At 46.9% G+C, this 72,089-nt stretch overlaps 1 protein-coding gene across 1 annotated transcript; it reads right to left on the bottom strand.

Moving 5' to 3' along the window:
- Positions 1 to 33,165: 33,165 nt before the first annotated feature.
- Positions 33,166 to 66,293, bottom strand: LOC144485836 (uncharacterized). Its single transcript, XM_078203909.1, has 6 exons — positions 66,138 to 66,293; positions 63,497 to 63,550; positions 61,546 to 61,701; positions 58,976 to 59,369; positions 36,010 to 36,236; positions 33,166 to 33,656 (listed from the first exon to the last, which is right to left on the bottom strand). Exons 3-6 carry the CDS (start codon positions 61,694 to 61,696, stop codon positions 33,616 to 33,618), a joined length of 813 nt encoding a protein of 270 aa, XP_078060035.1. The 5' UTR covers positions 61,697 to 61,701; positions 63,497 to 63,550; positions 66,138 to 66,293; the 3' UTR covers positions 33,166 to 33,615.
- Between the last annotated feature and the right edge of the window lie 5,796 nt (positions 66,294 to 72,089).

Here is a 72,089-nt window from a genome sequence, read left to right as displayed (position 1 = left end):
TTGATCCTTAAGAGGCCCTACTCTCTCCCTTGTTACTCTTTTGCCCTTTATGTATTTGTAGAAGCTCTTTGGATCCTCCTTTGCCTTATCTGCCAAAACAATTTTGTGTCCCCTTTTTGCCCTCTTGATTTCTCTCTTAACTCTACTCCTACACCCCCTATACTCTTCAAGAGATTCACTTGATCCCAGCTGCCTATGCACATCATGTGCCTCTTTCTTCTTCTTGACCAGGGCCTCAATATCCTGACTCATCCAGGGTTCCCGACTTCTGCCAGCCTTGCCCTTTTTTTTAGTAAGGACATCATGATCTGCACAGGCCTGGAGGGCCAAAGAGCCTGTTCCTTCACTGTACTTTTCTTTGTTGTTTGGCCTTTGTTCTTTGAACACTGGACATGGTAAAGCATTGGGCTTAAAAATGTCAGGACTGGCTTAAGTTTCTTTTTCACCACAAAGTCCATTCTTAATCAATCCCTTGGTCCTCCTTTGCTGAATTCTAAACTGCTCTCAATCCTCAGGTCTGTCTGTTTCTGCCCAATTTTTATGCCTCTCCCTTGAATCCAATACAATCTCTAATTTCCCTTGTAAGCCCTGGTTTGGCCACCTTTCCAGTTTTACTTTTGCGCCAAACAGGAACACTGGGCAGCACGGTGTTGGAGAAATTCAGAGTTGGTTTGAGAAATTTCACATAATTAGGGATTTAAGCCACTAATTAAACTGCTAGCAATAAGTGAACTGGTCTCAGATCTGACTAACAGGGGAACTGTCTGCATGAAAATGGTATGAATACAGTAAGAGGTTTAAATAAGTATGAGATTTGAAAAGTATTTCGGATTTAAACATGTATTTTTGTATTTTAAAATGTATTTTAGCTGTATTTTTGAAGTAATTGTACACTTTGGCCAAAGGCAGGCTGCTGCAAGGGATGATGGGATGAAGCATTAGCAGACAAACCACATTCTTTGGAACAATGAAACCACAGAATGTGTATAACATTATCAGCAAAAGTTACAAACAGTATGGTTCCCAAAGCCACTTTATGAATAGGGCTGTTCAAGTTGTCCTGATAAGACAGTTCTTCTCAGACGTGAGAATATCAGTTGTCTGGTTCGGCCATTGGCGCAAATAAGAATTGGTGGGAACAGTAATTTTGACCTTTGTGGTTAAGCGTCTGGGGTTGCTAAGCGACGGGGAAAGAAGCATCCAGATTCTATGGACCAATGAAATCCCATGATGTCCGAGGGTAGAATGCAATTGGCTAAGGTACATGACAACTGTTAGCACTGATTGATTTGTACTAATGATGGCTGGATCATAACTGCTGGATGGGTGGGAAAAGCAAACTTCAGAAATGTTTTTTGACGGATGTATTGTACCTTAGAGTGGTATTGGAATACTCAAGGCCTTATCTTCTGGGTAAGGTATTAGACTGCCCAATGCTAATCTCCCCCTTCGATCATTGGTCAAATAAAGATACATATTTAACCGGGACACTAGCTTTGTGAGTCTTTGCAATTAGCTGACTTAGTCTCTGAAGAGACTCTGCAACAGCACTGCTAGCTCACCGGGTTTGATTCTGGCTTCGGGTCACTCTCTCTCTGTGGAGTTTGAGCATTCTTCCCATGTCTGTGTGGTTTCCTCCGGGTGCTCTGGTTTCTTCCCACAGTCCAAAGATGTGTGGATTGTTCATGATCAATGCAGAACGTTATGGGATTTGGGCGGGAGATAGTGCCGAGGCTGGGTGCTCCTTCAAAGGGTTGGTGCAGACTTGTTGGGCCGAATGGCCTCTTTCTGCACTGCAGGGTTTCTGTGATTCAAAGAAACAGCAATTTTCACTCTAAAATTATACCTGTAACAATAATAAATGAAATCAATTCAAATCAAGACGAGATTTTACCTCTTTCATCCCAATTCTCCAGCAAATACTCACTTCCCAGGCCAGGTGATCTGCAGAATAGCTCTTGATATTCACCATGAATGGTTAGTCAGTCTGAATTTGCCACATTGACATTCATGGAATGGATAGCATCATATAATGTATCATCCTGGTTGTTGCTCCTTATCAAGGCAAGCACACTGATGAAAGTTAAGTCTCAGTTTGAGTATTGCACAGCATCAGAAGATCATTCGAATCCCTGGGAAGGAGCACAAACATACTGAGAAAATGACCCATGAAAGCAAATCCTGCACCAATCTCAACACCATTCCTAACTGCACTCACACACAAAAGGAACAACATAGCGTCTAATCTATAAACACGACCGTAACATTAACCTACTGAATTAAAAAACACATGCAGGGCGATAATTAGCAAGATACGGACAGGATGAACCATTTAGGATTCAGATGAGGAAAAATATCTTCACTCAAAGGGTAGTGAACCTGTGGAATTTTCTATCATGGATGTGGATTTCAGGTCACTGAGTGCATTCAGGAAGGAGATAGATTTTCTTTAAGATTTTGATGGCATCAAGGGTTATGGAAGCAAATTGGGAACATGGCATTGAGATAGAGGATGAGCCATGATCAGTTTAGATTCAGAAAGCGTCTTCATGATGTGGAGGAGTCCAGAATTAGGCGTCATATTTTGAGGGTAAGGAGTAAAACTTTTAGAACTGAGGTGAGAAGAAACTTCTTCATCCAGAGAGTGGTGAATGTGTGGAAGTCATTATCATATAACATAGTTGAGGACAAAAATTTGTGTGATTTCAAGAAGAAATGAGATACAACTCTTGGGGCCAAAGTGATCAAGGGATATAGGAGGGGAAGGGGGACCGGGATATTGAATTCGATCAGCCATGATAAAAAACAAATGGAGGCGAAAGCTCAAAGGGGCCAATGACCGGTTCCTGCTCCTTACCTCTCTGTTTCGATCTCACTCTCGGTTAGTGTGCTAAACATGAGAATGGTTGCATGCCATGTGCCAGTGGCGACTGCTATCACCGTTACCTCACTATTTTGTGACTGATTTATAATCATGGCGATCGGGTGCCTCCCACCTGTGCCATGCTGAGCAGGCAGTTGAGCTGGATAATATTTCAGGTGTTTGTTCTTGCCCCGATCTGATCCTAGGGGATGCACACTGCAGCTCAGGAAAGAGACCTCCTGTCTTTATGGGGCTCGCTGAGTTACACTTCTGTTTTTTTCCCCCTCTGAAAAACGAACCTTGCCCTGAGCTGCTTCAGGATTAAAGCTCTCAAAGAATCAGAGATCGCTCACCTGTGGCACCTATCACAGTACAATGACAGTTACCTGGATGCCATACTCAATCTTGACAGACCGCCAACAACTCAATGACGACTTCGGGTCCAGTGATGTTTGTCCACCCAAAGTGCTGTGAGAGAAAGTGAGTTCCAGGATGTTGACCCAGTGACAGTAAAGGAACTCCGATATGATTACAAGCTGGCAGGAAGTCATGAGGTGACAGTGTTCCAGTGGCATTTACATGACTTATGTTGTCTTGAATATATAAGATCGAATGATGATCAGGTGGCTGTGTACACATGATTAAAGGATTGTGTCTGGTTAACATAGAAGCATCGAAACTAGAAGCAGGAGTAGGCCATTCAGCCCTTCGAGCCTGCTCCTCCATTCATTATGATCAAGGCTGATCATCTACTTCAATATCCTAACCCCCCTTTCCCCACATATCCCTTGATCCCTTTAGACCCAAGAACTATGTCTAATTTCTTCTTGAAGTCTCACAATGGTTTGGCCCCAACTATATTCTGTGGCAGTGAATTCCACACATTCACCAACCTCTGGGTGAAGAAAGTTCTCCTCACTTCAGTTCTAAAATGTTTACCATTTTTCTAAAACTATGACCCCTCGTTCTGGACTCCCCCACCGTTGGAAACATTCTTTCTGTATCTACCCTGTCTAAGGCTGTTAGAATTTTATAAGCTTCTATGAGATCCCCTATGTTCTAAATTGCAGCAAATATAATCCTAATCCACTTACTCTCTCCTCATATGACAGACCTGCCATCCCAGAATCAGCCTGGCAAACTTTCGCTGTCCTCCCTCTATAGCAAGGATATCCTTCCTCAGATAAGGACACCAAAACTGCACACAATGCTCCAGGTGTGACCTCACCAACGCCCTGCACAATTGCATCAAAACATCCCGATTCTTATACACAAATCCTCTCGCTATGACGGCCAACATCCCATTTGCCTTCTTTACTGCCTGCTGTACCTGTGTCTTTACTTTTAGAGACTAATGCACGAGGACACCAAGATCTCGCTGAGTATCCACCTTTCTCCATTTACACCCAAATAATAATCTTCCTTCCTGTTGTTGCTACCAAAATGGATAACCTCACATTTATCCACATTACACTGCATCTTCCATGTAGATGCCCACACGCTCAGCCTGTCCAAATCACGCCAAAGTATCGCTGCAGCCTCCTCACTGCTCACCCTCCCACCTTCTCACCCAACTTTCTATCATTTGCAAATTTGGTTCATGGAGTTAGATTTGTTCCTGACTTTCAGGAATCTGTTTTTGAAGATCCTGAATTTAAAGAAGAAGAAGTTGGCAGACGTTCGTAAAGGACGACAAAGATGATTTCAGAATGTTACAGAAACGCGTGCAAGATAAGCTGTTCAAAGCTGACATCATCAGAAATACAGAGATGGACATGGAACAATCCCGAGATAAATTATCCTGGAAAGTTTCACAATGATCTACCGGCGCTGACGAAGGGTCATCGGGACTCGAAACATCGGCTCCATTCTCTCTCCACAGATGATGTGAGACCTGCTGAGCTTCTCAAGCATTTTCTGTTTTTGTTTCAGATTCCAGTATTTTGCCTTTATAATAGATAACGTACCTGGCTTGAGTTTATGAATGATCTCCGCTCCTCCTAGTTTCATATTCACTAAATGGACAGAATCTCCAGATGGTAGAAATAAAACTAATATCTGTAACGACCAGGAAAAACTTAATCTTCTAATTCTCCGCCTCTCTGCAAAGCCCACACTCACCTCCCAATAATAGACATATTTTCTCTCTCCTCCAATGTAAATTTACGCAAATCTATCCATAAATATATCTTGGTAAATGTTAATAATATTTCTCACTGACCCTGCAAGAAGGCCCAAGAAGAAAACAGTAGAGAAGATAAGGCAGCTAAAAGCCTGTTACAACAGAATTTGGGAGGAATCCAAACAGCAAGTGCGGCAGCAGCACAAGCCAGGGAAGTGACAGACATTGATGTGAAACAGATACAGGAACAGGCATCAGAGGAAGAGAAACAGGAACAGGGAAAACATGGAGGACAGGGAGGACGAGATGGTGTATGGAGAAGGGAAGGTAGAATAACCCCGAAAGTAATGCAACAGGCCTCATTGGAGGCATATCATGGATTAGCACACAGAGGCAGGGACCGCATTGTCAAAAGTGCCTGCAGTGCACCCTAGTGGAGCCAGGTTGTCCCTGCAAGGTCAAGATGGGTAATCAACCACAGTCTTTTACAGGGCCCTTACCCAGGAGCGAAGACCTGGTAATTATTGATCAGTTTACTCAGTGGGTAGAGGCATTCCCATGCAGAAATGTTACAGTCAAAACAGTGGCTTTGATATTAGTAAATGAGGTAATACCTAGGTGAGGTATGCCTCTTCAGTAAGACACAGACCAGGTGATGCGCGTTATCACACACGAGGCTTGATGCTCAGGAAATAAAGGCTTTTATTTGCTGTAACAAGGCAGCTACTAATTATATACACGATCCCAGACTGAGGGGTCCCAGACTGAGCAGAGACCTTTATACCTCTCCCAGGAGGCGGAGCCGACTGGGATGTACCACAATACTACAATACAAAGGTGTAACAACCCAACCTTAACCCCAACAGCAACAAGTAGAACAACCCATCCCTAACCCCAACAGCAACATATTACATACTTGTAGTACTGGCCAGACCCTGGCTCAGTACTACCTAGTGGGAACCAACGATGGTTCACCACATTCACCCCTCCTTTGAAGACAAAGGCCGGCGGGGTACAAAAACAGAATAATTTGTCATCAGTCTATAAGTTCAGACGGTCAGGGGGACCGCACCGTCGTTGTGACCTCCTCAATACCGGCGATGACACCGGAGTAGGCACTCGCGGTGGCGTTCTCCCCAAGGCGATGTCCAACTGTTCCTCCACAGACTCACGGGCCGGTTGACCCTGAGGTGACGGTAATCCATGGAGTTCCGACACGCCCTGAAGTGGCGACCATCCTCTGGGCTCAGGCAAGCTGTACACGGGAGTAAAAGGGTTAAGTAATGGTCCCGATGCTGCCCGCGCCGTGTCTGGAGGGGAAACAAGAGTTATGGGGTTTGTAACAGGGGGTATGGGAGCGACAGGGGTTGCTATGTCCCCTGCTGGCGCCAGGTCTCGGATCGAGACCGTGTCCTCTCGCCCGTCAGGGTATGCCACATAGGCATACTGAGGGTTGGCGTGGAGGAGATGGACCTGTTCGACCAATGGGTCGGACTTGCGGGCCCTTACATGTCGCCGCAGGAGGACAGGTCCTGAGTACGTCAACCAAGACGGTAAGGAGGTCCCCGAGGAAGACTTCCGAGGGAATGAAAACATCCTCTCATGGGGAGTAGCGTTGGTTGCCGTACACAGGAGTGAGCGTATGGAATGGAGCGCATCAGGGAGCACCTCTTGCCAACGAGAGACTGGAAGGCCTTTTGACTTCAACGCCGGTAAGACAGCCTTCCAGACTGTAGCATTCTCACGTTCCACCTGTCCGTTACCCCTAGGGTTGTAGCTCGTGGTTCTACTAGAGGCAATCCCGTATGAGAGCAGGTATTGCCTCAAGTCATCGCTCATGAACGACGAGCCCCTGTCACTGTGAATGTAGCTGGGGTACCCGAACAGGGTAAAAAGATCACGGAATGCCTTGATAACCGTGGCAGCGGATGTATCAGAGCAGGGAACAACAAAAGGGAATCTAGAGTACTCGTCAATGATGTTGAGGAAGTACACATTCCGATCTGTTGAGGGAAGGGGGCCCTTAAAATCGACACTCAGTCTTTCGAAGGAACGAGTGGCCTTGACTAAATGTGCCCGGTCAGGTTGGTAAAAGTGCGGTTTGCATTCCGCGCATACCCGGCAGCTTCTTGTTATGGACCTGACACCCTCCACCGAGCAGGGCAGATTGCGGGCTTTTATAAAGTGGTAGAACCGAGTGACCCCAGGATGGCATAGGTCATCATGGAGAGCCTGCAAACGGTCCTCCTGTATACTGGCGCATGTTCCACGCGAGAGGGCATCCCAGGGCTCATTGAGTTTCCCTGGACGATACATGATGTCATAGTTATAGGTGGAGAGTTCAATTCTCCACCGCAAGATCTTGTCATTCTTGATCTTGCCCCTCTGCGTGTTATTAAACATGAACTTGGGGTCCATATCCACAGATCTCTAAAGGTTGCCACTCAAGTGGATAGAGCTGTGAAGAAGGCATATAGTGTGTTAGCTTTTATTAACAGGGGGTTGGAGTTTAAGAGCCGTGGGGTTATGCTGCAACTGTACAGGACCTTGGTGAGACCGCATTTGGAATATTGTGTGCAGTTCTGGTCACCTCACTATAAGAAGGATGTGGAAGCGCTGGAGAGAGTGCCGAGGAGATTTACCAGGATGCTGCCTGGTTTGGAGTGTCGGTCTTATGAGGAAAGGTTGAGGGAGCTGGGGCTGTTCTCTCTGGAGCGGAGGAGATTGAGGGGAGACTTAATAGAGGTTTATAAAATGATGAAGGGGATAGATCGAGTGAACGTTCAAAGACTATTTCCTCGGGTGGATGGAGCTATTACAAGGGGGCATAACTATAGGGTTCATGGTGGGAGATATAGGAAGGATATCAGAGGTAGGTTCTTCACGCAGAGAGTGGTTGGGGTGTGGAATGGACTGCCTGCAGTGATAGTGGAGTCAGGCACTTTAGGAACATTTAAGCGGTTATTGGATAGGCACATGGAGCACACCAGGATGGTAGGGAGTGGGATAGCTTGATCTTGGTTTCAGATGAAGGTCGGCACAACATCGTGGGCCGAAGGGCCTGTTCTGTGCTGTACTGTTCTATGTTCTATGTTCTAACGCCACGGACCGCTGGTCCGCGATCATGGTGAACCGTTTTCCCGCCAAGTAATGGCGCCAGTGCCTGACGGCCTCCACAATGGCCTCGGCCTCCTTTTCCACCGCTGAATTTCGGGGCCTTGGAGGGTGCGGGAAAAAAATGCGACGGGTCTGCCCGCCTGGTTAAGTGTGGCGGCCAGGGCGAAATCAGATGCATCGCTCTCCACCTGAAAGGGGATGGACTCATCAACAGCGTGCATCGTAGCTTTCGCGATGTCGGCTTTTAGCTTATCAAAGGCCAATCGGGCCTCTGGTGTTAGGGGAAAAGTCGTGGACTTAATGAGCGAACGGGCTTTGTCCGCGTAATTGGGAACCCACTGTGCATAATAAGAGAAGAAGCCTAAGCATCTTCTCAGTGCTTTTGCACTAGTGGGCAGGGGAAGTTCAGAGAGGGGGCGCATACGGTCTGGATCAGGGCCAATGACCCCGTTTTCCACCACGTATCCTAGGATGGCTAAACGGCGCGTAAGAAACACACACTTCTCCCTGTTGTAGGTCAGGTTCAGGCGAGATGCAGTGCGTAGGAAATTCAGGAGATTTGTGTCGTGGTCCTGCTGGTCATGGCCGCAGATGGTGACATTATCCAGGTACGGGAAGCTAGCCCGCAGCCCATTATGGTCCACCATTCGGTCCATAGCATGCTGGAAGACCGAGACCCCCATTGGTGACACCAAAGGGAACCCTGAGAAAGTGATACAAGCGACCATCCGCCTCAAAAGCCGTGTATTGTCGGTCCTCTGGGCGAATGGGGAGTTGGTGGTAGGCAGACTTGAGGTCTATGGTGGAGAACACCCGGTACTGCGCAATCTGATTGACCATGTCAGATATGCGCGGGAGGGGATACGCATCCAGCTGCGTGTATCTATTAATGGTCTGACTATAGTCAATGACCATCCGGGGTTTGTTCCCACTCTTGACCACCACGACCTGCGCTCTACACGGACTAGCGCTGGGTTGTATGATCCTTTCCTTAAGGAGCCGCTGAACTTCAGATCGAATGAAGATCCGATCCTCAGCGCTGTAACGCCTACTCTTAGTCGCAATGGGCTTGCAGCCTGGCACGAGATTCTGGAACAGGGAGGGTGTGGTGATCTTCAGCGTTGAGAGGCTACAGGCGGGGCGCGTTGGGCAATTTGGAGGCTGCTGTTCTCCCACTGAAAGCGAAGTGAGTGGCCCACCGTACTGTAGGGTTACACTCCTCAAGTGGACCATGAAGTTTAGTCCGAGAAGTATTGGCGCGCAAAGGTGCGGCAACACTAGGAGCTTGAAACGCTCGTAAACTGTGCCTTGCACCATTAAAGTTACCACGCAACTCCCTAGCACGGTGACAGACCGGGACCTTGATGCCATAGAAATTGTCTGTTTGACAGGTTGAATCCGGAGTCCACACCGCTTCACAGCATCTGGGTGGATCAAGCTCTCAGTGCTCCCGCTGTCAAACAGACAATAAATCAAGTGGTCGTTTACCTGAATGTCCATCATAGACTTGTCAAGTCTATGAGGCTTGGCCTGGTCCAGCATGATCGACGCCACCATTGGTTCATGAGCGCCACTGCAGGCAGCTGAAATTGACGAGGATGACCCCTGCTGGTCGTTCGCGGTCGGTGCCGACCAACCTGGCCGCTCCCATAGGTCGCACGTGGGTGATGGCGCCAAACTCAGCGACTCCTGGTGGTCACACATCTCCGAATCCTTCGACCGTAATGGAGTCGTCCTGGCCTCGCACGTGGACGAAACCCTCGACGATTTCGACGACGAAGAACCGGGCTCTGAGGAATCGCAGGCTGCACTGCTGTTCCGAGAAGCAGATTTAGATCGGCACACTTTCGAATAGTGCCCCTTCTTACCGCAGGCGGAGCACAACACAGCTCTAGCGGGACACCGTTGCCGAGTATGCTTCGCTCCCCCACAGAAGTAACACCGCGGGCCGCCTGGAGCTGCTGCCGTCGTCTGGCCCAAGTGTGAGCACGCCATTACGCAGCATTTCGAACCCGAGGGACGAGGAGGGATTGGCGACTGCTCCTGCCACGTTGTCTCCATGTGGTCTTCAGGATACAATACTAGGCTTTTGGAGGCCGTCTCCAGCATCTCCGCTAGTTCTATTGCCTGGGTAAGGTCAAGGTTACCTTTCTCCAGTAGTTTGAGTCGAATGTACGACGATCCGACTCCCGCCACAAACACATCTCGGGCGAGGTCGTTCATGCTCTGCTCAGCCGACACAGCTTTGCAGTTACAGCCCCTGGCAGCTGTAGGAGCTCGTTCGCGTATTCCTCCATCGTTTCGCCAGACTGCCGTCGTCGAGTGGCTAAGAGGTAACGAGCGTGTATTTCGTTGGGCGGTTTAATATAACGCTTCTTCAGAAGCTCGAGGGCCTTTGTGTTGTCGGTGGCCGCACGGATCGCGAGGTAGACAGTGTCGCTTACCCTCGCATGGAGGACCCGGAGTCTGTCATCATCTGTGGTGACCGCTGCGGAGGCTGCCAGGTAGTCCTCGACACACTTCAGCCAGTGGTCGAAGGTGTTAGAGGCGCCCACCGCACGTGGATCTAGTGTAAGGTGTTCAGGCTTCAGTATCTGCTCCATACTCTCTTTTTTTTTCTTCTTCGACGAGAGTTTATTTACAGCAAATAAAATTGATGCGCGTTATCACACACGAGGCTTGAGATGCTCAGGAAATAAAGGCTTTTATTTGCTGTAACAAGGCAGCTACTAATTATATACACGATCCCAGACTGAGGGGTCCCAGACTGAGCAGAGACCTTTATACCTCTCCCAGGAGGCAGAGCCCGACTGGGATGTACCACAATACTACAATACAAAGGTGTAACAACCCAACCCTAACCCCAACAGCAACAAGTAGAACAACCCATCCCTAACCCCAACAGCAACATATATACATACTCGTAGTACTGGCCAGACCCTGGCTCAGTACTATCTAGTGTGAACCAACGATGGTTCACCACACCAGGGAACCCATTTTACAGAGAAAGCTTTAAGAGAAGCTTGTAAAATATTGGGAATAAAGCAAATATTTCACATACCATACTACCCCCAGAGTTCAGGAATGGTAGAGCGGATGAACAGGACGTTAAAGAACAGTCTAGCCAAAGCTAATTTATAGGAAGGAAACAATTGGGTGCGGGCTTTACCTGCAATATTGTTACGACAAAGAGCTACTTCTTCACGAGGAACAGGATTAACTGATGACGGGAAGAGCAATGCGCCTCCCAGGGGATACGATGTCAGGTGAGGGAGAGCGTATCGGCCGAAGCGCAGTGTTTCAGTGTATGAGAGAATTAATTGATCATTTACATTCTCTTAAAATACATACGCTTACCCTACAGCAGCACGTAGACTGAACAAAACTAGCAGAGGAGAACTCCCAGGTTACTTACGCCAGGGGATAAGGTAATGGTGAAACTTTTAGACAGAAAAAGGTCGGGGATCAAGTGGGGAGGTCCTCAATGTAACCATTGCGGGACAAACATGTGCCCTCATTGATGAGAAACCCAGGCCACGGTGGCGACACTGGACTCAGTTAAAACCTTATCTCAATAAGTAATCCTGAAGGGGTAAGTATCAGTAGATCACCCTAGTGGATTTTTGAATCCTACTGAACAGGGGTAATAATGGCTCTTGTGTAGCTTGAGAACTTTGGTGGAGTAATTTGAATTTGTAGATTAGCAATTAAGCTAAGTTGGATAATAGCGCAAAATAATCAGGGTAGCATTAGAGGGCGAGGCCAAAGATGGTGGTTTGCAAGAGCATGCTGGGATAATTGGACAAGCGCTGGAACAGACAGGCTGCAGCCTCAAAAGAAATGGTTAAAGAAAGAGACTGCAGCTGTAGGAGCTGGAATACACAGGATATGGGTCATCTCCAGGACAAAGGGAACTTTCTGGTCAAACTGGATTGTTTACCAGACATAGGGGCACCTTAACCCCTTATTTGGGAGGGAGATGTGTGTGATCTACGTGCCCCCAGACACCTACAGACATGGCCATTGAGACACAATTCATGTAAATTGAGTCTGTGTCTTTATAAGCTCTGTTTGTGAACAGAATTCCCACTCACCTGAAGAAGGGGCTTGCAGCTCCGGAAGCTTGTGTGGCTTTTGCTACCAAATAAACCGATTGGACTTTAACCTGGTGTTGTTAAACTTCTTACATTGAGACACACCCAGAGGTTGGTGTGGCAGCACCCGATTGGACTTTATCGATCAGGGTGATCAAGTCCTGATCAGTTGATTGGCAATGGCCAAAAGGGCGCGAAAACCAGAAGAATCTCTCTCTCTCTGACCCCACGAACGAGCAACAACAACGGACCATCGCCAGCAACGACCAGCACAAGGAGAGCCACCAAACCCAAGAAGGAAGGAAGACCAGAACCACAGCATCAGACCAGACCAAAGGACTAGACTACGCAGAGGACTACGGAGACCAACATACGGATAAAGGCCAATATCTGCCTGGGTACTTGCTAGTCACACAAAGTTAAGTCAAGGTCTAGTATTGGACTTGAACTTTAGTATTTTCTGTAAGATGACTTATTGTTGATTGGGTGGGTGATTATTAACTGTGTGTGTAAATAAATATTGTTGTACTAACAAGAAGTCTACTCGCAATTCTTTGTCCATCGTGTAAGGGTTAAAACAGACTGTGTGGCAGGCACAACAAATTGGCAACTCTGGTGGGACCTCGACAAGAAGTAACTTTGTTGCTCCGATATCGAATCCCACAGAACCTAATATTCCTGGAGATTTAGCCTGAGCCCGAATTAAGACGGCAAATGCCCCATGTGACGGCTTGGATTTCAAGTGAATTTAAGGGAGTGTAAGGTCTATATTGAACGATTATTTAAAACTCAGAGCCAACAGGTGTAAACTCCTTATTGGACAAATTACTGCTTTCGGGGAATTGTTTGTTGTGTATGCATTGTTACTAACAAGGAGGATAGGGTAAACTCCATAGGTTTACATTAGAATCCGGAGGGATTAGGACCGGAACAGCCCAAAGTCGTACCCGCAGTCCGATCAACTCCCTACCCCTTGTCGTCAAAAATATAGAATGGCAGGAAAAGCACAGGGACAGAGAAGTGTCCCATATGGGGAAATAAAAATCAGAGAATACATTAAAATATGGGCAGAATCTTGTGCCAATATTGAGACGGGACCGGGATCCCGAGAGCAGAAGTATTGGGACGATCTGAGGAAGGTTCAGGGAAAACGGGCAGTCAAATGTGAGAAAGCGACTGCCATTGTGAGCTGCTTAGGACAGCTGCTAGGAACAGAAAAGGAATTAAACACAGTTCGTAAGGAACTGGAGGAATCGAAGCGGGCACAGGAGGAAAAGGAAGAGGAGATTAAGAAACTAAAGGAACAGCAGCAGGAGAGGATAGAGCAGATAAGAGCTGAAAAGGACAGAGAGGTGGATGAATTAAAGAGAACCAACCGGGCTAATTTATTACATCTGGGCAATTTTCAAACACAGTGTGGTGAACCATAGATGGTTACCACTATGGGTACTTGTACATATGTTACTCTTGTTACTGTTGGGGTTAGGGTTGGGGTGTTCCACCTGTTATTATTGTTTATGTGGTACACTCCGTTCGGCTCCGCCTTCTTACAGGAGTATAAAGGTCACTGCTACTTCCTAGTAGCCCTTAGTCTGGGATAGTATTGTTAAGCAGTGTGCTCTATTCTTGTTGTGAATAAAAGCCTCGCCTCCCGTGTGAATCAATCGCGCATCACACAGTATGAGAGAGCCTACCAAGACGCCCAGCGCGCTGTCTTGGCCAAAGGTGAAGCCGAGCGGGCGGTAGCACGATTGGAAGCGAAGTGCACTGATCTGCAGGCAGCAATAAAAGCGCTACATCAAGCCAGTGAAGAACGGAGACAGGCAAACGCTGACCACTCCAAATGCCAGCGAGAAGTTTCACGGCTGGAATCCCTATTATCGGTTCAGAATGGATTTATGTGAACCTTCGGGACAGTAGAGGAAGAGGGGATAGAGAATGCAGATTGGGGAGAGTTATAGGAGAATGCTAGACTTTACGTTACACAAACCGAGGATTGGGGTTCACCACCATCTTTCCCAGGGGAAGTCATACCCACCGTGCCCCCAGTTTCACCTCCAGTATCAATGCACCCAGTGACGACTGAATGTTGGGTAGGAGAGTCTCAGGGCCCAGCTGTTACAGACACGACCCCGTTTACGAGGGCACAATTGGCCGAAATCGCAAATAAAATCCCATCTTTTGAGCCATCGGTTGATCCACACAGTTTCTTTGAGGATGTTCGGCAGCAGAAGATAATGCATGGGCTAGATGAAAGGGAAGAGGTGAAGCTGATAGTCATGTGCTTAAGCAAGTCTGTACGGTCTGCCCTGCCAACCCCTCAAAATGTCGGGGAAGGAACCTTAAACGAGATCAAGGAAATGGTATTGACTGCAGTAGATAAAGGGGATCCTGTAGATGGGTTAAATAAATGCAGACAGAGGAAAGGGGAACATCCGACTGCCTTTGCCGGTCGTTTATGGATCCACTTCGCGGGAGTATATGGGGAATTAGGTCAGACTAGATTAAATGAGGCTGATTCATCCAAATGGGCGAGGACATTAGTCTCGCACACCACAGAGGAAGGCAAGAAAGCCTGCGCTAATTTTGACCCCGCAGAGACCATACACAATGAAGCATGGGTTCTCTGATGGTTAGCTCAAGCCTGGGAACAGGAAGTTCAGGGACCCCCAACATCATGGTCGGATAGGGAAACGAGAATGCTTCCGATGAGGGCTAGCCAGGGTCCAGTATGGAGGAATGAGGGTAGAGGGGATCACCAACACCAGAGAGGTACAGCTCCACCTTACACAGCAGCCCCGGGGAGAGATAGAGGGACCATTATATTGAAAATTGCTTAATTTGCGCCCAAAACAACCCCGATAGGTACGTCAGAAAAGTAGATCTAAGGCACACACGCCCAGGAGAAGACCCCTGGACAAACCACCAAATTGATTATATCAGCCCACTACCACCATGCAGGAATGGATTTAAATACGTCCTGGTAATAAGAGACACTTTCACCAAATGGGTTGAGGGATTCCCCACTAGATCCAACACAGCTAAGGCCACCGCAAAGATATTAGCCCAGCAGGTGTTTACACGATGGGGTCTTCCCCGCAGCATAGAGTCCGACCAAGAGACACATTTCACCGGGCGGGTGATGCAGAACGTCATGGCTGTGTTTGGCATCAAGCAGAAGTTCCATATCGCCTACCAGCCACAATCCAGTGGAATCATAGAGTGCATGAACCGAACGCTAAAAGGGATCATTAGGAAGACAGTGCAGCAAAACAACACAACATGGGATACAGTACTTCCCTTTGCCCTCGTGATGGTACGCAGCTATTTCCAGCTCTACTGGATTCACTCCCCACACATTAATGACTGTCCGACCTATGAGGGGAGCTGAATATTTATTGGGGTTTGACTTCACTGAGCCTGCTATCACAGTGCTCACCCACGAGAAATCCGTCCAGCAGATAACTGAAAACATTAAAGCAGCCCAGTTCGCCGCGGCTGTCCGATTAGGAGTTAAAAGGAAACAGAGCAAGGCATATTTTGATAAAAGGGAACACCCGGTAGAATATACGGTTGGCCAGCAGGTGATGATTCCCTTCTATAACCCCAGTTCTTTCTTGTCCCCGAGATATGCAGGCCCGACAAAATAAGCCCCTCGGTGTATAAGGTCCTGATCGCCAATGGGAAAACTGGTTGGTTCCTCATCAATCAACTGAAACCTTACGGGACTCAGAATAATCACTTCCAGCGTCTCACATTAGAGATAAGGGAGTATCACACTAGGCGACCGGAATGGCCCCACCCAGGAAACATATTTTTCTGGACACCTTCTCATCCACTTTCAGGTTCAGACCAGACGCCTACCCCGACCACACTACAGCCCAGAGCCTCGTCCACACCTGAAGTGTCCCTTGGGGTCCTGATCGACCCTGGTGTTGTGAGACTTCTTACTGTGCTTACCCCAGTCCAACGCCGGCATCTCCACATCATGACCCAGACATAACAGGAGACTTGCGCACCCTAGTGGACTGGCGCGACTCGCCAGATATCGACCCTCGCAGCATTATGGATTCTCCTATAAACATAAGCCTAAACAGCCCCAGACCCAACAGTGAGGACCTGACTAAATGACACCGGGTTATTTTGATGGGGACACCCGATGCTGCATTCCCCACATGGATAAGGAACCAGACACAGATTGATTAGGATGGGAGATGAGGATGAAGGACCCCCGAACCCAGATCCGAACACAGGCCCCGCAGTGCAGTCCAACAAACAGATACGGGTATGGAGGCCAGGTGAGGAGGTAATTTTGGTGATAGTGACCACAATTCGGTTACGTTCACCTTAGTGATGGAAAGGGATAGGCATGAACCTCGGGCCAGTGGTTTTAGCTGGGGGAAGGGTAATTATGGGGCTATTAGGAGAGAATTAGGAAACATAGGTTGGACTAGGAGATTACAGGGACTGGGAACGTCCGACATGTGGAGTTTTTTCAAGGAGCAGCTACTGCGAGTCTGTGATAGGTATGTCCCTGTCAGGCAAGGAGGAATTGGTAGGGCTAGGGAACCGTGGTGCACCAAAAAAGTTTCTTTGTTGGTTAAAAAGAAAAAGGAGGCTTATGTTCGGATGAGACGTTAGCACTCGGGTAGTGCACTAGAAAGCTTTAGATTGGCTAAGAGGGAGTTGAAGAGCGAGCTTAGAAGGGCTAAAAGGGGACATGAGAAGACTTTGGCGGATAGGGTTAAAGAGAATCCTAAGGCGTTCTATAGGTATGTCAAGAACAGAAGGTTGGTTAGGGCAAGTTTAGGGCCAGTTATAGATGGCAGAGGGAAGTTATGTGTGGAACCGGAGGAGATTGGTGAAGCATTGAACCAATATTTCTCTTCGGTGTTCACGCAAGGGGACATGAATATAGCTGAGGAGGACACTGGGTTGCAGGGGAGTAGAATAGACAGTATTACAGTTGATAAGGAGGATGTGCAGGATATTCTGGAGGGTCTGAAAATAGATAAATCCCCTGGTCCGGATGGGATTTATCCAAGGATTCTCTGGGAGGCAAGAGAAGTGATTGCAGAGCCTCTGGCTCTGATCTTCAGGTCGTCGTTGGCCTCTGGTATAGTACCAGAAGATTGGAGGTTAGCGAATGTTGTCCCATTGTTTAAGAAGGGGAACAGAGACTTCCCCGGGAATTATAGACCGGTGAGTCTCACTTCTGTTGTCGGCAAGATGTTGGAAAAAATTATAAGGGATAGGATTTATAGTTATTTGGAGAGTAATGAATTGATAGGTGATAGTCAGCATGGTTTTGTGGCAGGTAGGTCGTGCCTTACTAACCTTATTGAGTTTTTTGAGAAAGTGACCAAGGAGGTGGATGGGGGCAAGGCAGTGGACGTGGTATATATGGATTTTAGTAAGGCGTTTGATAAGGTTCACCATGGTAGGCTTCTGCAGAAAATGCAGATGTATGGGATTGGGGGTGATCTAGGAAATTGGATCAGGAATTGGCTAGCGGATAGGAAACAGAGGGTGGTGGTTGATAGTAAATATTCATCATGGAGTGCGGTTACAAGTGGTGTACCTCAGGGATCTGTTTTGGGGCCACTGCTGTTTGTAATATTTATTAATGATCTGGATGAGGGTATAGTTGGGTGGATTAGCAAATTTGCTGATGACACCAAAGTCGGTGGTGTGGTAGACAGTGAGGAAGGGTGTCGTAGTTTGCAGGAAGACTTAGACAGGTTGCAAAGTTGGGCCGAGAGGTGGCGGATGGAGTTTAATGCGGAGAAGTGTGAGGTAATTCACTTTGGTAGGAATAACAGATGTGTTGAGTATAGGGCTAACGGGAGGACTTTGAATAGTGTGGAGGAGCAGAGGGATCTAGGTGTATGTGTGCATAGATCCCTGAAAGTTGGGAATCAAGTAGATAAGGTTGTTAAGAAGGCATATGGTGTCTTGGCGTTTATTGGTAGGGGGATTGAATTTAGGAGTCGTAGCGTTATGTTGCAACTGTACACAACTCTGGTGCGGCCGCACTTGGAGTACTGTGTGCAGTTCTGGTCCCCACATTACAGGAAGGATGTGGAGGCTTTGGAGAGGGTGCAGAGGAGGTTTACCAGGATGTTGCCTGGTATGGAGGGGAGATCCTATGAGGAGAGGCTGAGGGATTTGGGATTGTTTTCGCTGGAAAGGCGGCGGCTAAGAGGGGATCTTATTGAAACATATAAGATGATTAGAGGTTTAGATAGGGTGGATAGTGATAGCCTTTTTCCTCTGATGGAGAAATCCAGCACGAGGGGGCATGGCTTTAAATTGAGGGGGGTAGTTATAGAACCGATGTCAGGGGTAGGTTCTTTACCCAGAGGGTGGTGAGGGATTGGAATGCCCTGCCAGCATCAGTTGTAAATGCGCCTAGTTTGGGGGCGTTTAAGAGATCCGTAGATAGGTTCATGGACGAAAAGAAATTGGTTTAGGTTGGAGGGTCACAGTTTTTTTTTTTAACTGGTCGGTGCAACATCGTGGGCCGAAGGGCCTGTTCTGCGCTGTAATGTTCTATGTTCTATGTTCTATGTAATGATGGAGCCCCATGAGACAAATGATTCAGAGGATGAGTCTCTGTTGGGCAATTTGTAGTAAGAAGTTTAACAACACCAGGTTAAAGTCCAACAGGTTTATTTGGTAGCAAAAGCCACACAAGCTTTCGGAGCCCCAAGCCCCTTCCTCACCTGAGGAAGGGGCTGTTGGACTTTAACCTGGTGTTGTTAAACTTCTTATTGTGTTTACCCCAGTCCAACGCCGGCACCTCCACATCAGGGCAATTTGTTAACAGAAATGCTGAATGACGAAATCTAAGGTGTTCCAAATGATAAAATTCAGCCTACAATGCAGACCAATGCACGGTACAAGAATCTCTGATGGAAGCACCCACTTAGGAATCCCTCAACCTGCAGGTCCACCGTGACCAACCGACATTGAAATGTCCACGGTTAAATGTAACCAATTCATTCCCATGCCGTCTGTATAATGCGAGTACGATTAACCGGGTTACTTACACAGTCCAATACCGTGCTCTTTCACCACCTTTCTTCAGTTAAGACACGACTTCTAGGCCATGGTGCCAAATCTTAAAATCACCAAGGCAACAGTGCAAATTTTAAAATATCTAGGCAAAGGCTAAATTTTTAAATATCGAGGCAACTGTGCTAAATTTTAAAATTGTTAAGGCAACTGTGCTATGTTTGAAATTCCTAGAGGCACTTGTGCCAAATTTTAAATTCGTTCTGCCTTCGAACCCCAAGGCACTCATGGAACGGGCACCTTATGGGGCGGCACGGTAGCACAGTGGTTAGCACTGCTGCTTCACAGCTCCAGGGTCCCGGGTTCGATTCCCGGCTCGGGTCACTGTCTGTGTGGAGTTTGCATGTTCTCCTCGTGTCTGCGTGGGTTTCCTCCGGGTGCTCCGGTTTCCTCCCACAGTCCAAAGATGTGCGGGTTAGGTTGATTGGCCAGGTTAAAAATTGCCCCTTAGAGTCCTGAGATGCATAGGTTAGAGGGATTAGTGGGTAAATATGTGGGGGTAGGGCCTGGGTGGGAATGTGGTCGGTGCAGACTCGATGGGCCGAATGGCCTCCTTCTGCACTGTAGGGTTTCTATGACTTCTATGACTTATCTAACCCACGTCCCGCAAGACGTACCAATGCCAACCTCTTCAGGTCATTACAGACCGACTCCAGTGCTATTCGAATCCCTAGGGCCAATAGTGACTGCTGCTAAAATAAAACAGGCCACCTTGATTTTGTTGGCCAGTTTAAACAAGCTCTTTTCTGACCACCCCACAACTTGTACACTTATCAATCTGAACAAAAGTTTTGCTCGGCAGTGGTTCATAATTGGAAAAAAAAAGACAACAACAAGCGCAAGTGACAATCGATATACCCGGGTCCTCCTGAGCACACCGCTCTCGATAGTGTTCAAAAGAGGAAAAAAAAGGGGGTGGGGACATGGACAGTTTAAATCTATGTATATACATCAAATACTAGACGCGATAACAGCAGAAATTACATAGATCTCCTCAGGACAATAACGGACAACGACAAAAGATGCAACTTAGGATCTACCTCATCAGACTCATCATCAGGATAAGCACGCAGGACACCCCAAGCAAGATGAACCTTTTGTATCCCGGCTATTTATGGTTTGCCCCCACCTGACGCGGGGGAATGTGAGGAGGGTGTGTTATGGGTGCACTCGATAAGAGTATGATGTTTGGGTGTAACAACCAGCGGCTGATATACAAAAAACTAAATGGCAGTTCAGCTGAATGTTATCTGAGTGTCACCGTAGCAGGGGATTGGTGGGGATTTTCAAATAACGGGTGCTCTGAAATTGGATGTCTGGCCAACAGCCCAGAAAAAGGATTGGAGCTTGGGCAGCGGGACACTCAAAGAAGGGAACTTTGCCTTGGATGAAATAAGAAATGGGCTGAAGCCAACCCCAAAGTCATCTCACTCTATTTGTCCTGAAGCCACCCCCGGACCACAGAACGGATTGATACTAAAGCACACAGGGAAAACCCTGACAACATCCACCATGAATTGGTACCTGTGGTGGTGGATAGAGCTGGGACCCAACTGCCAGAGTGGTGCTCTCCCCAACTTAAGAGACTATACCTCCACCTCACTCGCAGACTGTTAGGACAGAAGATAGGAATGGACGAAAGACAGGAAAGATCCAAGAAAGTGTTAGTTAATGACATGGCCACAGCATACGGGGCAGGGGGAGCAACTATCAACGCCTTGATTTAGCTGACCTGGACAATAACCTTAGGATTCTGACCCAACAGGTTAAACAGACACTAAATTCCATTAATGAGGACAATCAGCAAGATGCTGAAGGGGAACTGACTGGGAACACAGCCAGCAGCTATGGTCACTGTATTAGAAGGACATGATGTGGAGATGCCGGCGTTGGACTGGGGTGAACACAGTAAGAGTTTTAACAACACCAGGTTAAAGTCCAACAGGTTTATTTGGTAGCAAACACCATTAGCTTTCGGAGCGCTGCTCCTTCGTCAGATGGAGTTTGAGAGCACATTTCCACTCCATCTGACGAAGGAGCAGCGCTCTGAAAGCTAATGGTGTTTGCTACCAAATAAACCTGTTGGACTTTAACCTGGTGTTGTTAAAACTCTTACTTAGAAGGACATGCCAGGACAATCAATCAAATTATTAGGAAAAAATTGGAGGATGATGACCGACAATGGAACCGGATTTTATGTAGTGCAAATGGACAGTGGATGATAGAACAGCTAAGGGAAAACCCAGAGCAGGTGCGCAGTGGACAGTTTCCATCTTGGATTAGTGATGAACAGATGGAACACCTATTTACGGGTAAGAAACACCCCGAGTTATCTGGCTGCCAGATGCCACAGTTAACCAAAGTCTGGTTCCATGACGACTGCAAAGAGACTCCATGGAAAGCTCTGGGAATGATATTAGGGCTCCCCACAATCACTGACGACCAGTCGGACTGAGGGTCTATGAAGTGGAAAATATAAGACTATCCATGAGGATATCTGGACAGGGCACGACGGCACTTTACCGTGTACAATGGAGAAAGAAGGGAGGCTCATAGGCACTACTCTGGACAGATGTCAGCAAACTGATGAAATAATCGCATACCCGTACCCTGTTTACTTAAATGAACACGCACTGTGTGGCTTCAGAACAAACACGAGCCTAAATTGCTCGGTAGAAGCTCGTAGCCTGGACACAGACATAACTCGGGTGGCTTACAAGGGAGCAGGGAGATACTGTCTCACCACCTCCCTGAAACAATATCAGTACGGCGCGACACATTGCAACATGACTAACACTACATTCTGCATCAAACCAGACATAGCAGCCAGGGTGGGTCCCATTCAACGAATAGACATTCACAAGAGGGAGAGGGTAGCTTTAACCGCCACTGACGACCTCCGACAGACCCCAGGGGAGTACCATGAGAAATATGACACAAGCCTAAAACCCCTCCCGGAGGAGTTGAACCAGATTCGGATAAAATTGGCTACAACCCACAGAACCTTCACCAAAGTAATACAGCAGACCCAAGAGGTGAAAAGGGAAATTAAGGCCTCATAGTGGAATGATCTTTGGAACTAGGGCTCAAACATCCAAATCCACCCATTCGTCCGCATAATATCACACCTGGCGGTATTACTGATTTTGTTCACCCTGGTATAGCTAATCATCCTCACAGTCCAATTCAGCCGATGGAAAAAGAGGATCACCTGGAGGCAGGACATAAGGTTTGCCCTCGAATCACGGTCTCCCCTAATTCAGTAGAGCAATGTTTGCAGGAAACCGGCTGGTTTGCGATTTTGCACTAATGAACAGTTGGGAATCATAGAATCCCTACAGTACAGAAGGAGGCCATTCAGCCCATCGAGTCTATACCAACCACAATCCCACCCAGGCCTATTCCTGTAACCCCACGCATTTACCCTGCTAATTCCCCTGACACTAGGGTCAATTTAGCATGGCCAATCCACCTAACCCGCACGTCTTTGGACTGTGGGAGGAAACCCACGCAGACATGGGGAGAACATGCAAACCCCACACAGACAGTGACCCGAGGCCAGAATTGAACCTGGGACCCTGGCGCTGTGAGGCAGCAGTGCTAACCACTGTGCCACCGTGCCGCCCAGTAATCGTTATATCGAAATGTACCTCGGATTCACGGACACTTTATTGTAATGTTTGTTTGAATGTTTTGGTTTGTAATTCGCTTATTGTAACGATGGTGTTTTAGAATATGTGGTTGTTTGTATTTGTAGAATGTTGCTGTCTATAGCTTCTGGAATGTAAGTATGTTATAGAGATGTATTATTACTCTGCATGCCAATACCTGGGCCTTGCTTAACTGTTGAGTGACTGGGAATTTCCTGACAGATATTAGTCCTGAGTTTGTCATCCATCACGCTTCACGTTGAGGATCAACGGGAGGGACTGTGGACAAATGGGCCACCTAAGATGGTGGTTTTCAAGAGCATGCTGGGATAATTGGACAAGCGCTGGAACAGACCAAGACCAAGACCAATGCTGATGTTTCATAGAAATCATCATAGAAATCCTACAGTACAGAAAGAGGCCATTCGGCCCATCGAGTCTGCACCGACCACAATCCCACCCAGGCCCTACCCCCATATCCCTACATATTTTACCCGCTAATCCCTCTAATCTACGCATCCCAGGACACTAAGGGGCAATTTTAGCATGGCCAATCAACCTAACCCGCACATCTTTGGACTGTGGGAGGAAACTGGAGCACCCGGAGGAAACCCAGACAGGCTGCAGCCTCAAAAGAAATTGGTCAAAGAAAGACAGGCTGCAACTGCAGGAGCTGGAATACACAGGATATGGGCATCTCCAGGATAAAGGAAACTTTCTGGTTAAACTGGATTGTTTACCAGACATAGAGGCACCATAACCCCTTATTTGGGAGGGAGGTATGTGACCTACGTGCCCCCAGCACCGACAGACATGGCTGTTGGGGACACACCCAGAGGTTGGTGTGGCAACATCCAATTGGACTTTATCGATCAGGGTGATCAATCCTGATCGATTGATTGGCAATGGCCAAAAGGGCGCAAAAACCAACCAACCAACAGAAGAATCTCTCTCTCTCCCTCACGAATGAGCTACAACAACAGTGACAATCGCCAGCGACGACCAGCACGAGGAGAGCCACCACACCCGAGAAGGAAGGAAGACCAGAGCCAGAGTGCCAGACCCGACTAAAGGACCAGACTATGCAGAGGACTACGGAGACCAGCGCACAGATAAAGGCCAATATCTGCCTGGGTACTTGCCAGTCACGCAAAGTTAAGTCAAGGTCTTGTATTGGACTTGAACTTTAGTATTTCTGTAAGATTACTTATTGTTGATTGGGTGGGTGATTATTAATTGTGTGTGTAAATAAATATTGTGGTACTAACAAGAAGTCTACTTGCAATTCTTTGTCCACCGTGTAAGGGTTAAAAGCAGACTGTGCGGCAGGCACAACAAGGGAAAATGATTGAATTGATAAGGAACTAACTTAATGCTGCGAGGCATCAGACTTATGTTTTATGGTTGTGAGAGCTCTTGGAAAAAGAAAACAAACCAAGCCCAAGTTCACATCCCAGTAGCAGGGCAATGGAACTACACCCAACACTGATGACAAGAAGACCACATCAAGTGTACCGTGATGTAATGCGAGATATAATTGAATTTTGCTCATTTGACATTGACTAATGGTTGAAACTTGTGTAAAGGGCGAATCATGGTAATTTTTATCATGAATGTATGTGATTCCATTTTATTCTAGTACTGAATATGCAGATATTGGCTCAAACGGGACCAGCACCTAAGATCATTCCGCATCTTCATCAGGAAACACAGGTTAATACTTATTTTTGGCACACACGGGAGAACATTACATATTAGGATTTTTAAGTTAGGAGGTAAGGGAGTAATTTCACAACAGTGAGGCCTGTGCAGGAAGGCTAACTGTATCTGGAGGTACACACTTGTTTATAATTTAATAGGATCAGCTCCTAGTCTAGATTTAAAGCAGCACCTACACTGAGAGAAATCTATTGCACAGAGAAGTTGGGAGGTTCTGGGAAAACTTAGGGGTAAGCGAAAGTGATTATACAATAAGCCCGAGGAGTATGCTATGCCTGAATCCACCCAATAATGACCAGTCATGTAATACATCATATTGCTTCAGTGAACCATAATATCCAACTTAAAAATGGTACATTGGATTCGTGGAGATAGAGCCTAGGCTTGGCTCCCTGTTGGATGGAAGGGATCTTGTTACCCTAAAGAAACTTCCGCACATATAAACTCCTTTATCTGCCAAGACGCCGGCGAGCTATGACAGAAGGAGAATGGTTTTTGGCATAATATTTACCCAATATGGAGTAGTTCGAACAGTGTGACAGATCATTGTGTGCTCCATTGGGAAGAAGTTGCCAATACAGAAGCTGCCCTCGCAATGATCAATGGTGAGATGGTTGCCATGCATACAGAGGGATTATAATGGCATTGGATAGCGTCTTGGCAGCAAGGGGAAGGACATGTGCAGTAATTGGATCAGCGTGTTGCGCTTACATACCAGACAGTTCAGTAAACATAACTAATCTGGTTGTACCCATCAAGGGGGAAATGGAGAAACTCAAAGACCCTGACCCATTTACCTTGGGTGGTTGGCTCTCAGGCTGGATAGGCTCACCGGGAACGTCGACCCTGGAAGGGATTATATTATTTTCATCGTGATCCTGGTGTTAGTAGTAATTGTATACCTGATCAAATATGGAAGTGCACAACTTTCTAGGTCCACAAGAGGAACAGCATCAGTGACAGCAGGTAGGGTAAAGAGAGATTCTGAATTCGAAACAGTTAGTAAGAATTAAGATTGCTTACTTAGATACATCAATTTAGTAGCCTCAGTTGGTCCTTGGCCAACGGCCAAAAGGGGGGACTGATGTAGGGGGGAGAATTAGGCTAATAAACACATAACCATAGACTTAGGAACACTAACACGATACTAACTTGAATGAATGATCTTGGACTATGGTCCAGGGCTGATCCTTGGACTATGGTCCAGGGCTGGTCCTTGGACTATGGTCCAGCCAGGGCTGTTGCCATAGAAGACAGCTCTGCATAATTAACAAATATTTCTTATTTAAAACATGTATTTTGAATTTACAAGATGGATGTGTTTTGCTTTTGGTTACGTTTTGTGAACCTTCAGTCAGTGACAAAATACAGGGAGAGGGAAGGAACAATAGATTCACTGAAAGCAGTAATGCTATCAGCAATGGTCGGGAGCAAGATGGCTACCAATGCGAGCCTTATGAATAGGGTCATATAACTCCAAGAGATAATGCAGGTTGTGAGCAGACATGAAGAATTTCTCGGGGTTGGACGAGAGTCACGTGGGTTCAATTCGGTGGGAATCATTTCTCTGTCCAGCATCCCATATTGCTGGGCAACAGAAGGGAGGTAACATCCATAATTTAATAACAAATGAAATCCCATGAGGTCATGCTGTGAATTGTTATTGGCTGGAGTTAATGACAGGATGGTTATTAACTCATTTGTATGAATGTTTACAAGATAATGCCCACCAGAAAGGTGGGCAATATGATTTTGGGAATCTATAATCCTACTGAACAGGGGCATTGTTCTTCAGACTGATCTCCAGCTGCCCGCATTCATTACTTGAGTGCAGGGTTTCCTCATATCATTCTCCCATTTGATCGTTTGGTTAAATAAAGTCACGTCTTCAACATCAGTACACTGTATTTTGAGTCTTTGTAATAGCTATACATAGCCTCGAGAGGAAGCCCCTACACAGGGGCATGTCCTCCACTACACTGTCTGAAGTCGATGACAATGTCCTTCGTTTCGTTGACCTTGAGGGAGAGATTATTGTCGTCGCACCAGTTCATCAGATTCTCAATCTCTTCGCTGTTCTCCGTCTCATCTTTGTTTGAGATCCAATCCACTATACGGTGGTATCAGCAACCTTAAAAATCAATTTGGAGGGGAATTTAGCACACATCATAAGTGTATAAGGGCTATGACAAGGGGCTTAGGACACAACCTTATGGGGCACCAGTGTTGAGGATAATCAAAAAAAGTTTGGCGAGGATAAGAAAGAGATGTTTCACTTGAGGCATGACTCAAGTGACCCACTAGTGAGCAATAGATTCAAAGTTTATTTAAGAATATAGTTAACGTGTAAAGTAAGAAAATTGGCAAGTACTTTTATCAATTACAAACAAGAAACACAATAATAATGTATAACCCTTAATGAATATATATAAACTATCCCAATCAAAACCAGTATCCAATCAACAAAAACCTTGAAACAGGTTTAACACAGCACAGAATAATGCTCCTGTGATACTGGGATCGAGGGCCTTATTTGAGTCCAATGCTCTTGAGACTCAGCACAATTTGAAGACAAAATAGCTTCCCAAAACACCAGAGACCCCCCTTACTGCAGGATGACAAACAAGATGTACTTTCAGCTCATTGGTAAAACTTTCAAAATAAAAATTGAGCGAGAGACTCCTTTCAGCCATACTTCTAACACTGCCAACAAAACAAAACTAAAAACAACCCTTATCACCTGACCGGCTCACAGTTTATTTTCTCCTCCCACCAACATCAGCTGAGGCTGTGAACTGAGAAACACTGACTTTGAGAACTTCAGAGATCATGATTTTAAAAAACCTCTTAAAGGGACACTAACATCACAGGCATCTCTTCCAGATTATGGAAATGTTCCTCGTCAGTGACACCTGTGATTACTATATCATCTCAGTGGCACTGTACTCCCTGAAGACCAGTTAGAATTTGATCCATTGCCCCCTGGAAAGTGGCCAGAGTTGATGTAATTCCAAAGGGTCATCGCTTGTAGCGAAACAATCCTTTTTGAGTGATATTCATTTACAACAGTTGTGAATCTTCAGCCACCCCCACTTGCAGACGCATTGGGAAAGATCCATCTTTTTTCCCCTGGCCAGGACACTCAAGAGTTCCTCAGTAACAGATACTGTTCCACAAATAAAGTTTTGGGTTCATCGTGACCTTAAATCACCACACAGTCTCACACATCCATCAGTCTTCATGGCTGGAACTATTAGCGTGGCCCATTCACTCATGGCCGCTGGTTCCAAAGCACCCAACACGATCAAGCTCTCCAGTTGGGTACTAGCTGAACTTTCATGTTCCTGGGGCAAACTCCTGATTTTAACCATATTTTCACCTTCACATCTTTCATTTCTCCTCGGGTTCCATTAAACACCTCCTGGTATATGCCTAATATTTCATCCAGGCCTGAACAAGCTTATGAGAGTGTCTGTTTACTACTTCCTAATTTCATCTCAATTGCTTCATTCAAGTTCTTCCAAATAACGCAGGGTAATTTCCTTTTCTGACATACAAGGAGAGACGTGCACACTCGTCCTTCAGCTGCACCACAGTGGATACCTAACCCTTCAAAGGCACCACCTGATCCGTATGTGTTCTCAGGACAATATTCACAGGTTTCAAGGAAAGGTGATTCAGTTTCTCTTTATACATTGTGCCTTTCAGAGGTTTTTAAAAAATGATCATAGCCTTAGGTGATGTCATTGTGGGAGGATGAAGCAGTGAGCAGGTCAGGTTTCAGTTTTGTGTTGGGCTGCAGTGTTAGAGGCAGTTGGAAAATAAGTCTCTTTCTTAATTTTGCTTTGAACATTTTATCAGTTAGCTAAAAGAAAGGCTGGTTGCTACACTGCAGTAAAGAGTCACTCTGGTGCGTTGGAAAACTGTCTCGTCTTCAACCTGTTCTGATTCTCAAGAACATTGGACTGCAGAATTCAACAAACAGCCTCGATCCCAGTATCGAGAGAGAATTAGACTGTGCTGTGTTAAACTTGTGAAAAAGGTTTTTATTTTGTCTATTGGGGTTTGGTTTTAATTGGAATACACAGTGGTTAGCACTGCTGCTTCACAGCTCCAGGGACCTGGGTTCGATTCCCGGCTTGGGTCACTGTCTGTGTGGAGTTTGCACATTCTCCTCGTGTCTGTGTGGGTTTCCTCCAGGTGCTCCAGTTTCCTCCCACAGTCCAAAGATGTGTGGGTTTGGTTGATTGGCCATGCTAAAATTGCCCCTTAGTGTCCTGAGATGCGTAGATTAGAGGGATTAGTGGGTAAATATGTAGGTATATGGGGGGTAGGGCCTGGCGGGATTGTGGTCGGTGCAGACTCGATGGGTCGAATGGCCTCTTTCTGTGCTGTAGGGTTTCTAAGATATTCAATAAGAATTATTATATTGGCTGTTTTGTTTCTCGTTTGTAACTGATAAAACTTATTGCTAATTTCTGTTCCACATATGTTAACTATATTCTGAAATAAACTTTGATGAAAGCTCCCTCGTCGGTCTTTTGAATCACACCTGAAGTGAAACATCATGCTTATCCTAACCAAATTCCAAATGCAAAAATGATAATTCAGTCAGGCTTCATAAAACACTTTGGGAGTTTCTAACCAAAACCATAACAAAATGGACTCTGGAATCAATTACACCGCTGCCCCCGTGTCCACCTCCATCCTCACCACTTTCCCTTCCATTGCCCAAAACTGCTCTGCATCAGGATGGACTGACAGCAAGCGCATTGTTTAAATTTCAATCACTCCGTCAGTTCCTTTTTGTCTGTGGATCCTGCCAGTTATTTGTCCCCTTCAACAGTTGCTACTTGTCACTTCCTCCAGGTTGCAGAGGCTGGGTTCCTTCCGTTTTCTCCCTTCTTGGGACCCTGATGCTCTGCAATTGCAGGTAAAGTAACCCCTTCTCCCACAGTTCCAACATTAAGCTCTTCTCATCCAGCCACCAGCCTCTGTGTAGTCCTTTTTATCATACTGACAACTCAGCTTCAACTGATTTCCTGGGGCATCTGCCATTTTGTATGCCATTGCTCTCGAGTCTAGATGAGGCTTCTGCTGCATGCACACTGCAATCCTGAAAGTCTTTGAAATTGAATTGCTCCTCCATTAACAACCCTTGCCTAATTTCTTCCTGCAATAACACACATACAGAACAGTTCTACAGCACTTCCTGAAGCAAGGCTCCCAACATCCTGCTAAGCTTTGAGAGTTAGGACAATTTGATTTATTGTCACGTGTTAGAGTCTTAGAAATTTACAGCATGGAAACAGGCCCTTTGGCCCAACTTGTCTATGACACCCTTTTTTTTAAAAAAACCACAAAACTACTTCCAATTGCTCACATTTGGCCCATATCCCTCCCCCCATCTTATCCATGGAACTGTCTAAATGCTTTTTAAAAGACACAATTGAACCTGCCTTGACTACTGCCTCTGGCAGCTCATTTCAGACACAACACCGTGTGAAAGAAATTGCCCCTCTGGACCCTTTTGTATCTCTCCCCTCTCACCTTAAAATCTATGCCCCTTTATTTTATAGACTTCTAGGCGGCACGGTAGCACAGTGGTTAGCACTGCTGCTTCACAGCTCCAGGGACCTGGGTTCGATTCCCAACTTGGGTCATTGTCTGTGTGGAGTTTGCACATTCTCCTTGTGTCTGCATGGGTTTCCTCCGGGTGCTCCGGTTTCCTCCCACAGTCCAAAGATGTGCAGGTTAGGTTGATTGGCTATCCTAAAATTGCCCCTTAGTGTCTGGGATGCGTAGATCAGAGGCATTAGTGGGTAAAATATATAGGGATATGGGGGTAGGGATATGGGGGTAGGGCCTGGGTGGGATTGTGGTCGGTGCAGACTCGATGGGCTGAATGGCCTCTTTCTGTACTGTAGGGTTTCTATGATTATCACCCTTAAGTCTCCTATGCTCCAGGGGAAAAAAGTCCCAGTCTATCCAGCCTCTCCTTATAACTCAAACCAAGTCCCGGTAGCATCCTAGTAAATCTGTTCTGCACTCTTGTTTAATATCTTTTCTATAAAGGGTGCCCAGAACTGTACATAGTATTCCAAGTGTGGCGTGTGTAATGTCTTGTACAACTTTAACAAATGTCCCAACTCCTGTAGCCAATGTTCTGACCAATGAAACCAAATGCTTTCTTCACCACCCTGTCCATCTGTGACTCCACTTAAGGAACTATGAACCTGTAACCCTAGATCTCGGTTTTATACCTCTTCCCAATACCCTACCATTAACTGAGGAAGTCCTGCTCAGATGTGAAACCACCAAAATGCATCACCTCATGTTTATCTAAATTAAACTCCATCTGCCAACCATGTATTGGTGTACAATGAAAAGTAGTGTTTCTTGCACACTATACAGACAAAGCATACCATACATAGAAAAAAGGAGAGAGAGTTGTGATGGCAGTGTACTTTTGAGGTTTTTTTTTAAAATTATCACATCTTTAGGTGATGTCACTGTGGGAGGAGAAAAGCTGTTGGCAGCTCAAATGACAAGAGGTCAGGTTTCAGTTTCATTTGGGGCTGCAGGGTTAGAGGCAGTCTTAGAAGGAAGCTGGAAAAGTCGTCTCTTGCTCAGTTTTGCTTTGAAAATTCTACCAGTTAACTGAAAGGCTTGTTGTCATGCTGCAATAGTGTCCCTGGTGCTTTCAGAAGCTGTCCAGTCTTCAAAATATTGAGTGAATCTAGAGAAACTGCAGATTTCAATCAAGAGATTCAAATTTCCATTAGTCTGTACTGTTAAACCAGAGAAAAGGGCCTTTGGTCAATGGGAGGTTTTGATTGTGACTGTTTACATATTCATTAAGGGTTGTACATTGAGATTGTTTGTAATTGATAAAAGTTCTTCCCAGTTTTGACTATACATGTTAAATATATTCTTAAATAAACTTTGTTTAATAAAAGCTCCCTAATTAGTCACTTGAATCATACTTGAAGTGAAACATATCATGCTTATCCTAGCCAAATTCAAGGTGCAAAACAAGGTCTCTGTTGGCAGGCTGGTGCAAAAGGTTAAATCTCAGGATCAAACGTGAACTAGCTAGATGGGTACAGAACTGGCTTGGCCATAGAAGACAGAACTAAGAAGAACAAAGAACAGTACAGCACAGGAAACAGGCCCTCCAAGCCTGTGCCGCTCATTGGTCCAACTAGACCATTCGTTTGTATCCTTCCATTCCCAGACTGCTCATGTGACTATCCAGGTAAGTCTTAAACGTGCCAGGGTGTCTGCCCCAACCACTGTAAAAAATGCTCTGATATCAGAGTTATCCCTCGCCCCTCTCACCTTAAGCCCATGACCCCTTGTGATCGTCACCTTCGACCTGGGAAAAAGCTTCTCACTGTTCACCCTATCTATACCCTTCATAATCTTGTACACCTCTATTAGGTCTCCCCTCATTCTGTCTTTCCAGGGAGAACAAGCCCAGTTTACCCAATCTCTCCTCATAGCCAAAGACCCTCTATACCAGGCAACATCCTGGTAAACCTTCTCTGCACTCTCTAAAGCCTCCACTGGTAGTGCAGCGACCAGAAAACCTATGATTTAGGCAGAGTTTTTAACCTGAAACACAACTTCAGCCTCCTTGTGTAACTCATTGTCCTGGATGTTCCCACCATTTTGCCTTGGCAGCGGCAATGTTTCTTGCCTCAGCATGACTTGGCCTGTTCCTCCCATGCTGACTCCTGGCTGCTGATTGTGGTTCCTCGATGACCACGGGACTCCAGACACACTGCCATCCCCAGCAATCATGATGTGGAGATGCCGGCGTTGGACTGGGGTAAGCACAGTAAGAAGTCTCACAACACCAGGTTAAAGTCCAACAGGTTTATTTGGTAGCAAATACCATAAGCTTTCGGAGCGATGCCCCTTCGTCTGACGAAGGGGCATCGCTCCGAAAGCTTATGGTATTTGCTACCAAATAAACCTGTTGGACTTTAACCTGGTGTTGTGAGAATCCCCAGCAATCAGCAGTGCTGCACTGAGTCATTCTGTCGCTGCAACCAAGTACACGTTTCCTTCCTCCACTGTCTGTCCAACCCTTTCCTGTGGCTGCCATGTTATCCTGACAGTCCCCCACCCCTGAAGCACTGCACTTGCCATGGGTCCTTCACTGGACCACAGTAGAGGAAAATCCTCACTCCTCCCTCAATTAAGACATCCCATCCTTGTCGCCAGTGTGAAGTCTGAGGTGACCAGGGAGGTAGCTCCAAAGAAGTCACACAGAAAGTCAAGCCAGTGACAATAGGACTTATTGAAGAACTGTCTTCCTCACACTTCAGCTCTAGAGTGGTTGTAGGGGTAGTTTCCTGGGCAGGTCATCCAATGCCTTCGGTCACCTCTCCCATCCTCAAAGGGTCCCATAAAATCCAGGAATAAAGTAAAAACATTTCATGCAGATTTCTCATTACAATGAATAAGAGGTAGCTGTTTTGGGATCTACGGAAATGACTCGAGACTAGGATAATACAATTAAATTATTTTAATGTGTAGAAAAGATTAAAGAACAGCAAAGTCATCCAAAATGCCTTTGCTCAACTTCACCAGGCTGGGTCCAAATAGAGCAAGCGTGATTTTGGTAAAAAAAAAAATCAATACTCAATTGGTCAACAGTTGACAAATCGAACAAGGGGCAAATTGACAAGTATTTTAGGCAAATCTTTAAAAACCCCGACTGGCTGGCCAAACATCCCGTGAGCAAATAAATAGGGTGTAGAGGCCGAGCTTTTGAACGTTGGAAACTTGCGATTGAGAACAATTCCAGCCAGGATCTCGGAAGAAATCAGGGTCCCAGGAGGGTGGAAGACATTCGATTGTGCGTTCCAAAAAGGGGGTCACCCTGGAGGACAAGTGCCATGCAAAGAGAGGTGACAATGTGAAGGCAACAGGAAAAAAGGACTGATGTACACGATCAGGAATTCACTGGTTGGAGAGTCTTTGCCTGGAATCTTCCCGTCTCACTGAAAGAACAAAAGGGGCAGAAGGTTCATTCTGAATGTAGTAACATTGTGAAGATAGACTCCCACACTGCTCAATTTATCCTTGATACACTCCCCCCAAAAATACATGGGGATAGGGCCTGGGTGGGATGCTCTGAGAGTCAGTGCAATCTTGATGGGCTGAATGGCCTCATTCTGCACTGTAGGGATTCTATGACTCGAAGTATTGGTTAGTGAAAGAGCAGTTGTTAAAGTAAAAAAATAGTTGTCACAAGTAGGCTTACATTAACACTGCAATGAAATTACTGTGAAAATCCCCTCATTGCCACACTCTGGTGCCTGTTCAGGTACACAGGAGGAAGAATTTAGCATGGCCAACACACCTAACCAGCACACCTTTCAGACTGTGGGAGGAAACTGGAGCACCTAGAGGAAACAGACACTGGGAGAACATGCAAACTCCAGGATGAGCCAAGGCCAGAATTGAACCTGTCCCTCATGCCATGATGAGGTGGAGATGTCAGCGTTGGACTGGGGTAAACAGTAAGGAGGAGTCTAACAACAACAGGTTAAAGTCCAACAGGTTTATTTGGTAGCAAATGCCACTCGCTTTCAGAGCGCTGCTCCTTCATCAGGTGAGGGGGAGTTCTGTTCACAAACATAGAAATCATAGAAATCATAGAAACCCTACAGTGCAGAAGGAGGCCATTCGGCCCATCGAGTCTGCACCGACCACAATCCCACCCAGGCCCGACCCCCACATATTTTACCCGCTAATCCCTCTAACCTACCCATCCCAGGACTCTAAGGGGCAATTTTTTTAAACCTGGCCAATCAACCTAACGCGCACATCTTTGGACTGTGGGAGGAAACCGGAGCACCCGGAGGAAACCCACGCAGACACGAGGAGAATGTGCAAACAGGGCATACAAAGACACAAACTCAATTTACAAAATAATGAATAATGATTGGAATGAGTTTACAGCTAATCAAGTCTTCAAGGTACAGACAATGCGAGTGGAGAGAGCATTAGCACAGGTTAAAGAGATGTGTATTGTCTCCAGACAGGACAGCCAGTGAGACTTTGCAAGTCCAGGCAAGTCGTGGGGGTTACAGATAGTGTGACATGAACCCAAGATCCTGGTTGAGGCCATCCTCGTGTGTGCAGAACTTGGCTATCAGTTTCTGCTCAGCGACTCTGCGCTGTCGTGTGTTGTGAAGGCCGCCTTGGAGAACGTTTACCCAAATATCAGAGGCCGAATGCCCGTGACCGCTGAAGTGCTCCCCAACAGGAAGAGAACAGTTTTGCCTGGTGATTGTCAAGCGGTGTTCATTCATCCGTTGTCATAGCGTCTGCATGGTTTCCCCAATTTACCATGCCTCAGGACATCCTTTCCTGCAGCGTATCAGGTAGACAATGTTGGCCGAGTTGCAAGAGTATGTACCGTGTACCTGGTGGATGGTGTTCCCACGTGAGATGATGGCATCCGTGTCGATGATCCAGCACATCTTGCAGAAGTTGCTGTGGCAGGGTTGTGTGGTGTCGTGGTCAGTGACCACAACACCACACAACCCTGCCACAGCAACTGCCTCAAGATGTGCCGGATCATCGACACGGATGCCATCATCTCACGTGGGAACACCATCCACCAGGTACACAGTACATACTCTTGCAACTCGGCCAACATGGTCTACCTGATACGCTGCAGGAAAGGATGTCCTGAGGCATGGTAAATTGGGGAAACCATGCAGACACTATGACAACGGATGAATGAACACCGCTCGACAATCACCAGGCAAGACTGTTCTCTTCCTGTTGGGGAACACTTCAGCGGTCACGAGCATTCGGCCTCTGATCTTCAGGTAAGCGTTCTCCAAGGCAGCCTTCACAACACACAACAGCGCAGAGTCGCTGAGCAGAGACTGATAGCCAAGTTCCGCACAGGAGGACGGCCTCAACCGGGATCTTGGGTTCATGTCACACTATCTGTAACTCACACAACTTGCCTGGACTTGCAAAGTCTCACTGGCTGTCCTGTCTGGAGACAATACACACCTCTTTAACCTGTGCTAATGCTCTCTCCACTCGCATTGTCTGTACCTTCAAGGCTTGATTAGCTGTAAAGACTCACATTCCAATCATTATTCTGTAAATTGAGTTGGCATCTTTATATGCCCTGTTTGTGAACAGAACTCCCACTCACCTGACAAAGGAGCAGTGCTCCGAAAGCTAGTGGCGTTTGCTACCAAATAAACCTGTTGGACTTTAACCTGGTGTTGTTAGACTCCTTCCTCAGTGTGAGGCAGACAATTTCTGCTCCGAGCTACAGATAATCCGGTCAAGTGGGACCACACGACTCCAGTTAGCACCTACTTGAGCCGTTCGCCATCATGGTCTCCTTGGATTGGATGCGTTCCATTGTCCCTGCTTGCAGCCGCAAGATGGTGATCATTTGCAACTCCAGCATATCCTTCAGTCTCCTGGAGCCACTGTTCCTCCTGTAGAACCTTATCTGCTCTGCTACCTCCTCCTGCATGAGAGAGATTATGGCCAGCTCCCTTTCCAATAGGTACATCGATCGCCTTGACACAGTGGCACTCCTGCAAGGGAAGAAAGATGGAGCAGTTAAATTCCCCAATCTGAGCAACACCATCCATCGTCCCAACAGCCAGTCATTAACATCAATGCCAATTTCCACTAACTTAACAAGACTCGAAAATCCTGTCCTGTTCAGAGTCAAAAGTTATTCCATCCTGGCATGTGGCTGAATGGGCTGCAGAGAAATATGCTAAAGATTTCCAATCAAGCAAACCCGATTTTGGGCCAAAGATTTTAAGTGTGCCGGGATTTTCGTGTGGCCAAGTTGGCGTGGAATTTAAAGGACAAACGGTGCTGGGGTAACAGCTCATTCTTAGCAGAAAGGAGTTAGTTACAAACTTTGAACTTTCCTTAATTGGGTATTGGAATTTAAACTAAATGCACTTAAAAGCCTCAACATGATGGGGTCTAATGACCAGTGCCTCTGCCCTGGCTCATTTGATTGGCCGAATCAAACAATGCTTTCTGATCAATTCATTGGCTGACTGCCAAGGAACTGGAGCTTGAACTATTGTTGACTGGGGCAGGGGGGGTGCTTTCTTTTGAGGCTGTGCATTGCTGGGCTAAATGCACGACTCAAACTCAGTGTCCAGATTTAAAGGTGCAACTTTATTGATCAATCAATCAAATGCAAGATGATATTAGATGGTTCAGCACTGCACTGGGAGGCTGACAAACCCAATACCACTGAAAAACAATGCCTCGGAGGGCAATTATGCATTTTCAAAATCATATTTTTCGGTAGGTATGATCCAGTAAACATTAATACAAAATCAGTCAATAACTCACCCCGTCATCAATTCCAGCCAATTACAAGTCACACCTTGGTTTCATGGTATTTCATTAGCTTAAATCATCCAGATATTATTTCCTGCTGGACAGTAAGGTTAAGGCAATATTCCCACAGACTCAATCCCACATGTCCCGTCTGACACAGAAAATCCTTCTGTCTTGCACCTGTGTTATCAGCTTTGAGTTGTATCGTTCTATTCATGGAGGTGGCATTGGCAGCCATTTTGTTCCTGACATCTACTGATAAAAATGTCCACATTCAACAGTCCATTGTTCCACAAAAATGTGGTTTCTTTCCATGTGCCTTATCCCATCAGACCTTGCCATTGGCTGAATCATAGAAACCCTACAATACAGAAAGAGGCCATTCGGCCCATTGAGTCTGCACCGACCACAATCCCACCCAGGTCCTACCGCCATATCACTACATATTTTACCCGCTAATCCCTCTAATCTACACATCCCAGGACACTAAGGGGCAATTTTTAGCATGGCCAATCAACCTAACCCACACATCTTTGGACTGTGGGAGGAAACCGGAGCTCCCGGAGGAAACCCACACCGACACAAGGAGAATGTGCAAACTCCACACAGACAGTGACCCAAGCCGGGAATCGAACCCAGGTCCCTGGAGCTGTGAAGCAGCAGTGCTAACCACTGTGCTACCGTGCCACCCAATACATTCCAAAATTCACAAAATACATTCTAAGAAATAATACATGTTTACATAAGCAAGACTTGTTGTTTAATCAAACTGCCTTTTACATAGAGTCTCTTGTTAGTATAACTCTAATCCAAGATCATGCACTCCACGTCAGTATTTTAAATTCATGATTCTACATGTTTTCATCAGCCTTTTATGCTAACACAAAAGGGCTTGGGGCATTGTGTAGAACCCAGGGGTAAGACCACATGTGGAAAGAGGAGAAAGTCTACGTGGCAAAAACCTGGCCAGCTTCCATGTGCAAGTGGAAATCAATCTCAGCTCAGTAAAGTAGCCCCTTAAGCCTGTGCTGCCATTCAATAGGACCGTGGCTGATCGACATTCCTCAAATTTCCCTGACATTTCCCATAACTTGATTCCCTTACTGATCAAAAATCTATCTCAGCCTTAAATATACACAAGACATTTCCCCCACAGCTCTGTGGCAATGAGTTCCAAAGACATAAGTAGTAAATTGGCATCACTATTCTGAAACTGCTTTCTGGTCTAGACTCTCCCATGAAGGAGAGCAACACTTCAGCATTTACCCTGTCAAACCCTTTAAAAATTCAATATGTTTCAAAGGGATATGACTGCATGACTTACCAGGGTATTTCACAGGCCAATTAAGAGTCTGGAGTCACATTTAGGCCAGAGCAGATAAAGACCATAAGACCATAAGACATAGGAGCGGAAGTAAGGCCATTCGGCCCATCGAGTCCATTCCACCATTCAATCATGGTTGATTTCAACTCCATTTACCCGCTCTCTCCCCATAGCCCTTAATTCCTCGAGAAATCAAGAATTTATCAATTTCTGTCTTGAAGACGCTCAACGTCTCGGCCTCCACAGCCCTCTGTGGCAATGAATTCCACAGACCTACCACTCTGGCTGAAGAAATTTCTCCTCATCTCTGTTCTAAAGTGACTCCCTTTTATTCTAAGGCTGTGCCCCCGCGTCCTAGTCTCCCCTGCTAATGGAAACAACTTCCCTATGTCCATCCTATCTAAGCCGTTCATTATCTTGTAAGTTTCTATTAGATCTCCCCTCAACCTCCTAAACTCCAATGAATATAATCCCACGATCCTCAGACGTTCATCGTATGTCAGGCCTACCATTCCTGGGATCATCCGTGTGAATCTCCGCTGGACCCGCTCCAGTGCCAGTATGTCCTTCCTGAGTACTCAGTACTCCAAATGGGGCCTAACCAGTGCTTTATAAAGCCTCAGAAGTACATCCCTGCTTTTGTATTCCAAGCCTCTTGAGATAAATGACAACATTACATTACATTACAAGAGATAGATAACTGGCTGCAGCATCGAGTACAAGAGTTGGGAAATCATGTTGCAGCTATAATCAAATCTTGGTTAGGCCACATTTGGATTATTGCGTGCACTTCTGGTCGCCAGATTACCAGGAGTGCAAAGAAGGTTCACCAGGATGTTGCCTGGTATTGGCTATGAGAGGTTGAATAAACTAGGATTGTTTTCACTGGAAAGACACAGGCGGAGGGAGACCCGATAGAGGTCTACAAACTTGAGCATAGACCGGGTGGATAGTCAGAGGCTTTTTCCCCAGGGTGGAAGTGTCAATTACAAGGGGGCACATGTTCAATGTGAGAGGGGAATGTTTGAGAATGTGCAGGGGAAGTTTTTCCAATCAATCAGAGAGTGGCGAGTGCCTGGAACATGCTGCCAGAGGATGTTGTGGAAGCAGACACATTAGCAACATTTAAGAGGATGGGAACACGAATAGGGAGGGGAATAGAGGGATACAGACCGAGTGAGGGCAGAAATTAGCTCAGCCATCATGATTGGCACGGGCTTGGAGGGCCGAAGGGACTGTTCCTGTGCTGTACTTTTCTTTGTTCTTTACTCTTCCAATACAGTAGTTGCAGTGTACATTAATGATCCAGATGTGGGAGGTAAAATGAGAAAGTTGATAGATGACACCAAAGTTAGTGGAGTGTAAATAGGGAGGAGGAAAGCCTTCGATTACATGATGATTATAAAACAGGCAGGTTTGGCAAACTGAACAGCAGCAAATTGAATTTGACACAAGTGTGGGGTGATGTATTTGGGAAGGATTAACACTTGCCAAGGGAGTACACAATGAACAATCCGATGCTTGGATGTACAGTGGACTAGAGGCAGCTGGGATGCATCTCCCTATGTCCTGGAAGACAGCAGGAAAGATAGTTATGATTAAGGCAGCAAATTGGATACTTTCCTTTAGTAGCCAAGGCATAGAGTACAATAGCAGGAAAGGTTATGATGGAGATGGATAAAACGCTGGTCAGGCCACAGCTGGAGTACTGCATGCAGTTCTGGTCACCACACTAAGGAGGATGTGATTGCACTGGAGAGGGTGCAGAGGAGATTCCTCAGGATGTTGCGTGGGCTGGAGTGTTTCAGCTATAAAGAGGGGCTAGGGTTGATTTCCTTAGAGCAGAGAAGGCTGAGGGGGGGGGGGACCTGATTGAGGAGTACAAAACTGAGGGATACAGAAGAAACCTTTCTCCTCAGTGGAGGAGAATCAAGTCTGCAGCAACTCTCCAAGAGAAAATCTTACTTCAACTATCCCCATAAACCCATGTATTTACCCTGAGAATTCCCTTGGGGCAATTCAGCATGGCCAATCCACAAACCTTCACATCTTTGGAGTGTGGGTGGAAACCCATGGAGACAGGGAGAACATGTAGACTCTACAGACACCTACAGGTGGAATTGAACCCAGGTCCCTGGCTCTGTCAGGCAGCAGTGCTAACTGTCTTGCTACATAGAAAGGATGAAAAGAAAATAGAAAAAAATCATCCAAAATGTCTCTTCTCAACTGGCTAAAGGGCAAAGCCAACAGTGAAAAGGAAATGTAACAGAGCCGGAGAGAGAAGTGGAGGGGATGCAAAGAGAAATTTTAGTTCGGTAAACGTCAGATTTCTTCCTTAAAGAGCATTAGTAAATCAGATAGGTCAAAACAACAATCGACAATGGTTCCATGGTCATCATTGATTGAAGGGGTAATCAAGAAGGTTGATGAGGGCAGTGCAGTTAATGTTGTCTACACGGACTTTAGCAAAGCCTTTGACAGGGCATGGTAGATTGTTGCACAAAGTTAAATCTCATGGGATCCAGGGCGAGGTAGCAAATTGGATGATGACAGAAGACACGGGGTGGTTGAAGGGCTGTTTTTCAAACTCGAGGTCTGTAACCAGCATGCTTCAGTGATTGGTGCTGGGTCCGCTGTTAGTTGCCATTTATATTAATGAATTTTGGAGGCATGGTTAGTAAGCTGGCAGATGACAGATTGGTGGTATAGTGGACAGTGAAGAAAGTTCTGATTGCAACAGGGGCTTGATCAATTGGGACCGTGGGCTGATAAATGGCAGATGGAGTTTAATTTAGATAAATGGTTGAGGTGATGTATTTTGGAAGGATTGACACTTGCCAAGGGAGTACACAATGAACAATCCGATGCTTGGATGTACAGTGGACCAAAGGCAGCTGGGATGCATCTCCCTATGTCCTGGAAGACAGCAGGAAAGATAGTTACGATTAAGGCAGCAAATGGGATACTTTTGGTAGATCAAATCTGGGTAGCACCTACTCAGTTAATGACAGGGCATTGGGAAGAGCGACAAAACAGAGACCTAGGAGTACAGGTTCATTGCTCCTCCAAAGTGGAGGCACAGGTTGACAGTGGTGAAGGCAGCATTCAGCATGCTTGGCTTCATTGGTCAGAACATTGAATACAGGAGTTGGGACAACTTGAAGTTGTACAAGACATTGGTAAGGCCACACTTGGAATACTGTGTGCAATTCTGGTCACCCTATTATAGAAAGGATATTATTCAACTAGAAAGAGTGCAGAAAAGATTTACGAGGATGCTACCAGGACTTCATGATTTGAGTTATAAAGAGAGGCTGGATGTTTTCTCCTAGAGTGTAGGAGGCTTAGTGGTGATCTTAGAGGTCTATAAAATAATGAGGGACAAATAGGAGGTAGATAGTCAACATCTTTTCCCAAAGGTAGGGGAGTCTAAAACTCGAGGGTTTAAGGTGAGGGGAGATACACAAAAGGGTCAATTCTTTCCAGAGGATGGAGAGTGTCTGGAATGAGCCGAGTGTGGGAGAGGCAGGTACAGACAGTTACACGGGTACAGAGGGATATGGGCCAAACAGGCAATTGGGACCAGCTGTGTTTTAAAAACTGGGCAGCAGGTTGGGCTGAAGGGCCTGTTTCCATGCTGTAAACCTCTGACTCTTATGGAATTCAAATCTCAAACATTCGCTGTCTTTTATTCATTCAGAAGGATGAGAGCATCACAGGCTGGGCCAGCACTTGTTGCCCATCCCAGAGGGCAGTTAGCAACATTGCTGTGGCTCTGGAGTCACAATTAGACCAGCAGATTCCCTTTCCCAAAGGCCATTAGTGAGCCAGATGGCTTTTTCTGACAATTTACAATGGCTTCATGGTCATCAGTAGATTTTTAAATGCCAGATTTTTTTATCAAATTCAAATTTCACCATTTTGTGGTGGGATTCGAACCCAGGTCCCCAGGACATTACTCTGGGTCTCTGGATTACTAATCCATTGATAATACCATAGTGCCATCACATTCCCTGTTTTGTAATTCTCAGATTATAGGATTCTTTCTGAATCACCACTCGAGATGGAAGGCTGTAACTTTTTAAACAAATGAGGTGTGGGATAAAGGGAAAGTTGGCCGATTGGATAGGTAACTGGCTATCTGATCGAAGACAGAGGGTGGTGGTGGATGGAAAATTTTCAGACTGGAGGCAGGTTGCTAGCAGAGTGCCACAGGGATCAGTGCTTGGTCCTCTGCTCTTTGTAATTTTTATTAATGACTTGGAGGGGGCTGAAGGGTGGATCAGTAAATTTGCTGATGACACCAAGGTTGGTGGAGTAGTGGATGAGGTGGAGGGCTGTTGTAGGTTGCAAAGAGACATAGATAGGATGCAAAGCTGGGTTGAAAAATGGCAGATGGAGTTTAACCCTGATAAATGTGAGGTGATTCATTTTGGTAGGACAAATTAAAATGTGGATTACAGGGTCAAAGGTAGGGTTCTGAAGACTGTGGAGGAACAGGGAAATCTTGGGGTCCATATCCACAGATCTCTGAAGGTTGCCATTCAAGTGGATCGAGCCATGAAGGCGGCCCATAGTGTGATAGCTTTTATTAACAGGGGGTTGGAGTTTAAGAGCCGTGGGATTATGCTGCAACTGTACAGGACCTTGGCGAGACCACATTTGGAATATTGTGTGCAGTTCTGGTCACCTCACTATAAGAAGGATGTGGAAGCGCTGGAAACAGTGCAAAGGAGATTTACCAGGATGCTGCTTGGTTTGGAGGGTAGGTCTTATGAGGAAAGGTTGAGGGAGCTAGGGCTGTTCTCTCTGGAGCGGGGGAGGTTGAGGGGAGACTTAATAGAGGTTCATATAATAATGAGGGGGATTGATAGAGTGGACGTTCAGAGACTATTTCCTCAGGTAGATGGAGCTATTACAAGGGGGCATAACTATAGGGTTCGTGGTGGGAGATATAGGAAGGATATCAGAGGTAGGTTCTTTACGCAGAGAGTGGTTGGGGTGTGGAATGGACTGCCTGCAGTGATAGTGGAGTCAGACACTTTAGGAACATTTAAGCTATATTGGATAGGCACATGGAGCACACCAGGATGATAGGGAGTGGGATAGCTTGACCTTGGTTTCAGATAAAGCTCAGCACAACATCGTGGGCTGAAGGGCCTGTTCTGTGCTGTACTGTTCTATGTTCTATGTTCTAAATGATAACAGAATTCACACAATGTGCCAGAGAATTCATGACAAAGATTTAGCAGCTTATACAAAGATGCTCTGCTCCATCAGATTATAGGACATTGTTACAACTGCACAAGACATTGGTAAGGCCACATTTGGAGTATGGTGTATGCCATTAAACTGGAAAGGGTGCAAAAATTAAAAGATTTACAAGGACTATCATGGATAAGGATAGATCTGGTCCTCGGGTTGAAGTTCTGAACTGGAAAAAGGCCAAATTTGATGAAATGAGAAGGGATCTGGGAAGTGTGGATTGGCACAGGCTGTTCTCTGGTAAGGATGTAAATGGAAAGTGGGAGGCCTTCAAAGGAGAAATTTTGAGTGCGCAGAGTTTGTATGTTCCTGTCAGGATTAAAGGCAAAGTAAATAGGAATAAGAAACCTTGGTTCTCAAGGGAGATTGTAACACTGATTAAGAGGAAGAGAGAGTTGTATGAAATGTACAGGCAGCAAGGAACAGATCAGATGCTCGAGGAGTATAAAAAGTGCAAGAAGCTACTTAAGAGGGAAATCAGGAGGGCTAAAAGATGACATGAGGTTGCTTTGGCAGACAGAAGGAAAATCCAAAGAGCTTCTATAGGTATGTTAGGATCAAAAGGATAGTGAGGGATAAAATTGGTCCTCTTGAAGACCAGAGTGGTAGACTGTGTATGGAACCAAAAGAGATGGGAGAGATACTAAATGGGTTTTTTGCATCCGTATTTACTGAGGAAATGGGCATGGAGTCTACGGAAATAGGGCAAACAGGTAGGGAGGTCATGGAACCTTTACAGATTAAAGGGGAGGTGGTGCTTGCTGTCTTGAGGCAAATCAGAGTGGATAAATCCCCAGGACCAGACCTCAAGCATCTGATCTGTTCCTTGCTGCCTGTACATTTCATACAACTCTCTTCCTCTTAATCAGTGCTACAATCTCCCTCAGGAATAAGGAACCTTGGTTCTTATTTACTTTGCCTTTAATCCTGACAGGAACATAAACTCTGCACTCAAAATTCCCATGGACCTTGAGGAAAGCTAGTATTGAACTTACAGGGGCCCTGGCAGACATATTTAAAATGTCAGTATTCACGGGGGAGGTGCCGGATGATTGGAGAGTGCCTCATGTTGTTCCGTTGTTTAAAAAAGGTCCCAAAAGAAATCCAGGAAATTATAGGCCAGTACGTTTGATGTCGGTGGTGGGCAAGTTATTGGAAGGTGTGATAAGGGATAGGATCTACAAATATTTGGATAGACAGGGACTTACTGGGGAGAGTCAACATGGCTTTGTGCGTGGTAGGTCATGTTTGACCAATCTATTAGAGTTTTTCGAGGAGGTTACCAGGAAAGTGGATGAAGGGAAGGCGGTGGATGTTGTCTACCTGGATTTCAGCAAGGCCTTTGACAAGGTCCCTCATGGGAGGTTAGTTAGGAAGGTTCACTCGCTGGGTATACATGGGGAGGTAGTAAATTGGATTAGACACTGGCTCAATGGAAGAAGCCAGAGAGTGGTTGTGGAGGATTGCTTCTCTGAGTGGAGGCCTGTGACTAGTGGTGTGCCGCAGGGATCGGTGTTGGGTCCATTGTTGTTTGTCATCTATATCAATGATCTGGATGATAATGTGGTAAATTGGATCAGCAAATTTGCTGATGATACAAAGATTGGAGGTGTAGTGGACAGTGAGGAAGGTTTTCAAAGCTTGCAGAGGGATTTGGACCAACTAGAAAAATGGGCTGAAAAATGGCAAATGGAATTTAACGCAGACAAGTGAGAGATATTGCACTTTGGAAGGACAAACCAAAGTAGAACGTACAGGGTAAATGGTAGGACTCTGAAGAGTGCAGTTGAACAGAGGGATCTGGGAATACAGGTACAGAATTCCCCAAAAGTGACGTCACAGGTGGATAGGGTCGTAAAGAGTGCCTTTGGTACATTGGCCTTTATAAATCGGAGTATCGAGTATAAAAGTTGGAGTGTTATGGTAAGGTTATATAAGGCATTGGTGAGGCCGAATTCAGAGTATTGTGTAGTTTTGGTCACCTAGTTACAGGAAGGATGTAAATAAGGTTGAAAGAGTGCAGAGAAGGTTCACAAGGATGTTGCCGGGACTTGAGAAGTTGAGTTAGAGAGAGATTGAATAGGTTGGGACTTTATTCCCTGGAGCGTAGAAGATTGAGGGGAGATTTGATAGAGCTGTATAAGATTTTGATGGGTATAGATAGAGTGAATGCAAGCAGGCTTTTTCCACTGAGGCTAGGGGAGAAAAAAAACCAGAGGGCATGGGTTAAGGGTGAAAGGAGAAAAGTTTAAAAGGAATATTAGGGGGGGCTTCTTCACAGAGTGTTGGGAGTGTGGAATGAGCTGCCAGATAAATGTTATTTACCACTTTAAGAAAAACTTGGATGGGTTCATGGATGAGGGGTGTGGAGGGATGTGGTTCAATGGGCTGAATGGCCTATTCCTGCTTCTAGTTTCTATGTTTGCAGCACATTGGATAGCAGGTTGCAAAACAAGACTACTTTAAAAAAAAAATTAGATTGCAAGGAGCTGGCAGAGAATCTGAATTTTTAGCTGCAGCACAGAAAACAATTCAAAATAGGCCAATGACACAATGACTGTTGGATTGCAGTTTCAAGTCATTTATTACCTCCTCTCACCCCATTTTCATTGACTCAATCAACAAACCAACTTTTTCTTGAATAAATGCAATGACAACCTCATTGCTTGGGGCAGCATGGCGGCAGTGGTTAGCACTGCTGCCTCACAGCACCAAGGTCCCTGGTTCGATTCCGACCTGGGGTCACAGTCCGCACGAAGTTTGTATGCTCTCCCCCATGTCTGCGTGGGTTTCCTCAGTCAGAAAGACATGGTGTATTCTCCATGGCAAATTCTCCCTCCATGTACCAGAACAGGCACCAGAGTGTGGTGACTAGGGGATTTTCATAGTAACTTCATTGCAGTGTTAATGCAAGCCCATGTGTGACTAATAAATAAATTTGACACAATCAACAAACTAACTCTGCCTTGAATAAATACAATGACACAAGAGTTACTGACCAACCTCATCGTCAATGGACACCTCATCTTTACACTGATGCTCTGATGTTTTGCTCTCATAGAACATGGACAGTACAGCACAGAACAGGCCCTTCGGCCCACGATGTTGTGCCGAGCTTTATCTGAAACCAAGATCAAGCTATCCCACTCCCTATCATCCTGGTGTGCTCCATGTGCCTATCCAATAACCGCTTAAATGTTCCTAGAGTGTCTGACTCCACTATCACTGCAGGCAGTCCATTCCACACCCCAACCACTCTCTGCGTAAAGAACCTACCTCTGATATCCTTCCTGTATCTCCCACCACGAACCCTATAGTTATGCCCCCTTGTAATAGCTCCATCCACCCGAGGAAATAGTCTTTGAATGTTCACTCTATCTATCCCCTTCATCATTTTATAAACCTCTATGAAGTCTCCCCTCAGCCTCCTCCGCTCCAGAGTGAACAGCCCTAGCTTCCTCAACCTTTCCTCATAAGACCTACCCTCCAAACCAGGCAGCATCCTGGTAAATCTCCTTTGCACTCTTTCCAGCACTTCCACATCCTCCTTATGGTGAGGTGACCAGAACTGCGCACAATATTCCAAATGTGGTCTCGCCAAGGTCCTGTACAGTTGCAGCATAATCCCACGGCTCTTAAACTCCAACCCCGTTAATAAAAGCTAACACACTATAGGCCACCTTCACAGCTCTATCCACTAGAGTGGCAACCTTCAGAGATCTGTGGATATGGACCCCAAGATCTCTCCGTTCCTCCACAGTCTTCAGAACTCTCCTCCCACAAGAGTGAGTGTTCGCCTTGTATCCACACCCTCATCTACTACTTTCAGCACCATGTGTTTTGCAAGATCACCCCTCATTCTAAGCTCCCAATGCGTTTACACCAAAGCTCTCTTCATCAGGCAAGTCCTTGATGCCAGGAATGAATAGAGTTTACCTCATCTGCCACAAACACAATTGTATTATTACTCCGATAAAGAGACAACTTTGCATCACACCAGATTGTGTGGATCCACTAGTGTGCCTATTGTCACAACAGGTCCACAGCAGACACCATCTCCCTGGCCCTACACTGAACTCTGGAACACCTAGATAACAAAGACACCCATGTCAGACTCCTATTTATCAGCTCAGCCATCAACACCTTACTCCCAACAAAACATCTCCAAACTCCTGGCCTGGGGCCTGGCTCCTCCTCTGCAACTGGATCCAAAACTTCCCAACAGACAAACCTTAAAATCAGGAAGTATAGGCAACAACACCTCCTCTACAATCATCCTGAACACCACTGTCCCACAAGGCCGTGTCCTCAGTCCCTTACTATGCTCTTTATACACCCATGACTGTGGCCAAATTCCCTTCCAATTCCATTTACAAGTTTGCTGATGACAAACGTAGTTGGTTGGATCTCAAACAATGAGATAGAGAATAGAGTGAACTGGTGAGGGAGAGATTATTGTTCCCGCAATGTCAACAAAACAAAGGAGATTGTCATTGACTTCAGGAAGCAGTGGAGGACATGCCCCCATCCACATAAACAGTGAAGTGGAAACAGTCAAGAGCTTCAAGTTTCTAGGTGCCCAGATCACCTGGTCCCTCCAGTTAAGAAAGCCCACCAACATCTCTTTCACAGGAGGCCAAGAATATTCGGCATGTCTGCTACAACTCACCAACTTTCACAGATGCACCATCTTCCTGGTTGTATCGCAGCTTTGTATGGCTCCTGCTCTGCACAAGACCGCAAGAAACTATAAAGGATCATGAATCAAGCCCAGTCCATCACACAAACCAACCCCCCACCCATTGATGCCGTCTCTGAAAAGCAGCCAGCATAATCAAGGATCCCACACACCCAGACACTCTTCCACCTTCTCCCAGTATGAAAAAAAGATACATAACTCATCATGTACCAACTGACTTTCTTCCCTGCTGCCATCAGACTTTTGAATGGACCTACCTCACACAAACAGATCTTTCCTCTACACTCTAGTTATGACTAACACTATATTCTGCCCTCTCGTTTCCTTCTCTGAATGGTATGCTTTGTTACTATAGTGCACAAAAAACAATATTTTTCACACTATGCTAATAGATGTGACAATAATAAATCAAATCTCCCCTTAAATTCATGCTGACTATGCCAGATTAATCGACATCTATCCATGTGAAGATATATTCTGCCCCTTAAGGGCAATACAAGCTGAGTAATTCCAGCAATTACATGGAGCAGGTTGTCATAGAAACCCTAGTGGAGAAGGAGGCCATTCAGCCCGTCAAGTCTGCACCAACAACAATCCCACCCAGGCCCTATTCCCATAACCCCACATATTTATCCTAGCTCGTCCCCCTGACACTAAGGGGCAATTTAGCATGGCCAATCAACCTAACCTTTGGAGTGGAGGAAACCGGAGATATGGTAATTAAAAAGGAAAGACAAAGCAGCAGTAACCTAGGACAGAGGATGCAAACTTGAGTACATCAGAGAATGAGAAGAAAAAACAAAGAAAAGTACAGCACAGGAACAGGCCCTTCAGCCCTCCAAGCTTGTGCGGATCATGATGCGCTAAACAAAAGTCTTTTGCCCTTACTTGTTCCATGTGCCTCTATTCCCTCCCTATTCATTTACCTATCCAGATGCCTCTTGAATGTTACGAATATGCCCACTTCCACCAAATCCTAGCCACCCACCACACAAAAACTTACATCTCAAATTCCCCCCTCACATTGAACCTGTGCCCCCTTGTAATTGACACTTCCACCCTGGGAAAAAGCCTCTGACTATCCACATGCCTCATCATTTTGTAGAGCTCTATCAGGCCTCCCCTCAGCCTCCATCTTTCCAGTGAAAACAATCCCAGTTTATTCAACCTCTCCTCACAGCCAGCCTCCTTGAGACCCGGCAACATCCTGGTGAACCTTCTTCACACTCTCTCCAAAGCTTCCACATCATTCTGATAATGTGGCAATCAGAACTGCGCACACTACTCCATATGCAGCCTAACCAAGGTTTGACACATCTGATAATAACTTTGCAGATGACGCAAAAATTGGCAGAGTTGCAGATAGTGACGACGGTTGTCGAAGGATACAGCACGATATCAATAAATTGCTGACTTGGGCAGAGAAATAACAGATGGAGTTTAACCTGGACAAATGCAAGGTGATGGAATTTGAAGGATCAAATTATACAGTAAATGGCAGAACCCTTGGAACATTAACAGAGGCATCTGGCCATACAGGTCCACGGTCTTGAAAGTGACAATGGAGGTGGATATGGTGGTTGCCTTCATCAGCCCGAGTTTCAAGTATAAAAGTTGGCAAGTTTCATTACATCTGTGCAAAACTTTTAAGTAATGTTTAGAATATTGCATGCAGTTCTGGTCACCCACTATGTGAAGAGCATGGATAATTTGGAGAGAATGCAAAGATGGTTCACCAGGATGTTGACTATGAAAGAGGTTGAATAAACTCAGATAGTCTTTCCAGTGAAAACAAAGGTCTACAAAATTATAAGGGGCATAGGCAGGGTGGATAGTCAGAGGCTTCCCCCCCCCAGGGTGGAAGTGTCAATTACAAGGGGGCACAGGTTCAAGGTGAGGGGAGAGGTTAAGGGAGATGTGCAGGGAAAGTTTTTCAGAGGGCAGTGGGTGCCTGGAACAAGCTGCCAGAGGAGTTGGTGGAAGCAGGCATGTTAGCAACATTCAACATTCATCACCACGAAAGAGGTAGCGTTGGGCAAGCTAACAGGGCTAAAGGTAGACAAGTCTCCTGGCCCTGATGGAATGCATCCCAGGGTACTAAAAGAGCTGTCAGAGGAAATAACAAATGCACCAGTGGTAATTTACCAAAGTTTGCTGGACTCTGGAGTGGTTCCCACAGATTGGAAAACAGCAAATGCAACATCACTGTTTAAAAAAAGAGGGAGACAAAAGATGGGTAACTATAGGCCAGTTAGCTTAACTTCTGTGGGCTGAAGGAACCTGTTCCTGTGCTGTATTGTTCTTTGTACCCGGCCACATTTGGAAGACTGTAGAGTTCTGGTCGCCATACTACTGGAAGGATGTGAAGACTTGAGGGTACAGAAAACCCCAGGATGTTGTCCGATTTGGAGGGTATTAGCTATGAAGAGAGACTGGATAAACTTGGTTTGGTTTCTCTTCAACATCAGAAGCTGAGGGGGCGACCTGATGGAAGTTTACAAAGTTATGACAGGCACGGATAGAATGGATATTCAGAGTCTATTTCCCAGGGTAGAAATGTCAATTACGAGGGGACATGGGAATTGAGGGATAGGGACTGCGTAGAGGCAAAAGGTCTTTAGTTAAGAAAGACGTCATGGGTTGGCGCAGGCTTGGTGGGCTGAAGGGCCTGTTCCTTTGCTGTACTGTTCTTTGTTCACGGCCGAACCAGACCTCACTACTCGTGTACTCAAACCTGTGGTAAAAGCCAACATTCTGTGTTCCTCATTGCTGGCTGTACCCGTCAGGCTCACATTCTCCTGATTCTCAGCCTTGTGTCAGTAAACAGTGCACTCAACCTCCAATCTGGGTCTTGTATCAGTCAGTAAACATAGAAACTAGAAGGAGTAGGTCATTCGGCCCTTCGAGCCTGCACCACCATTTTGGTCAGGGCTGAACATAAAATTCAATATCCTGATTCTTTCCCCACCTAGCACATCCCTTGATCCTTTTAGTCCCAAGAGCTATATCTAATTTGCCGTTAAAATCACAATGTTTTGGCCTCAACTACATTCTGTGGCAGTGAATTCCACACATTCACCACCCTCTGGGTGAAGAAATTTCTCCTCACCCCAGTTATAAAAGGTTTACTCATTATCCTCAAACTATGACCAAGTTCTGGACTCCCCCACCATCAGGAACATTCTTTCAGAATCTACCCTGTCTAAGCCTGTCAGAATTTTTAATGAGATCCCCTCACTTTGGAACTCCAGTGAATATAATCTTAACCGATTTAGTCTCTGCTCATGACAGACCTGCAAAACCTTTGCTGTACTTGCTCTACAGCAAAAACATCCTTCCTCAAATAAGGACACCAAAACTGTACACAATACTCAGGAACACTACAATTGCAGTAAGCACAGTAAGAAGTCTCATAACACCAGGTTAAAGTCCAACAGGTTTATTTGGTAGCAAATACCATAAGCTTTCGGAGCGCTGCCCCTTCGTCAGATGGAGAGTGTCAGATGGAGCTACCAAATAACCCTGTTGGACTTTAACCTGGTGTTGTGAGACTTCTTACTGTGCTTACCCCAGTCCAACGCCGGCATCTCCACATCATGACTACCATCGCAATTGCAGTAAAACATCCCTATCCTCAAATCCTCTCACTATGAAGGCCAACATACCATTGCCTTCTTTACTGCTTGCTGTACCTGTGCGCTCACTTTCAGCAACTGATGCATGAGGACACCAAGGTCTCAGAGTATCCACCTTTCTCAATTTATACCCATTCAAGTAACAATCTATCTTCCTCTTATTGCTACCATAGTGGATAACCTCACATTTATACACATTATACTGCATCTGCCATGCAGATGCTCACACACTCAGCCTGTCCAAATCACAATGAAGCATCTCTGCCTCCTCCTCACAGATCACCCTACCACCCAATTTTGTATCAACTTCAAATTTGGAGATGATGCATTCAGTTTCCTCATCCAAAATATTAATATATAATGTGAACAGTTGGGGCCCTAACAGATCCCTGCTGAATCCCTTAGTCACTGACTGCTAATCAGAAAAAGACCCATTTGTGCCAACTCTGCTTCCTGTCCATCTCAAGACATGACCTGCAATCCCATGAGCTTTAACTTTACATAGCAGTCAGTTATGTGACACCTTGTTGAACACCTTCTGAAAGTCTAAATAAACCACATCCACTGGTTCTCCTCCATAACTCTACAAAGAACAAACAAAACACAGAACAAAGAAAATTACAGCCCAGGAACAAGCCCTTTGGCCCTCCAAGCCTGCACCGACCATGCTGCCCGACTTAACCAAAACCCCCTACCCTTCCAGGGACCATATCCCTCTATTCCCATCCTATTCATGCATTTGTCAAGGTGCCCCTTAAAAGTCACTACCGTATCTGCCTCCACCAGCAGCAAGTTCCAGGCACCCACCACCCTCAGTGTAAAAATACTGCCTCGTACATCTCCTTTAAACCTTGCCCCTCACACCTTAAACCTGTGCCCCCTAGTAATTGGTTACAGCCTCCAAAAATTCCAATAGATTTGTCAAGCATGATTTCCCTTTTGTAAATCTATGCTACCTCGGTCTGATTGTACCAGTGCCTTCCAAACTTCATAGAAACCCTACAGTGCAGAAGGAGGCCATTCGGCCCATCGAGTCTGCACCGACCACAATCCCACCCAGGCCCTACCCCCATATCCCTACATATTTTAGGCCGCTAATCCTCTAATCTACGCATCCCAGGACACTAAGGGGCAATTTTAGCATGGCCAATCAACTTAACCCGCACATCTTTGGACTGTGGGAGGAAACCGGAGCACCCGGAGGAAACCCACGCAGACACGAGGAGAATGTGCAAACTCCACACAGACAGTGACCCGAGCCGGGAATCAAACCCAGGTCCCTGGAGCTGTGAAGCAGCAGTGCTAACCACTGTGCTACCGTGCCGCCCAAACAAGTTATGAAATCCTTGATAATGGACTCTAGCAACTTCCCCAGTACCGACATTAGGCTCACTGCTCTATAGAGTCAGAGCCATAGGGCCTGTTTCCATGCTGTAAATCTCTTCGGCCCAACTTGTCTGTGACACCCTTTTTTAAACCCCTAAGCTAGTCCCAATTGCCCCCATTTGGCCCATATCCTCTATACCCATCTTACCCATGTAACTGTAAATGCTTTATAAAAGACAAAATTGTACCCGCCACTACTGCTACCTCTGGCAGCTTGTTCCAGACACTCACCATCCTCTGGACCCTTTTGTATCTCTCCCCTTAAACCTATGCCCTCTAGTTTTAGACTCCCCTACCTTTGGGAAAATATATTGACTATTCAGCTGATCTATAGTTCCGTTTTCTCTCTACCTTCCTTTTGAATAGTGGCCTTACATTAGTTACCTTCCAATATGTAGGAACCTGCCCAGAGGCCAAAGTACTGTGGGATGAAGATTATCAGGAACTGGAGATATATCCACCTTCAATCCCACCTATTTCTCAAAACCACTTCTCTGCTAATGCTGATTTCCGCAAGAAGTTTAACAAGACCAGGTTAAAGTCCAACAGGTTTATTTGGTAGCAAAGGCCACACAAGCTTTCGGAGCTCCAAGCCCCTTCTTGGAGCTCCGAAAGCTTGTGTGGCTTTTGCTACCAAATAAGCCTGTTGGACTTTAACCTGGTCTTGTTAAACTTCTTACTGTGTTCACCCCAGTCCAACGCCAACATCTCCACATCATGCTGATTTCCACCAGCTCCTCCATCATATTTCTCAGAACTTCTGGTTCATTATTCATGTTTTCTTTTGAAACGCTGCGCTAAACCTCAGTCATTACAATTTAGCACTTTAACATGTGGACTTCAGCAAGACTTTTAAGATCCCACATGGGAGACTGATAGCAAAGATAAGGGCCCGAGATGCAAGGAAATTTGGCAAATTGGATCCAGAATTGGCTGGGTGGCAGGAAGCAGAGGGTGCTGGCCAAGGGGTGATTTTCAGTCTGGAAGATTGTGTCCAGTGGGGTCCCACAAGGATCAGTTTTGGGGCCCTTGCTGTTTGTGGTTTATATGAATGCATCCCAATGCATGTGACAATGATAAATCAAATGTAGAATGTAGAAAGGTTGGTCAGCAAGTTTGTGGATGATACAACAATTTGTGGGGGTTAAGGAGGAAGATAGCCCGAGATTACAGGAGGATATAGACGAGCTGGTTAGAAAGGCTGATCAGTGGCAAATGAAATTCAATCCAGATCAATGTGAGGTGATGTGCTTGGGCAGGACAAACAAGGTAAACATGAACAGCAGGACCCTGGCAAGATCCGAGGATCAGATGGACCTTGGTATGCATGTACAGTGGTCCCTTAAGGTAGCAGGGCAGGTGGATAAAGTGGTTAATAAGCCATATGGTATACTTGCCCTTTTTGGCCAAGGCATAGAGTTGAAGAGCAGGGAGAAATATACAAGACATTGATTAGGCCACAGCTAGAGTATAGTGTGCAGTTCTGGAATCCATATTATAGGAGGGTTATGACCACATTGGAAAGAGTGCAGAGGGTTCACGAGACTGGGCTCTGGAGTTTAGAAGAATGAGGGGAGATCAAATTGAGGTATACAAGATGATGAAAGGTATGGATAAAGTAGATGTGGAGCAGATGCTTCCTCTTGTGGGGCATTCTTGGACGAGAGGTCATAGTCTTAGGATAAGGGGTAGCAAATTTAAAACAGAGTTGAGGAGAAACTAATTCTCCCAAAGGGTTCTGAATCTGTGGATATCGCTACCCCAAAGTGCGGTGGATGCTGGGACAGTGAGTAAATTTAAGGAGGCGTTAGACAGATTTTTCACTGGTAATGGGTTGAAAGTTTATGGGGAGAAGGCAGGAAAATAGGGATGAGGAGCATATCGGCCATGATCGAATGGCGGAGCAGACTTGATGGACCGAATGGCCTAATTCTGCTCCTATATCTTATGAAGATTAACCAGGATGTTGGTAGATCTGGAGAGTTTGAATTATAAGAGAGATTGGATAGATTGTTTTCCTTGGAGCAGAGGAGACTGAGATGGGACAAGATGGAGATGTAGAAAGACAAGGGGCTTAAATAGACAGGAAGAAACTTTTCCTTTTTGGAGGGATCACATCCAGGGGGCATAGATTCACCGCAAGGGGCAGGGGGTTGAGAAGGGATGAGGGGAAATATTTTTTAAACAAAAAAAAAAAAGGGTGGTGGGACTCAGTGCCTGAAAGGGTGGTGGTGGAGGCAGAGACCCTTTTAACATTTAGGAAGTATTTAGATGTGTATTTACAATGACACGGCTAAGGCCCCAAGTGCTGGAAAATGGGATTAGAATTGTTGCATGGCTTGTCTTTGATCTGCACAGAGTGGATGGGCTGATGGGCCTTTTTCTATGCTGTATGACTATACCAGTAGGGATATCCTGGTCAGGAAGGCGAGGATCCTCCTGAGCCTGACCATGCCCAGATAACAACATGTCCTGGTCCCTTCACACCAACCTGACAGTTAAACAACCCATAAACACCTCTGTCAGCAGAAAGTTCAACATGTCCATTCTGACTCAATTTTCACAGATACACCATGGAAAGCATTCTTTCTGGTTGTATCACAGGTTGATATGGCTCCCACTCTGTCCAAGACTGCAAGAAACTGCAAGGGGTCATGAACACAGCCCAGTCCATCACACAAACCACCCCCCAACCATCGACTGTCTGCACTTCCTGCTTTCTCAGAAAAGCAGCCAGCATAATCAGAGACCCTATGCACCCTGGACCTTCTTCCAACAGAAGATAAAGTCAGAGTTCACGTACTAACTGAATCAAAAACAGCTTTTTCCCTGCTGCTATCAGACTTTTGAATGGACCTATCTTGCATGAAGTTGACCTTTCTCTACACCCTTTCTGCAACTATAATTGGGGGTGACAGTGGTTAGCACTGCTGCCTCACAGCACCATGGACCTGGGTTCAATTGCAGCCTCAGGTTAATGTCAGTGTGGAGCTTGCATTCTCCCGGGGAGGGGGGCAGCAGTGTTAGCTGGATAAATACGTGGGGTTATGGGAATCGGGCCTGGGTGGGATTGTGGTCAGTGCAGACTCGATGGGCCAAATGGCCTCCATCAGCACTGTAGGGATTCTATGTAACACTACATTCTGCACCCTCTCCATTCCTTCCCCCCTATGCACACTATGAACGGTATGCTTTGTCTGTATAGTGTGCAAGAAACAACTTTTTCACTCCATCCAAATACATGTGACAATAATAAATCAAATCAGATCAGGTTCAAAGGCTGAATGGGTGACCACTAACCCAAGGCGGAGAGAGAGATGGGGTTTCATAGACCCCACATCGGGAATACAGTGCACAGTTTTGATCCCCACATTTAAACCCGATTCTTACAATGCGGGCACAGCGAATGGTTCACGAGACTGGGCTCCGGGATGAGGTGACTGTCTTGTCATTTGACAATTTTGGAGTATTGTGTACAGTTTTGGTCACCTAGTTACAGGAAGGATGTAAATAAGATTGAAAGAGTGCAGAGAAGGTTCACAAGGATGTTGCCGGGACTTGAGAAGCTGAGTTACAGAGAGAGATTGAATAGGTTGGGACTTTATTCCCTGGAGTGTAGAAGATTGAGGGGAGATTTGATAGAGGTGTATAAGATTTTGATGGGTATAGATAGAGTGAATGCAAGCAGGCTTTGTCCGCTGAGGCTAGGGGAGAAAAAAACCAGAGGGCATGGGTTAAGGGTGAAAGGAGAAAAGTTTAAAGGGAATATTAGGGGGGGCTTCTTCACGCAGAGAGTGGTGGGAGTGTGGAATGAGCTGCCGGATAAAGTGGTAAATGCAGGGTCACTTTTAACATTTAAGAAAAACTTGGACGGGTTCATGGATGAGAGGGGTGTGGAGGGATATGGTCCAAGTGCAGGTCAGTGGGACTAGGCATAAAATGGTTCGGCACAGACAAGAAGGGCCAAAAGGCCTGTTTCTGAGCTGTAATTTTCTATGGTTCTATGGACACTGAATAAATCGGCTTCAGGACTTGCAGAAACGCTCGATAGGGTGGGCAGGAAGGTCAGTTCCACAGGTCTCGGGAGTCAGAAACAATGAGGGCACAGTCTCAGGACAAGGGGCTGATGGTTTTGACCGAGAGGAGAAATTTCTCCACTTGAAAGGGTTGCCAATATTTGGAATTCTTGACCTCACTGTTGTGGAAGTGCTTGGACACATTTTCCCAGATGGGACACAAATTAAAGGGAGATGGGGAGTGGGCAAGAACAGTGTCGAAGCCCAAAGATCAGCTACAATGCCGAACAGGCAGTGTGGGCCACTCCCATCTCTCATGTACTACATTAAAATGTTGGTTAGGCCGCATTTGGAATACTTTGTCCATTTTCAAGTTTGATGACGACCCACCATGGTGGGTTGGATCTCAAACAATGACAAAGACGAGACAGAGTACAGGAAAGAGATAGAGAATCTGGTGAACTAGTGCAACAATAATCTCTCCCACAACGCCAACAAAATGAAGGAGATAGTCATCGACTTCAGGAAGCATAGTGGAGGGCATGCCCCTATCTACAGCAACAGGGATGAAGTAGAAATGGTCGAGAGCTTCACGTTTTTAAGGTGTCTAGATCACCAACAACCTATCCTGGTCCCTCCATGTTTATGCAAGGAAGCCCAATGCCTCTACTTTCAAGAAACTAAGCAAATTTGGCACGTCTGCAACAATTAACTTCTACAGATGCACCATTGAAAGCATTCTTTCTGATTGCATCACAGCTTGGTATGACCCCTGCTCTGTCCAAGACCACAAGAAACTACAAAGGGTCATGAATGTAGCCCAGTCCTTCACTCAAACCAGCCTCCCATCCACTCTTCCCACCGTCTCGGAAAAGCAGCCAGCATAAATAAGCTCCCCACGCACCCCAGACATTCTCTCTTCCACTTTCTTTCGTCGGGAAGAAGATACAAAAGTCTGAGATCACATACCAACCAACTCAGACAGCTTTTTCCTTGCTGCCATTAGGCTTTGAATGGACCTGCCTCACATTTTGATCTTTCTCTGCACCCAGCTATGACTAACACTACATTCTGCACCCTGATCTTTCCTTCTCCCCCATGTACTTTATGTACAGTATGCAAGAAACAATACTTTTCACTGTATACTAATACATGTGACCAAAATCAATCAAATCAATCCTGGCCACACTACCAGAAGGACATGGAGGCTTTGGAGAGAGAGTACAGAAAAGGTTTACCAGGAATGTTGCCTGGTATGGAGGGTCTTAGCTATGAGAAGAGATTGTTCTCCCTGGAAATATGAAGGTTGAGGGGTGACTTGGTAGAAATTTATAAAAAATTATGAGGGGGATAGATAAGGTGAGCAGTTGGAAGCTTTTTCCCAGGGCAGAAATGACAATCACAAGGAGGCACAAGTTCAAGGCAAGTTCAGTCGAGATATGGTGGTGGTGGCCTGGAAAGCACTGCCAAGCGAGATGGTTGAGACAGATACGTTAAGTGACATTTAAGACTTATCTTGGTAGGTAGATGAACAAGCAGGGCATAGAGGGATAGAGGCAGATGGTCTAGATAGGACAACATGATCAGCACAGGTTTAGTGGGCTGAAGGACCAGTTCCTGTGCTGTTCTTCGTACTCACAAGGACTGAGAAGCATTCTCCATAAGGGGTGTCTGAGCGACCAGTGCTGGTCTCCTGGCTGGAGGTGTAGGTGGAATTTCAGCCATGTTGGGTCTCGGGCCTGTGGATGGTCTCCTGGCTGGAGGTGTAGCTGGGATTTCAGCCATGTTGGGTCTCGGGCCTGTGGATGGTCTCCTGGCTGGAGGTGTAGCTGGGATTTCAGCCATGTTGGGTCTCGGGCCTGTGGATGGTCTCCTGGCTGAAGGTGTAGCTGGGATTTCAGCCATGTTGGGTCTCAGGTCTGTGGATGGTCTCCTGGCTGAAGGTGTAGCTGGGATTTCAGCCATGTTGGGTCTCAGGTCTGTGGATGGTCTCCTGGCTGGAGGTGGAGTCTGGTTTTCAGTAACTCTGCAGTCTGTTGCAAAGAGGAAACATTTCAGCTATTAATGACTCAAACCCTGAAGAGTGCAAGAGCTTTTAGCAGCCATCCCCCAACAAGTCCCTGCATCGAGCCCACAGTCACCAAGAAAGAAGAATGTGCAACCTGGGTAATGAGCAAGGCTCCACAGGACTCAGAAGGGTCTGGGTGAGCCAGGTTGATTCCTGGAATGGCAGGTCCGTCATACATGGAGAGACCATGGTCGGTTAGGATTGTATTCACTGGAAATTCTGTGAGGAGGGTATCTCAGAAACTTATTAAATTCTAAGTGCGCACAGTGGCTCGAGCTGCTGCCTTACAGCTCCAGGGACCTGGGTGACTGCATGGAGTTTGCACATTCTCCCAGTGTCTGCAAGGGTTTCCTCCGGGTACAATAATTTCCTCCCACACTACAAAGGTGTGGGGGTTAGGTGGATTGACCATGATAAATTGCCCCTTAGTGTCAGGGGAACTACTATACTCACCTAATGGAGTTGCACTCGGAAAGCTCGCGATACCAAATAAACCTGTTGGATTTTAGCCTGGTGTTGAGACTTCAGAGGATTAGATAGGGTGGATAGCGAGAGCCTTTTCCTCGGATGGTGTTGGCTAGCACGAGGGGACATAGCTTTAAATTGAGGGGTGAGAGATATAGGACAGATGTTAGAGGTAGGTTCTTTACTCAGAGTAGTAAGGGCGTGGAATGCCCTGCCTGTAACAGTGGTGGACTCGTCAACGTTGAGAGCATTCAAATGGTTATTGGATAAACATATGGATGATATTGGAATAGTGTAGATTAGAGGGGCTTTAGATTGGTTCCACTGGTCGGCACAACATCGAGGGCCGAAGGGCCTGTACTGCGCTGTAATGTTCTATGTTCTTACTGTACTACAGAAAGAAGAAATTAGATACAGCTCTTGGGGCTAATGAATATGGGGGATCATGGTACTGAATTCAATGATCAGCCATAATCAAAATTAATGTCAGGCTCGAAGGACCTACTCCTGCTTCTAGTTTCCACGTATCCTCCACTGGCGGCATGGCAGATTTTAGAACCTGAGCACAAACCAAGTGCATAACCAAGGTGCCCAAAATTAAAGAAGGCAGAAGACTGTCATGGCAAATTTTGACCAAAAAAAATAGGAGTCCACTGGAGACAGGAAGCCAAAGATCAGAATCCTAGAATCTCCACAATGCAGAAGGAGGCCATTCAGCCGAGAGTCTGTACAATCCCACCAGGCCCTATCCCCATAACCCCATGCATTTACCCTTGCTAGTCCCCTTGACCTCTTTTTAGGGCAAACCAAATAAACAAACTCAGATTAAATCAGGACGAAGTAAAAGGGACAGCTCCCCAAAAGGAGGGGGGAAACGGCCCGAACAGAAATCAAAGTACAAAGGAAACTTAAAAATATCAAATTAAAATGTGATTGCCAGGGTCAATAACGCACCCCAACCCCTGCGGTACCCAACGGGCGCAGAAGGCGTCAACCGCACCCGTGGACACCGCATGCTCCCTCTCCAGGGACACCCGGCCACGAACGTAGCCGCGGTAGAGGGGAAGACAGTCAGGATGGACGGCCCCCTCGATCGCCTGCTGCCTGGACCGGTAAATGGCACGTTTCACCAGGCCCAGGAGCAGGTTCACGAGGAGGTCGCCATCCCGACCCTCCCCTCTCTGCACCGGGTGTCCGTAGATCAGGAGCGTGGGACTGAAGTGCAAACAAAACATCAATAAAAGGTTCTTTAGGAAAACAAAAAGGGAGTGCAGCCTAAGACACACAACATAGACATGGTCCACCACTAGGGTCAAATTGAGCATGGCCAATCCACCTAACCACACCTCTTCAGACTGTGGGAGAAAACCCACGCAGAGAGCCTGTAAACTCTACACAGACAGCCACCCAAGTTGGGAATTGAACCGGATCCTTGGCGCTGTGAGGCAGCAGTGCCACCATGCCCGCCCTCCCTCACTAGTATGATGTGTAAGTTAGATGGCCTAGCCAAACCAAATTGCCCCTTACTGTCAGGGGGACTAGCAGGGTAAATAGGTGGGATCATTTTCAGTGCGCACTTGATGCGCCAAATGGCCTCCTACTGCACTGTACAGATTTTTTAACAAGTAACTGGTGCTCAAAGATCCATTGAGTAGGCAACTGATACAAATCCATACCTGACCGATTAGACTCTTCCTGATGAACTATGGGACGAAGAATCACCATTGGCACTCCACACTTCAAAGGTGTTAACGGCAAACTCAGTTTGGTGGAATTCGGCATTTGAAGGCACTCCCTTCCCTCACTGTTACTGGCTGGTGTTTTCATCTAACCTGTATTGCAAACAAGCAGAACTTTAACTTCAACCAGGTCGAGAACACCATAATCAGTAAATACAAGACACTACTAAAAATGAAACTGAGGATTATAAATTGTATGCATTCCTGGTCATCAAACTTAAAAGTTTAAGCGCTTATTCATTAGTGTCACAAGTAGGCTTAAATCAACACTGCAATGTGGTCACAGATTCCCCTGGTCGTCACATTCTGGCACCTGTTCATGTACACGGAGGGAGAATTAGCAGGGTTTGGGGGTGGGGGGTCCAGAACTTCAGGTTATAGTTTGAGGGTAAGGGGTAAAGCGTTTAGAACCGAGGGGAGGAAAAATTTCCTCATCCAGAGAGTGGCGAATGTATGGAATTCACCACAGAAAGTAGTTTTTAAAAGTTTGATTTATTGTCAAACGTATTGGGATACAGTGAAAAAAAGTATTGTTTCTTACACAGAGAACATAGGGGAGAAGGAAAGGAGAGGGTGCAGAATGTTGTTACAGTCATAGCTAGAGAGTGTAGAGAAAGAACAACTTGGGGCCATTCAAAAATCTAATGACAGCAGGGAAGAAGCTGTTCTTGAAGCGCTTGATACGTGTCCGCAAACTTTTGTATCTTTCTCTGATGGGAGTGAGTTATATCTGGGGTGCATTGAGGCCAAAACATTGTGTGATTTCAAGAAGAAATTAGATACAACTCTGGGAGCTAAAATGATATTTCAGAGAAGGGACAAGTGGGGAAAAAACAGGATATTGAATTTGAGGATCATAGAAAAATGTAGAGCAGGAGGCCATTCGGCCCATCAAGTCTGCACCGACCACAATCCCACCCAGTCCCTAGCCCCATGCATTTACCTTAGCTAGTCCCCTTGACACTAAAGGGTAATTTTTGCATGGCCAATCCACCTAACCCACACATCTTTGGACTGTGGGAGGAAACTGGAGCACCCGGAGGAAACCCACATAGGCAAGGCAGGAACATGCAAATGCCACATAGACAGTGACCCGAGGCTGGAATTGAACCCGGGTTCCTGACACTACGAGGCAGCAGTGCTAACCACTGTGCCACCCAACAGCAAAGGTAAAGTCACCATAGGCTGCTCTCTCCTTTGAAGGGGGGGGGGGGGGGGGGTGGAGGAAGGCCGCGAGAAGAGAGGGAGAACTGACTGCTGGCAATTTTAACCCGAGGATCACCACACCTCAACCAAGGGGGTAAGGCAGGCCTTCAAGAATAATCTCAGCCAGCACAGGAATTGAACCCACACTGCTGGTGTTATTCTACATCACAAACTAGCCATCCAGCCAACTGAGCTAATCAACACCAACTATTCAATGAATGGCAGAATGGCCTACTCCTCCTTGTAAGTGTATTCAAAATCTGAACCAGAAAACAAAAAATTAAAAATCCACTCCATCTTGAAGAAAATCTTAATGCCACGATCTAATTGGAATTAGGAGTTATTGGCAGCACGGTGGCGAGCACTGCTGCTTCAGTGCCAGGGACCCAGGTTCAATGCCCAGCTTGGGTCACTGTCTGTGTGGAGTCTGCAGAGTTTCCTCCAGTCTCTTCACACAGTCTGAAAGATACGCTGGCTAGGTGCATTGGACATGTTAAATTCTCCCTCACTGTACCTAAACATAACTTCATGCAGTGCTAATGTAAGCCTACTTGTGACACTAGTAACAAATCAATTCATTGCAATCAACACTCAAGAACCTTTGCCAGATTCAACTCAAACCAGTTGGGTTGCCGATTAATATGTGAAATAACAAGAGAAAAATGAATAAAATACAACTTACTGAGTCTGAGGTTTATCCTATCGTCAACCAGCACTCCAGGTCCTCTTGAAACCCCTACAAACAAAGAAAACACAGCTGTGCTGGACACTCATTTATAGAGAGACTCCAATCAGTTACTGGCCAATCAGATTCAATCATAGAGAGATGCCAATTGCCTGACAGCCAATCAGATCTTTCTTATAGAAAGACTCCAAAAAGTTCATGACCAATCAGATTGCAATGATAGAGGGAGAAGGAAAGGGTCCAATCAAAGGCTGACCTTATGGAGGTTTAGAAAATTAGGAGGGGTATAAAATCCCTGCAGTGCAGAAGGCGACCATTTGGCCCATTGAGCCTGCAAAGCCTACAATCCCATGCAGGCCCTAACTGCGTGTATTCACCCTGATAATCCCCTTGGCATTAAGGGTCAATTTATCATGGTCAATCTGGCTAATCTGCACATTTTTGGACTGTGGGAGGAAACCAGTCAACCCGGAGGAAACCCACACAGACATGGGGATAACCTACAAACTCCACAGACAGTCACCTGAGGCTGGAATTGAACCTGGATCCCTGGCACTGTGAGGCAGCATTGCTAACCACTGTGCCACTGTACTGCCCCAAAGGTTTCTAAAGTACCTGGAGTACTAGCTGATGGAACAGCCAAGGTATGCTCCCCAGGGTAGGGGAGAAAACTAGAGGGCACAGGTTTAAGGTGAGAGGGGAAAGATTTAAAAGGGACCTGGGGCGCAACATTTTCATACAGGGTGATGTGTGTATGGAATGAGCTGCCAGAGGAGGTGGTAGAGGTGGGTACAATTATAACATTTAAAAGACGTTTGGACAGGTACATAGATAGGGAAAGGTTTAGAGGGATATGGGCCAAATGCAGGCAAATGGGATGCATTCAGTTTGGGAAACCTGGTTGGCATAGAGGAGTTTGGCTGAAGGATCTGTTTCATAGAATAGAATCATAGAATCACCGCCGTGCAGAAGGAGGCCATTTGGCCCATTGAGTCTGCACTGATAACGATCCCACCCAGGCTGTATCCCTGTAACTCAACGTATTTATCCTGCTAATTCCCCTGACCCTAAAGGTCAATTTAGCCTAGCTAATCAACCTAACCCGCACATCTTTGGAGTGTGGCAGGAAACCCACGCAGGCACTGGGTGGGAGAATGTGCAAACTCCAGACAGTCACCCACGGCTAGATTTTAACCCAGGTCACCGTGGCACTATGAGGTAGCAGTGTTAACCACTATGCCACCGTGCTGTATATCTCTGTGACTCTCTGAAGGCCAATCAGAACTGAATTATAGAGAGGCTCCAATCATCTTTTATCAATCGGATAGATTTTTGTTCCAGTCAGTTCCTCACTAGGGGATAGGGGGAGGAGGTGGCGCAGTGGTATTGTGGCTGGACGAGTAATCTAGAGACCCAGGGTAATGTTTTGGGGAGCCTGGTTCGAATCCAAATCCAAAATTTGAGTTCAATTAAAAAAAAGTCTGAAATGCAGAATCGACTGATGACTGTGAAACCATTATCGATTGTCGGAAAACCAATCTGGTTCACTAATGTTCTTTAGGGAAGGAAATCTGCTATCCTTACCCGGTCTGGCCTACATGTGACTTCAGAGCCACGGCAATGTGGAGTTTGCACATTTCCCCCCTCTGGGTGCTCCAGTTTTCTGCCTCGCTCCAATGATGTGCAGGTTGGGTTGATTGGCCATGCTAAATTGCCCCTTACGTGTCCTGGGATGTGTAGGTTAGAGGGATTAGCGGGGTAAATGTGTGGGGTTGTGGGGATAGGTCCTGGGATGGGATTGTTGTTGGTGCAGACTCGATGGGCTGAATGGCCTCCTTCTGCACTGTAGGGTTTCTATGTTTATTTTTCTGTCCTGTTGCCTTAAGAGACATATAGAGATGCATCCCAAGCTCCCTCTGGTCCTCTGTACTTCCGAGCATCCTTCCGTTCATTGTGTATTTCCTTAATCCTTACAGAATGCATCACGTTTCCAGATTAAATTCCATTTGCCGCTGTTCTGTCCATCTGACTGCCCTCACTATTTATCACACCACCAATTTTTGTGTCATCTATGAACTCTCTCATCCTGTCTCCCACATCTGGATCATTAATGTACACTACAAATAGCGAGGAACCCAGTGCCTATCCCTGCGGAACACCACTGGATGTGGAGATGCCGGCGTTGGACTGGGGTAAACACAGTAAGAAGTTTAACAACACCAGGTTAAAGTCCAACAGGTTTATTTGGTAGCAAAAGCCACACAAGCTTTCGGAGCTCTAAGCCCCTTCTTCAGGTGAGTGGGAATTCTGTTCACAAACAGAGCTTATAAAGACACAGACTCAATTTACATGAATAATGGTTGGAATGCGAATACTTACAACTAATCAAGTCTTTAAGAAACGAAACAATGTGAGTGGAGAGAGCATCAAGACAGGCTAAAAAGATGTGTATTGTCTCCAGACAAGACAGCCAGTGAAACTCTGCAGGTCCATGCAACTGTGGGAGTTACAAATAGTGTGACATGAACCCAATATCCCGGTTGAGGCCGTCCTCGTGTGTGCGGAACTTGGCTATCAGTTTCTGCTCAGTGACTCTGCGCTGTCGTGTGTCGCGAAGGCCGCCTTGCAGAACGCTTACCCGAATATCAGAGGCCGAATGCCCGTGACCGCTGAAGTGCTCCCCAACAGGAAGAGAACAGTCTTGCCTGGTGATTGTCGAGCGGTGTTCATTCATCAGGCTTCCAGTTACAGAATCGACCTTCGATTCTCAGCCTCTGCCCAGTGGTACTTGTCCCTTTAAGGGAGACAGACAGATAACGGGTGAACTGCCCTGAGGGGAGTAACTGGGACTCGGGGCGGGGGAAATCACCCCAGGATGTCGAGCCCTCTGAGGCAGGAGACAGGCAGGAAGGTGGCTGCAGCCACGCAAATGCTGGACAATTCGAGTTAAGATATATCTATTGTACTCGCACAGCAAGTTCGTTCATCTCATCGACTGCAGGAGCAGACACGAGAGGCACAATGGCCTCTTAATTCTCCTATTTTTTAGGTTCTGGGCGGGACGTTCAAGGCCGCAGCACCCAGCTTCTCAGGAATACTGCCCAACACATTCCATCTCAATCATTTCTCTCTCTCTCTGGGACTCTCACTCCATTGCTATCCTCCCCACTCTCTGTTTCTCTCTCTTCTCATCTGTCTGTCTTTCTCTCCCTCTGTGGCACTCACTCCATTGCTATCCAACCTCTGTTATTTTTCTCTCCATCTTTCTCTGTCTCTCTCTCTTTCTGTCTGTCTGTTTCTCTCTCTCTCCCCATCTCTCTCCCTGTCTCTCTCCATCTCCCCCTTTCTCCATCCCTCTGCCTGTCTCACTCTCTCTCCATCTCATTCTCTCTGTCTCTCTCTTCCCCACCGCTGCCCCCCCCCCATCTCTCTCCCTCTCTCTGTGGCACCCACTCCATTGCTATACTCCACTCTGTCAGTTGTTATCTCTACATCTCTATCCTCTCTCTCTCTCCATCTCCCTATCTCTCTACATCTCTATCCTCTCTCCCTATCTCTCTCTCTCGGTCTCTCTCCATCTCCTTTTCTCGAGGTCTCTGTCTGTCTCTCCATCTCTCTTTCTATGTCTGTGTCCGTCTCTCTCTCTCTCTCCACCCCACACAAGAAAAAACTAACAGTTATAATCATATATGATGAAGAAAAAGGCCCAGGAGGCAAGAAGACAACAAGCCACAGAATAAAGGCAAGGCATCATGGGGAGCAACAAGAGTTGGACGTGAGTCGAAAGAAAGGTGGCAGAGCACAAAGAAAAGGGGACATGTCCTCTCTCTGTCCGACACCAAAAATCTCTCTCTCTCTCCCCATTGCTCTATCTTTCACTCTGTCTCTCTCTCTCTCTCTGGCACTCACTCCACTTCTATACTGCTCTCTGTCTCTCTCCATCTCTATCCTCTCTCTCCATCTCTCTTTCTCTCGGTCTCTGTCGCTCTCACTCTCTCTGTCCCCATTTCTCTTTCTGTGGCACTCACTCCATTGCTATACTCCCGCCTATCTGCTATTCTCTCTCCATCTTTCTGCTATTCTCTCTCTCTCCTTCTCTCTGTTATGCTGGATGGCAGAGAATTGAAAAGTAGAAGCAGAATCTTTGGAAATTTTTAAGGCATATTTCGATAAATTCTTCATTAACAAGGGGATTGTAAGAGTATGGGGTTGGGGGGGGTGGGGAGGGAGGTTGGCAGGAATGTGGGGTTGAGGTTCCAATCACCTCAGCTAAGATCTGATTGAATGGCGGAGCAGGCTCGAGGGGCCGAGTGGCCTCCTTCTGCTCCTAATGTCTCCAGACACAGGAATCTCTCTCACTCTGGGCAGCACGGTAGCACAGTGGTTAGCACTGCTGCTTCACAGCTCCAGGGTCCCGGGTTCGATTCCCGGCTCGGGTCACTGTCTGTGTGGAGTTTGCACATTCTCCTCGTGTCTGCGTGGGTTTCCTCCGGGTACTCCGGTTTCCTCCCACAGTCCAAAGATGTGCGGGTTAGGTTGATTGGCCAGGTTAAAAATTGCCCCTTAGAGTCCTGTGATGCGTAGATTAGAGGGATTAGCGGGTAAATATGTGGGGGTAGGGCCTGGGTGGGATTGTGGTCGGTGCAGACTCGATGGGCCGAATGGCTGCATGGCACTGTAGGGTTTCTATGATTTCTAATTGTCTTCTCTGACCCCCACTGCTGAGTTTGAAGGGAGGTTTGGGACGGGAGACAGATTCTGCTCCCCCCAGCCCCAAGCCCCCACCAGCTCTGCCAAGTCAACAGATCCTAAATTGGCCTCATTCCCAGCCTTCCTGGAAGCTGAACATTCCCAAAATGCCCCAATAGTGAGTGAAAGGCAATTTGAATAATGATTGATGCGAATGCAGCTTCCCGTGCCCACCCCAGTCTCCATTACCCCCCCCGCCCCACATGCTGACACTTCCCCTTTAAGTGAAGCGGGGGTGACACTGCCCCTTTAATGGGGTTGACAATGTCCTTTTAAGGGGAGTGGCATTGCTCCTTTAAGCTGAAGAGCGACACTGCCCCTTTAAGCAGTGGGGTGATGACACTGACCCTTTAAGAGGGTGTTACACTGCCCCTTTTAGCAGTGGGAGGCTGACATTGGCCCTTTAAGCAGTGGGGGAGGGGGTGACACTTCCCCTTTAAGCATGGGGTGGTGACACTGCCCTTTAAGTGGGGGGGGGGGAGGGTGACACTGCCCCTTTAAGTAGTGGGGAGGTGACACTGTCCCTTTTAGTGGGGGGGATGACACTGCCCCTTTTTGATTTAATTTATTATTGCCACATATTAGTATACAGTGAAAAGTATTATATCTTGCACGCTATACAGACAAAGCAGCCATTCATAGAGAAGGAAACGAGTGCAGAAAATCAAGTTGGAGAGGAATTTGAGCACACAGTCATAGTGGGCACAGAGAATAGTAGGGGGCACAGAACACAGCCTTGTGGGGCATCGCTGTGGTGGATGATCATGGAGGGGGTATTACTGCCTATGATACTGTCCCTTTAAACAGTGCGGGGGGGGGGGGGGGTTGACACTGTCTCTTTAAGCAGTGGAGGAGCCACATTGCCCTTTTAAGCAGTGGGGGGGGGGGGGTAAAACTGCCCCTTTAAGCAGTGGGGAGTGGCACGGCCCCTTTAGGCAATGGGGGAGTAACACTGCCATTTTAGGCAGTGGGGGAGTGACACTGCCCCTTTAGGCGGGGGGGGGTGACACTGTTCTTTTAAGCAGTGGGGGGGGGGGGGTGACCCTGCCCCTTTACGCAGTGGGGAGAGTGACACTGCCCCTTTACGCAGTGGGGAGGGGGTGACCCTGCCCCTTTAAGCAGGTGGGGGAGTGACACTGCCCCTTTAATCAGTGGGGGAGTGATCCTACCCCTTTAAGCAGTGGGGGGAGTGACCCTGCCCCTTTAAGCAGTGGGGGGAGTGACCCTGCCCCTTTAAGCAGTGGGGGGAGTGACCCTGCCCCTTTAAGCAGTGGGGGGAGTGACCCTGCCCCTTTAAGCAGTGGGGGAGTGACCCTGCCCCTTTAAGCAGTGGGGGGAGTGACCTGCCCCTTTAAGCAGTGGGGGGGGGTGACACTGCCCCTTTAATCAGTGGGGTAGTGACCCTGCCCCTTTAAGCAGTGGGGGGAGTGACCCTGCCCCTTTAAGCAGTGGGGGGAGTGACCTTGCCCCTTTAAGCAGTGGGGGGAGTGACCCTGCCCCTTTAAGCAGTGGGGGGTGTGACATTTCTCTTTTGGTCCATCGTCCTGCTTTACCGACTGGCGGCGCCCCGGAGGCGGTCCCGCGCTCCCATTGTTCGGCAGCCCGGTTGCCATGGCGCCGATTGTCAGGGCCGGCGCGCAGGCGGATGGGGAGTGCGCAGGCGCAGCGGAGGGAGGGGAGGGGAGGGGAGGGGAGGGGAGGGGAGGGGAGGGGAGGGGAGGGGAGGGTGCGGGGAGTGCGCAGGCGCGGGGGCGAGGCCCATTGTTGGAGCCGCCGGAGGAGGATGTCGTCGGGCGCGAGTGGTCTGGCCGCCGACAGCGGGACCTCAGCCAGGTCCAGCCGAGCAGGTAGGACACCAGGCTCAGCGCCTCCTGCTCACAGAGTCCCCCCCCTCCTCCCCTGCATTCCTTTATCGGCAGCAGCAGCGCTGGCTCCTGAGTGGCTCGGTGCGGACTCGGGGAAATGGCGGCGGACAGTGTCGGGGGGGCGGGGGGGAGATGGAGGGAACTCCGACCGCCATCTTGCAATTGGACGGAGCCGGAGCTGCACGGATCATGCGCAGCCGCCATCTTACTGCAGGAGCCCGACTCCGGGCTGTGTCCGATGACGTCACAGCCCTTAACTTAGAATCCCTACAGCGCAGAAAGAGGCCATTGGGCCCATCGGGTCTGCACCGACCACAATCCCACCCAGGCTCTACCCCCATATCCCTACACATTTACCCGCTAATCCCTCTAACCTACACATCTCAGGACACTAAGGGGCATGGCCTAACCCGCACATCTTTGGACTGTGGGAGGAAACCGGAGCACCCGGAGGAAACCCACGCAGACACGAAGAGAATGTGCAAACTCCACACAGACAGTGACCCGAGCCGGGAATCGAACCCGGGTCCCTGGCGCTGTGAGGCAGCAGTGCTAACCACTGCGCTACCGTGCCGCCCTTATTGACCAATCACAACGGAGTCTGAGGCGTGACATTGCAATCAACGTCATAGTCTGCCTGCCCTCTTTTTAGGTCAAACCAAATAAACAAACTCAGATTAAGTCGGGACAAAGTAAAAGGGGCAGCTCCCCAAAAAGGAGGGGGAACAGCCCGAACAGAAATCAAAGTACAAAGGAAACTTAAAACCATCAAATTAAAATGTGATTGCCAGGGTCGATAACGCACCCCAACCCCTGCGGTGCCCAGCGGGCACGGAAGGCGTCAACCGTGCCCGTGGACTCCGCATGCTCCCTCTCCAGGGACACCCGGCCGCGAACGTAGCCGCGGTAGAGGGGCAGACAGTCAGGATGGACGACCCCCTCGATCGCCTGCTGCCTGGACCGGTAAATGGCGCGTTTCGCCAGGCCCAGGAGCAGGTTCACGAGGAGGTCGCCATCCCGACCCTCCCCTCTCTGCACCGGGTGTCCGTAGATCAGGAGCGTGGGACTGAAGTGCAAACAAAACATCAATAAAAGGTTCTTTAGGAAAACATAAAGGGAGTGCAGCCTAAGACACAAAACATAGACATGGTCCACGGACTCCACAAGGCCACAGAAAGGGCAGTCTTCGGAGCCCGTGAACCAGTGAACCCTATGGTTGTGCGGAACTGCTGCATGCATCACCCTCCACCCCAGGTCCCTGACGTAATTGGGGGAGATCCCTCCATAGAGGGACCTCCAGCGGGGACCTCCGCCGCCCGGCGGCCACAAGGCCCGCCAAGGTGTATCCGGGCGACAGGCGAGGAGGCGGTAGTGGAAGGTGTGCAGCAGCAGCCCGTACAGGAAACGCCTCCACGCGGTAGAAAAAGGCACGGAGGACATTTCCGCGAGGTGGCTCAGGCTGTGGGGCACCTCACCCGAGGAGGGGGGGTTGAGGTTTTGGGCCAATGTGGAATTCCGTCCGAACAGGGGAACGCTCGGCCGGGATCCCACCGCACGCCTGCGCCGCCTCGAGTCATAGTCTGCCTGCTGACTATGGGTGGCACGGTAGCACAGTGGTTAGCACTGCTGCTTCACAGCTCCAGGGTCCCGGGTTCGATTCCCGGCTCGGGTCACTGTAAATCATAGAATCATAGAATCATAGAATCCCTACAGTGCAGAAGGAGGCCATTCGGCCCATCGAGTCTGCACCGACCACAATCCCACCCAGGCCCTACCTCCACATATTTACCCGCTAATCCCTCTAACCTACGCATCACAGGACTCTAAGGGGCAATTTTTAACCTGGCCAATCAACCTAACCCGCACATCTTTGGACTGTGGGAGGAAACCGGAGCACCCGGAGGAAACCCACGCAGACACGAGGAGAATGTGCAAACTCCACACAGACAGTGACCCGAGCCGGGAATCGAACCCGG

Source organism: Mustelus asterias, unplaced genomic scaffold (genome assembly GCF_964213995.1).
Source record: "Mustelus asterias unplaced genomic scaffold, sMusAst1.hap1.1 HAP1_SCAFFOLD_234, whole genome shotgun sequence".
NCBI lineage: Eukaryota > Metazoa > Chordata > Chondrichthyes > Carcharhiniformes > Triakidae > Mustelus > Mustelus asterias.
This window is presented reverse-complemented; position numbering and strand designations above follow the sequence as displayed.

Excerpts from the sequence above, each read along its gene's own strand:
- LOC144485836 (XM_078203909.1), bottom strand. The coding sequence starts at position 61,696 with ATGAAAACACCAGCCAGTAACAGTGAGGGAAGGGAGTGCCTTCAAATG. Across the intron at positions 36,237-58,975 it reads GAGAATGCTTCTCAGTCCTT|GAGTGCCACTGTGTCAAGGC; the intron begins GTGAGTACGAAG and ends CTTCCCTTGCAG. Across the intron at positions 33,657-36,009 it reads CATGATGGCGAACGGCTCAA|TGAGACGGGAAGATTCCAGG; the intron begins GTAGGTGCTAAC and ends TTGTTCTTTCAG.